The sequence below is a fragment of the Pleurodeles waltl genome, chromosome 8, assembly GCF_031143425.1.
Source record: "Pleurodeles waltl isolate 20211129_DDA chromosome 8, aPleWal1.hap1.20221129, whole genome shotgun sequence".
NCBI classification, from domain to species: Eukaryota; Metazoa; Chordata; class Amphibia; order Caudata; family Salamandridae; genus Pleurodeles; species Pleurodeles waltl.
Genome location: NC_090447.1, coordinates 14,149,905 through 14,221,993, shown reverse-complemented (window position 1 = coordinate 14,221,993; position 72,089 = coordinate 14,149,905).

The following is a 72,089-nucleotide window of genomic DNA, read 5'->3' as shown; positions in this document are numbered from 1 at the left end:
GGTGAATGTTTGATTTGCTCTGCATTCCGTCCATCATCTGTTCTTTTTGCATTTGTTGCCCCAAGTGGGAAGGGTGTGCCCAGACGTGGGTCCTGTGCTCACTGCGCCACTGGATTCAAGCTAGCCTAGCTGATGAAGGGTGATACCCTGAAACCGGTCCTAGGATGCCTCTTTCCCGTCCAGGGAGGACCTGGCTTGGCAGTTCGGGCTGGACTGTTCCCATGAGGAACAGGGTCAAGACTGATTTGCATATGGCTGGGTCCAAAGTGGGGTGGCATGGTGAGCAAAAAAACAATGGATTAAACCCAGATTTTTGTGCCTGGGGGTGAATGTTTGATTTGCTCTACATTCCATCCATCGTCTGTTCTTTTTTGCATTTGTCGCCCCAAGTGGGAAAGGTATGCCCAGACGTTGGTCCTGTGCTCACTGCGCCACTGGATTCAAGCTAGCCTAGCTGATGAAGGGTGATACCCTGAAACCAGTCCTAGGATGCTTGTTTCCGGTCCAAGGGAGGACCTGGCTTGGCAGTTCGGGCTAGACTGTTCCCATGAGGAACAGGGTCAAGACTGATTTGCATATGGCTGGGTCCAAACTGGGATGGCGTGGTGAGCAAAGAAAAGGATGGATTAAACCCAGATCTTTGTGATTGGAGGTTATTGTTTGATTTGCTCTGCATTCCATCCATCATCTGTTCTTTTTGCAGTTAAACAAATTTGTCAATAAATATGATGTGGACATATTTAAAAATGTACCTCTGTTGAGAAGCTGTAGATACAGCTAGATGATAAATCTATTGAAAACATGCGTTATCCAGGATTACAAATAAATCTCACAGAATTAATAAGTTGTGTATGGAAATAGAGTAGAACAAATAAATATAAAATTAAATGGACTCAAAAAAGACAATAAAAATAAAGCAAGATGAGGAAGTGAAAGAGAAAATAAAAAAAAGCAAAAAGACCAACAGAGAAGAAAAATAGAGGGGCATATTTATACTCTGTTTGCTCCGGATTTGCGTCGTTTTTTTTTACGCAAATCCGACGCAAAGCTAACTCCATATTTATACTTTGGCGTTAGACCCGTCTAGCACCAAAGATCTTGGAGTTTGCGTCATTTTTTGCGTTAATGATATGCAAGGTAGGCGTTCCCTTCTAAAAAATGACTCTAAGGCATGTGCGCCTTATTTAAACTCCCATGCAAAAATGACACACGGGAGTGGGCGGGCCTTAAAAAATGACGTCCAGCCGTTTTTGCGTCATTTTTTAATGCCTGGTCAGGGCAGGCGTTAAGGGACCTGTGGGCTCGGAAGGAGCCCAGAGGTGCCCTCCCATGCCCCCAGGGACACCCCCTGCCACCCTTGCCCACCCCAGGAGGACGCCCAAGGATGGAGGGACCCATCCCAGGGAACTTAAGGTAAGTTCAGGTAAGTATATATTTTTTTTTTGTGGCATAGGGGGGCCTGATTTGTGCCCCCCTACATGCCACTATGCCCAATGACCATGCCCAGGGGACATAAGTCCCCTGGGCATGGCCATTGGGCAAGGGGGCATGACTCCTGTCTGTGCTAAGACAGGAGTCATTTCAATGGGGGTTGGGAGTAAAAAAAAATGGCGCAAATCGGGTTGAGGCCAATATTTTGCCTCAGACCTGACTTGCCCCATTTTTTGACGCCCAAGCTCCATTTTCCCCTACGCCGGCGCTGCCTGGTGTGGGTCATTTTTTTTGACGCACACCAGTCAGCTGCGCCGGCTAACGTCATTCAATAAATAAGGCGCCCGCATGGCGCTTTGGAATGGCGTTAGCTGGCGTTAAAATTTTTGACGCACAACTGCGTTGGCGCAGTTGTGCGTCAAAAAGTATAAATATGGCCCATAGTTTTTGTATACCACAAGGTGAAGTGTATGTACATGTACCTTGGAGTAGGGGAGACATTTTTTCCCTTACAAATAATTTCCCAAAACTAAGAGACAGTCAAATGCAGTGGTATACGCAGGTTGATAGATAGCTTTCCAGAAGCATACAGGACAGACGCATCCTAATCCAAGTGACGGTCTTATTTACTGGAACATTTGTGCTTGGTTAGAGGCCTGAGATTTGTCAGAATACACAGCACAGTGTGATTTGTTGACAGACAAACACTTTAGACAAGATTCTAAAGTATGCAGAGTACTGTAGCAATGAGCAGGAGATGAAGCAGGGGAAAATTAAAGAAAAGTTCACATTAGCTCAAGTGAAGTTTGCGCAGGGAGTTTTTCCGAATCTGATGGTTGTTGATATTTATGAAGAAGTTTAAGGCATGAGAGGAGTGCCATTAAATGGAGTTTGAAATGTAATGCAAAGAGGTGTATTGGTGTTGCCAGGGAGAGGAAGAGGTGTTTCTATTGATTCAGGTGCAGATGTTAACATTGCAACACTGAAGAAAAGGACCACTTGTCTTGTGTGCAACAGGGTGGGGCATTGTAAACGTGAATGGTTTAATCCAGATAGAAATCTAAATAATTAGATGCAGGGTGGGAATCAAACCCAATTGTCAAATGTTTCCACACAATAAGTGCAAACCCCAATACAAAATCCAAGTCAATTTGTACCTATGCCACAAGCCCTTATGGTTCTGCCTACTATGGATGGAGTATGTTTTAATCAAAACTAACTTCCTAGAATTCATCGAAATATGATGTAGGCTCACAATCTAATGTAATACAACAATTCCCAATGACTGGTAAGAGTGAGAAGTTGAACTTCTGCATGTCAAAGTGATGGTGCCTGAGGGGGGGCAGATTGCATGCTTGGTGAAATCTTAGAGGTTGACCAGAGTGAACCATATTTAGATGGAAGAGTGAATGGCCACCAAGTGTCATTTCTTATTGACACCTGAGCTACCCACTCAACTGTGCAAACAGCAGAAGTGACAGATCTCACTCTCTCAGAAAGAGAAATACAAGTTGTTGGAGTTTCTAATAAACAAGTTACTAACCCAATTTCAGAAGACCTGCCTATAAAAATAGGTTCTTTTGAAGAAAAACATCAATTTGTGGTGTATGATTGAAGCTCTTTTAGTCTTTTAGGAAGAGATTTATTTTGCAAGTTAAATTGCACAATTGGAAATGATTTCAAACACATGATGATAAAATTGATTTCAAATTTTATTCAAAAGAAACTACAGCGTTCTATCCACTGTTGGCATTAAATAACTTGCCCAACAAGCTAATTGAAAAAATGTAACCTGAAGTGTGGGATGTGACAGGAATGGATATGGATTAATAAAGGGGGTTGAATCAGTTAAAATAAACATGAAACCAAATGTAGTTTTTTAAAGAACTTTACAACTACTCAATGATTTCAGGTGTGGTAGAAGGGATTACACCATTGATGATTGAGATGCTAGAGAAAAGCATTCTGAGAGAACTCATTGGAAGTCCTTGCAACTCACCAATTATGGGATTACGGAAGTCAAATGGCATGTTCAGAATAGTGAAAGATTTGAGGAAAATAAACAAGATCATAATCTCATGTTGTCCCATTGTACTGAATCCAGCCATCATATTTTATCCAATTCCATGTGCAACTTAGTGGTTTATGGTGATTGATTTGTGCCAGGCCTTCCTTTCAACACCTGTGTATAAAGATAGTCAATTCCCGTTCTAATTCAGTACATTTATGATTTACTGATTGCATGAAGTGCTAAGGAAAATTGCCAAATTGATTTTATAGCATTGATTCTAAATCATTTGGCAGAAAATGGCCCTAACAAATTGCAATACTGTCGGAAGGAAATGCAATACTTCAACACATTATCGAAAAAGGAGTGACGAAGGTATCAAGATAGAGAGTTGAGATGTTTTTGAAAATTAATGATCCAAAAACAAAAAATGAAGTTAGGATGTTTCTTGACAGATTATAAGAAAAAATGTATTCAATTTTGCCGTGAGAGAGAGAGTTGCACTCTTTTGGACCTAACTCAAACTCATAGAGGATATAAAAGGCTTATTGTCTACTTCTCGTGGCTCTTGATCATGTAGCAGCCATTTTGTTGGGATATCTGAAAGCACTGGCTGCAGTGACTGTGATTCTGGAGAAATGTGAAAACATTGTTATGGGATTTCATTTGACTGTCATTGTTCCGCATCTGGTTGCGGTGGTACAAACAAAAACTAAAACATGGCACATCACAAATTTGAGGTTGACCACACATGAATAACAAATATTGTCGGGAAACAATGTAGCGCTAAGGAGATGCCAAGTCCTGAATCCTAGCACATTGCTGCCCATTCCAGATGAAACTGGAACTGATTACTTCGAACATGATTGCCTCGATGTTACAGATTTATGCACCAAACCCAAACCAGATATAAAAGATGAGCCATTGATTAATCCATACTATGGCCCTCATTACAACATTGGTGGCAAATCCCGCTTACTGCCGTGCAGAAGACCGCCAACACACCGCTGAGGCCGTGGAAATCCGCAAAAGCTATTACGACCCACAAGCCGGAATCCGCCAAAATCTAGACACCCATACAAGTTCGCCACACCAATGGTCAGTGATAAACTGGTGATAACAAAACCTCCACCATCACACCAACAGGAATATGCCCACACTATCACGACCCATGAATCCACGCGGCGGTCTTTCAACCGCGGTATTCCATTGGCGGTACACACCGCCGCGCTCAAAATACACACACGTATACAAAACACAACCACATTGGACAAATCGAAATACACACACCTGATACACCTTCACACACCACTGCCACACACCCAATGCAATATAAAACACACACCCACACCACCCACCAACCCCTACGACAAAAATTGAGAACGAAGCACAGAGAGAGACACCACCATCAACAAACTAGCATCCACAGGCACACAACACCATCACTCACACAATATCCATGCACCTCACACAACACACACAAACACATCCCCTCACACATCACAACACACACCACCTCACACATCACCCACACCACACCATGGCACCGCAAAGACACCCCAGGTTTTCTGAGGAGGAGCTCAGGGTCATGGTGGAGGAAATCGTCTGGGTAGTGCCACAGCTATTCGGATCACAGGTGCAGCACACCTCCATTGCTAGGAAGATGAAGCCATGGTGCAGAATCGTAGACAGGGGGCTCCGGGTCCCCCTCCGACCCCTGTCCACATCGCATCTACAGCAAAGCCAGCCCAACCATCGCCCCCATACTCCGCAACATAATCAACTCCTCTTTCGACTCCGCCACGTACCCAGACCCCTGGAAGCACATGGAAATCACCACTCTCCTAAAAAAAACAAAGCCGACCCGGAGACCCTCTACAACTATCGCCCCATCTCCTTCCTCCCATTCCCCGCCAAGGTTGCCAAGAAACTAGTCAACGCCCGCCTACCCCACTTCCTCGAAGAAAACAACACTCTTGACCCCTCACAATCCAGGTTCCGCAAGAACCACAGCACGGAAACCACCCTCATCGCATGCACTGACGACATCAGGACCAAAGTCGACAAAGGCGCGACCGTCGCGCTCATCCTCCTAGACCTCTCCGCAGCCTTTGACACTGTCTGCCACCACACACTCCGCACACGCCTCCACAACATAGGAATTCGCCACAAAGCCTTAGACTGGGCCACCTCCTTCCTCACCGACCGGACCCAGAGAGTCCGCCTTCCACTCCACCACTACCAAGATCATCTGCACAGTCCCCCAAGGGTCCTTCCTCAGCCCCACACTCTTCAACATTTACATGATCCACCTAGCCAACATCCTCCGACCACACAGAATCACTATCCTCTCCTACGCAGATGACACCCAACTCATCCTCTCCCTCACCCGCAACCCCACCACCGCCAAAATCAACCTACACGCTGCTCTCCTCGACACCGCCAACTGGATGACAACTAACCATCTGAGGCTGAACTCCAACAAAACCGAGATCATCATTTTCGGCCCTAACAAAACCATATGGGACGACTCCTGGTGGCCCACCCCCCTAGGCCCCGCACCCACCTCGCAAACCACGCACGCAACCTCCACATCATCCTGGACCCCTCCCTCTCCATGACACAACAAATCAATGCACTAAACCTCCTCCTGCTTCCACACACTCCGCACTCTAACAAAATCCTTCAAATGGATTCCCCCAGAGACCAGGAAGACAGTCACCCATGGACTCATCAGCAGCAGACTTGACCACGGTAACGCCCTCTACGCCGGCACCACTCTCAAACTCAAACGCAAACTCCAGAGAATCCAGAACACAGCCGCACGCCTCGTCCTTGGCCTCCCCCGCCATGAACGAATCTCACCACACCAAAAATCTCTTTACTGGCTCCCCATAGACAAGAGAATCACTTTCAAGATCCTCATCCACGTACACAAATCCCTCCACAACACCGTCCCGACCTACCTCAACGAAAGAGTGAACTTCCATACTCCCACCTGCAACCTCCGATCAGCCGACCTCGCACTAGTTACAGTCCCCCGCATCCATCGAACCACCACAGGAAGCAGGGCCTTCACCTACCTCGCCCCCACAACCTGGAACTCCCTCCCCACCAACCTCTGCAAAACCAAAGACCTCCTACTCTTCAGAAAAAGCTCAAGACATGGCTGTTTGAACAGTAACCTCCCCTCACATCCCCCCCACTAGCGCCTTGAGACTCTCACGGGTGAGTAGCGCACTCAATTATTTTTTTTGGATTGAATGATTGATTGATTGATTGACAGGGTCAACGCAGTGGGACAGCATCCAAGAACACGGGATGACATCAGGAAGAGGTGGAACGACCTCCAGGGGAAGGTGCATTCCGTGGTCTCAAGACACCAGATTGCAGTTCAGAGGACTGGCGGCAGACCCCCACCTCCTCCCCCACAACTAACAACATGGGAGGAGCAGGTCTTAGCTATACTGCATCCTGAGGGCCTCGCAGGAGTAGCAGGAGGAATGGACTCTGGTAAGTCAAATCTTAACTATTACATCCGCCACCCTACCTGCATGCTATCACATACCCCCACCCTCAACCTCACCCCCATCACTCCAACACCTCACAAATGTCCCACTATCACAAACCACCTATCCCAACACCAAGCCCTGCATGCAACACCAAAGCATGGTTACCCATCACCAAAGCATCTCCACTACAGATACCCACACAGATTCATAAACCAAATACCACTCAAGGTCCTAGACAAGAATGTAAGCACTGGGGTACAGGGTCACCCACCCATTGCACACAATGGCACACACAGATGCAATAATCATGCCTTTACACCCCTGCAGGACCCCTACCCAACGGCACCGGACAGGAGGTTCCAGACATGTCCACCCCCCCCCACAGAAGAGGCCCACAGTGATGACAGCAGCTCTGTCCAACTGGATCTAGATGACCAGCCCGGCCCATCTGGGACCTCGGGACAGTCGGTTCCCCACACACTGGCACATGCAACCATAGAGCCTCCCCCCTGAGGAAACACCAGCACAGCACCCACCTAGCGGGCCCATCCCTCTGTCCCCAGGACACGTCAAGCAGCAGTGTGTCCAAAACTACAGGGAACCTAGGCAAACCCACATACCCAAGAACATCAGGAACCTGGGGGCAGTGGCAGTGGGCACACGGTTCAGGGGACAGAGGAACAGGAAAACAGGGGAACTGGAAGGACTGCTGTGAGACAGGGGGAGGACAGGCCCAGGGAACCCACTCTCCACGAGGTCCTCTCCAACATCATGGGAGCGTACCATCATTCCCAGGAGACGATGGCAACCGTACAGGCCACGTTTCAGGAGACCCAGCGGCTGCAGAAGGAACAGTATTTGGGGATCAGGGAGGAACTCAAGTCCATCAACACCACCCTGGTCACCATTGTAGGGGTGCTGAAGGACCTTGTGAACACACAGAGGGACACTGTGGCACAACAAGGGGCCCCTGACACTAGCCTCGATGATGAACTGCCCACCACCTCCGCCGGCACTAGTGGACAGGAGGCACCGCCACAGGACCACAACACCAGCACCCCACCCCCTGCAGATGGAGAACCACGCGCAAACTGTCTCTGAGATCCAGGAAAAAGAACAATGCCAAGACCCCCGCAAAAAAATGAGACCACCCTGATTGTCATCCTTCTGTCCCACTTCGTCACCCTGTCCATCCTTAAACTGCTCTAGCTCCACTTCCTATGCCCCTTTGGACAGTACACCTGTGAGACAAATAAGTGGACTCTGCCATGGACATTCCTCCACCATCACCCCTGACCATTTTACAACCCCCTCCACTATTTTGCACTTAAAGAAACACCCTTGAATCACAAAACAATCTGGAATCAGTCTGTGCTTTCACAAATGTGTATTTGCTATTACTATGGAAAATAGCAATATCCATTGTATTGTCAACATACCTATGTCACACAGCTCTAGTCCATGAGGTAATATAGCAGAGGTCACACAGTGGGACCCACATCTGTGAAATGGAAAGGCAAAGTGACAAGTCAGGGTCCATCCACTGAGTGAAAGTGACAGACATATGATAGGTCTAACAATTGTATGAGGTGTAGGAGGCAGTGATGTCTTCTTACATGTGTCTCACTGGAAGTATTGCTGGATAATGTTGTTTCTGTTGTTGATATCCTCTTCTTCTGCCTCCTCTTCTTCACTGTCCACAGGCTCCACAGCTGCCACAAGACCTCCTTCTGGACCATCCTCCTGCAGAAAAGGCACCTGTCGGCGCAAAGCCAGGTTGTGCAGCATACAGCAGGCCATGATGATCTAGCACACCTTCTTTGGTGAGTAGTAGAGAGAACCACCTGTCATATGGAGGCACCGGAACCTGGCCTTCAGGAGGCCGAAGGTCCTTTCGATCACTCTCCTAGTTCACCCATGTGCCTCATTGTAGCGGTCCTCTGCCCTTGTCCTGGGATTTCTCACTGGGGTCAGTAGCTATGGTAGGTTGGGGTACCCAGAGTCACCTGCAAATGTCGATGGACAACTGTTAGACACACACTAACCTTTAGGGACAACCCAGACAACTATTCACACTGTATAGGGTCCTTGTCCTCACCTATTAGCCACACACAGTGCCTCTGGAGTTGACTCATAACATAAGGGATGCTGCTATTCCTCAAAATGTAAGCGTCATGCACTGAGCCAGGAAACCTGGCGTTCACATGTGAGATGTACTGGTCGGCCAAACACACCATCTGCATATTCATCGAATGGTAGCTCTTCCTGTTTCTGTACACCTGTTCACTCCTGTGGGGGGTACCAAGGCCACATGTGTCCCATCAATGGCACCTAAGATGTTGGGGATATGTCCCAGGGCATAGAAGTCACCTTTCACTGTGGGCAAATCCTCCACCTGAGGGAAAACGATGTAGCTGCGCATGTGTTTCAGCAGGGCAGACAACACTCCGGACGACACGTTTGAGAACATAGGCTGGGACATCCCTGATGCAATGGCCACTGTTGTTTGAAAAGACCCACTTGCCAGGAAATGTAGTACTGACAGGACCTGCACTAGATGGGGGATTCCTGTGGGATGGCGGATAGCTGAAATCAGGTCTGGCTCCAACTGGACACACAGGGGGTCATTCTGACCCTGGCGGCCGGTGGCCGCCAGGGCCACCGACCACGGGAGCACCGCCAACAGGCTGGCGGTGCTCCAACGAGCATTCTGACCGCGGCGGTTCAGCCGCGGTCAGAAGCGGAAAGTCAGCGGTCTCCCGCCGACTTTCCGCTGCTCGTTTGAATCCTCCATGGCTGCGGAGCGCGCTCCGCAGCCATGAGGATTCTGACCCCCCCTACCGCCATCCTGTTCATGGCGGGAAAGCCGCCATGAACAGGATGGCGGTAGGGGGGGTCGCGGGGCCCCTGGGGGCCCCTGCCGTGCCCATGCCAACGGCATGGGCACGGCAGGGGCCCCCGTAAGAGGGCCCCGCAAGGTATTTCAGTGTCTGCCTTGCAGACACTGAAATACGCGACGGGTGCTACTGCACCCGTCGCACCTTCCCACTCCGCCGGCTCGATTACGAGCCGGCATCCTCGTGGGAAGGGAGTTTTTCCCTGGGCTGGCGGGCGGTCTTTTGGAGACCGCCCGCCAGCCCAGGGAAAAACTCATAATACCCTCCGCCGCCCGCCAGAATTAGAATCAGCCCCACAGTTCCTGGATTGTGGCACGATCAAGTCTGTAAGTGATAATGATGTGTCTGTCTTCCATTGTCGACAGGTCCACCAGCGGTCTGTAAACCGGAGGATGCTGCCATCTCCTCACCTGCCCCAGCGGACGTGCCCTATGGATGAGAACAGCGAGCACAGAGTCAGCCAACACTGAGGTATTAAAAAAGAATTTATTGCACACATTTGTCAATCCGCAATGTGCCTGTCATTATGTGTATGCAAGGCCTAGATAGTTGTGACGCATTTAAAATTAATGCCATGTGACCGCCTGAAATGGCGGCTGCCTGACCTGTAAGGTGGGACAAGGGGATATGAGGTAACTGCGCGTCGCGGTAGGTGGTCGAAGACCGCGGCTCAATCCTGCTTTGGTTAACATTGGGCCCTATGGGTCCCAGGAGCCAATGATGATGTACGCCAGAGGTGACGGTACGCACTGCCGCGGATGTGACCGCCATTTTCTCTCTGTTCACTCACTTGATACCTGACCTTCGAAAGGAGAGGACCCACACTGCAAGTGCTGCTGTGACCTCAGTCTGGAAGCGACGATGGCTCATGTGTCTGGGGAAAGGGACCCTGCCTTCACTTCGGAGGAGTTGGAGAAGTTAGTGGATGGGGTCCTCCCCCAGTACACGCTACTCTACGGTCCTCCAGACAAACAGGTGAGTACACTGTGAGCATGCTGTGTGGGCAATGCCTGTTTGGAGTGGTGTGGATGGAACATACAGATGGGGGTAGGAAGACTGAGGTCTGCATGAGCGGACGGTGAGTGTATTTGCATCAGGGCAAGGGAGGGAACGTGGGCCAATGACTGAGACGGTCCAGGCGGTTAAAGATCATCCTTTTTCCCTGTACTATTCCTCTAGGTCAGCGCCCACCAGAAGAAAGACATTTGGCATGCCATCGCCAAGGACGTCCGGACCCTGGGGTTCCACCACAGACGGAGCACCCACTGCCAGAAAAGATGGGAGTACATTCGCCGCTGGAGCAAAAAGATGGCGGAGGCTCAGCTGGGGATGGCCTCCCAATGTGGGAGGGGTGCCTGCCGCACCATGACCCCCCTGATGTTCCGGATCCTGGCGGTGGCCTATCCGGAGTTGGATGGGCGCTTGAGGGCATCACAGCAGCCACAAGGGGGTGAGTACCGTCACATCCATCTGAATCTGCGTGCATTATGAGGTGTCTGGGTGGGGGAGGTGGGCAGTGAGTTACCGTAGGCCAGGGCGAGCTTTGTAGGCAAGGACCCTTTGTGAGGCAGGCTATGTGGCACCCCAACCCCACCAGTGGTAAGAGCCATCTACACCTAGTCAGGCTCCTGTGACTTCCATGCATGCAGCAATCGGGCATAGGCCTTGTACCCCATGTCCCTGTGATTAATTAGGGAACTCTAAGTGCATGGCGTAGTGCAGAGGGCTGCTGTGTCTGTAGTATCTGCCAACGGTAGCAGTATTGCATGCACTGAACATGTCTTTCTTCTTTCTCCCCCCCCCCCCGTTTTTGTGGTCTCCCTGTTCTTGTGTGCATTAGCATAATCAGGTGGAGGAGCAGTGCCACCGGAGCAGGAAGGAGCTGCATCCCACTTGGAGGGCGAGACAACGGAGTCTGAAGTCACCAGTGGGACGGAGGGCGAGGGGAGCTCCACGGAGGGGACAGGAGCAGAGACCAGCAACACCAACTCCTCCTCTGATGGGAGCTCCCTTGCGGTGGCGGGTCACTCTGTGCCCCCGCATCTACAGGTACAGCCGCTACCCCGCCTACCAGCACCGCCCTTCCAGCAGCCCCTCAGCGTGTGTCCTGTGGCCGCTCACCCAGGAGGGTGGGCATCTCCGTTACCCCAGGCACCTCAGGCCCTGCCCCAGTCAGCCCTGCTGCCCTCAGTGAGGAGGCTATTGACCTCCTGAGATCCCTCACTGTTGGGCAGTCTACCATTCTGAATGCCATCCAGGGTGTAGAGAGGCAGTTGCAACAAACAAATGCATACCTGGAGGGCATTCATTCTGGCTAGGCAGCCAAACAGCGAGCATTTCAGGCTCTGGCCTCTGCACTGATGGCAGCCATTGTCCCTGTGTCCAGCCTCCTCCCTCCAACCTCCTCCACCCAGACCCTGTACCTCAGCCTATCCCAAGCACACAATCGGACCAACATGTACACACCTCAACACACAAGGGCGGCTCAGGCAAACATAAGCACCACACATCCCACAGGCACTCACACAAGCATCATACACATATAGACATACCAACATCCACTGCCTCCACGTCTCCCTCCTCCCTCCCTGTCTCGTCTCCACTCACACCTGCATGCACTACATCTTCAGCCACTACCTCCATCACCAGCACACCCATCACCACACACTCACCCCCCACTACCATTCACACATCCCCTGTGTTCCCTCCCAGTGTGTCTGTGAGCCCTCCTCCCAAAGTACACAAATGCAGTCACGCACCCACCCAACAGCCATCCACCTCACAACAGCTTCCAGCCCATGCACCTTCACCAAAAGTCAGCAAACATACACCTCCTACATCCACTTCCTCTTCCTCCTCTTCCTCCACTCCCAAACCCCCTACATCTACCCGTCCCAGTGTGTCTAAAAAGCTTTTCCTGGCAAACCTTGACCTCTTCCCTACACCTCCCCCCCGTCCGTCCCCTAGGGCCCGCCTTTCCAGGTCCCAACCCAGCACCTCAGCCACCACATCACCGGGCACAGTGGTGCCAGCAATAGCGGGATTTTGGAGTGCGCCAAGCAACAGGGCTGCCAGTGTCCCAAGGAGCGAGGCAAGGACATTCCACCACCTTCAAAACTGAAAATGTTGCCCACATCCCAGAGGGAGAAGGCGAAAACACCTGCCACCAAGGGCTCAGGCAAAACAAAAGTGGAAAGTGGCAAGACAGCTGAGCCACCATCCAAGGTGGGGAAGGGCCAGAAAATCAAAGGCAGGTCCACGTCGACGCCAACCTGCACGGCAGACAAGACCGCCACCAGCACCGCCACCACAGACACTGCCACCGGCACCGCAGACACTGAGTCTGCCACCAGCACTGCAGACACTGAGCCCGCCGCCAGCATCTATTTCCACAGAGCCCGCCGCCAGCACGATGCCACAGAGCCCGCCGCCTGCACCAATGCCACATCGCCCGCCACCAGCACCGATGCCACAGAGCCTGCCGCCACCACCGATGCCACAGAGTCCGCCGCAAGCACCGATGCCACAGAGTCACCGCCGCTACTGACACCGCCGCCAGCGGCCCCGAGACATCCTGAGCCAGTGGCACCACCGCAGACATGGCTGCCATCCCCAGTGGTCAGTCGTATGAGGCTGGTGGACAGTCCCAGGAGCCTGGCCAGCTTGCACGTTGCACCACCGTCAGTGTAGTGTCACATCCACTACCTCAGTCCTTGTCAGGATGAAGCACTCTGGGCACAAAGCTCCCTCCAGAACCAGTGGAGAAAGGCATCCACTTGAGAGACAGTGGCTTTGCACTCCCCAGGATGCAGCAGTGGGCAACCCACCCACTGAAAAGACTTGAGAGACTGTGGCTTTGCACTCCCCAGGATACATCGATGGGCATGGAGCCCCCTCGTGGAGCTGGTGTTGTGCACTTATCCGGAAAAGGTGCCCCCCTTCCCGTCCCCCTGAGGTGCCTGTTCTATTTCGATCTGATGCCCTAGCAGTGTTCTCTCCGTTTGGAGTCTGGTATCGAGTGTGGGCCTCGCCCATGCATTTTGGGCCCAGTGCTCCACTGACTATGAATGGTGCACTATCCGGACTTGTATAGTTGGTGTACATAATTGTTTATACTGTATTTAAAGTTTTGGCTAATATACTTTTATTGATTACAATCGTTACAATCATTTATTTTTGTCATTGCCTTCATCCAGGAGGGGCTAGGGGGTGTAAATCTAATGTTGAGGCATGTATTGGTGTGTGTGTTGTTGTGTGTGAGGGTGGGGGTGTTGCGTGTTGCATCTGTGTGTCCCTCTCTTTTGCCTCCCCCTCCCCTGTGTTGTAGGTGCAGTACTCACCATGGTCGTCGCCGCCGTCGTTCGTGCTCCTGGTAGAGGAGCAGGAATACTATCGCAGGGAGGATTTGGAGTGCTGGCTCCATGGCGTCCTGGTTCCTCGTGGGTTGTGTGGAGGTGAGTGTTTCCCCTGTTTCTGCCGTGTTTTTGTTCGCGTTGGTTCCGTCCCGGAAAAGGTGGCAGATTGGCCTCTCATAATAGTGTCGGTGGTACATTGTCTTCCGTCTGTCTGTTGGCGGTGACCGCCATACTGTTTGTTTGTACCGCCGTGGCTGTCGGAGTGTTAAAGTGGCTGTCTATGTTGGCGGTTTCCGCCATGGTCGTGATTCCATTTTTTTTTACCGCCTGACTGTTGGCGGTCTTACCGCTGCTTTACCACTGACCGCCAGTGTTGTAATGAGGGCCAATATCCTATTTGTGGATGGCTTGTGTTTGAGAACAAATTAAGGGTACTTAAGGGCAGCAAATGCAGTATGCACCATCCAGGAAATAGTTGAAGAATCAAAGTATTTATTCAGCAGAGTTGCAAAATCAACTGCCCTGCCCGAGTGTGCAGCTTGACAGCAAAAATTAGAGTGACAATATTTACTGACAGCCAATATGGGTTCGATGTCGTCCACGACTATGGGTAATTATGGACACAGCAAGGTTTCATGACCTCTGCTGGAATGACCATCAGGAATTGGCAACAAATTGTTGGACGACTTGCAGGAGGCTACTGAGATTGCTGTTGTAAAATGTGCAGCACATAGGAATGAGCATAACTATGTCACAATCGGAAACATGGCACGATACTCTGCAACTATGTTATCCACTTACAATGGGTCATACATGATAAAAAGTCAAGGGAAAGCAACAGTTATGATCTTGAGAAAAGCTGATAATTGGGATGAATCGAGACGCATGTAAGATCATTTTCCTGATGAAGAAAAACAAGGTTGGCTGAGATCAGGTTGTGGAACTGATGACAGCAATGCTTTGGTGTTGATGGATGGGAGACCAAGAATGCCAGACATCTTCATGGACAGGCACACATTGGTAGAGATGCTATGGTTTGGACCTTCCAACAATGCTGGTTTAATTACAAATTCAGAGCACAACCTGAAGGGATGTGCCACCAGTGTGTGGCATGTCAGCAAATGAATGTTGGCAAAACAACACATGTCACATTGAGTCATGTAGGGAGATTAGGAGGGTCCTTTAGCAGAATGCAGATTCATTTCTTGGAGATACCTATTAGCAATGGGTTGAGGTATGCCTGTGTGATTGTTTGCATCTTCTACCGGTGGGTGGAAGCATACCCAACAAGAAGAAATGATAGTCTGACTGTAGCAAAAGTACTGTTGAAAGAGTAAATACCTAGGTACGGTATGCCTGTTTCTGTAGAATCAGATCGAGGTACTCACTTCAACAATGAGATTATTAAAATGTTATGTGCAGTATTTCAAATTGAGCAAAAGCTTCATTGCAGTTATCGTCCAGAAGCTTAAGGCATTGTTGACCAGTTGAATAAAATCAAATCCAGATTGGCAAAGGTTTGCACATCCACCCACTTCTTTTAAATGGCCTGATGTTTTGCCCTTGGTGTTGATGAGTAAGAGAAGTACACCTAAAAAAAGAACTGTCTTATCCCCTCATGACATCCTGATGGGTCAAGCAATGACATTGTCTGCAATTCCAGAAAATGCACTTGTGAATATTACAGATGACATGGTACTTGATTATTGCAAAGAGCTGGCTGATGTGGTGCGTCCTCTCTCTCAACAGATTGAAGTTGTGACTGAAAACCAGAGTCAAGACCAGTGCCATGGTTTAAGCCCTGGAGATTGGCTAGTCATAAAAAAATATGTGAGAAAGTCCTGTATAGAGCTCCGTGGGAAGGCCCTACCTTCTGCTCACAAACACTGCGGTCACATGTGCAAAGATTTCGAAGTGCATGCACAGCACACCCAAAAGATGGGAAATCCGCATGAAGAAATAGTGTTGCTTGATTCTCAAGAATCAAGAGCACTGATGTATGTACCACCCTATATTGTACGCATTGAATATCAAGAGAGACACAATTGTGATCAGAGACTACAAGACAGAGCTGAGGGCAAAGAAACTCAAACAGCTGAATTGATCCAGTTGCCAGAAAGCTCTCAAAGAGATGTTGGAGAGATACTGACTGTAGCCAATGGAGACGGATATCCTGAAAAAGTCCAGAAATAAATAGAACCTGTCAGAGTCACCAGATCCTCGGGAGTGGGTGTAACAACCCTTTCGGTTTTGAATGACTTGTTTTACTGCAATCACAGACTTTGCAGTTGTTTACCATTGTTTTTACATCCTTTGTTAAGGTAGGCCACCAAAAATAGCATTGGATTAATTCAAGAGTTTTAGGAGTACCAGGGTGACCTGCTGTAGGTATAACATGCAACCAATGAAACACTATCTTGCGAAGTTTGGTAGTGGGCACGAACAAACGAGCATCGTGAAAGGGTAATCCTTGCTTGATTGATCTTTTCGGATCTGCTTGGGCCCACGCCTGCCATTTTTCAACAGTGAATGAATTGCTGATATCTTCAAAGAAATCTTCTGTTTTTATGATACATAGGACCTTGTCAGGAGCAATGATAGCTCTGGAGGTTTGAGCTGCACGCAATGTGGTAGACTCTTGACGGGACAAGGCGTCAGCTTTGCGATTATCTTTACCAGGCCGGAAGGTTACCACAAAATCAAATTAGGCAAAAAACAGCATCCAGCGTAATTGCCGAGGAGTCAAAAGTCTGGCAGAACTCATGAATGGAAGATTGCGATGATCAGTATATACTGTGACAGTATATTTAGCTCCCAACAAATGATGTCTCCATTCTTTAAAGGCATCATGAATCGCCAGAAGCTCTTTTTCAGCAATGGCATAGTTCTGTTCGGCTTCGTTCAACCTCCGAGACATGTAAGCTACAGGATGAAGCTGACCAGTGTCTTTGTTTTGTTGTGACAAGACTGCTCCTATTGCCACATCTGAAGCATCAGCTTCCACTATGAAAGGTCGATCGGCATCTGGATGAGTCAAGACTGGGGCAGTGGAGAAAGCTTCTTTCAAAGTTGAAAAGGCTTGGTCTGCTTCTGGGGACCATACACATTTTTCTTTCTTTCTTAATAACTTAGTAATTGGAGCCACTGTCTGGGAGAAATGATTGATGAACCTTCGATAAAAATTTGCAAAGCCCAGGAAACATTGTACATCACGAACAGTCTTTGGGTTGGGCCATTCAGATATGACTTTGACTTTCCTTTCTGCCATCACCATACCTTGAGGGGTAAGATAACCCCTAAAAACTCAACTGTGGTAACATGAAACTCACACTTGGTTAGCTTGCAATATAAATGGTGTTTACGAAGGGCTGCCAACATTTTCTTGATATGCTAAACTTGTTCATTCTCATTGTCTGAGTAGATCAAAATGTCATCAATGTAAACTATGGCAAAGATATTGAGGTATTCTCTAAGAACGTCATTTAAGAAAAATTGAAATGCTGCTGGAGCATTGTACAGACCAAAAGGCATGACGGTGTATTGAAAAAGGCCATATCTTGTTTTGAATGCTGTTTTCCATTCGTCACCCTCTCTCACTCTGACCAAATGGTAAGCACCTCGAAGATCAAGCTTCGTGTAGATTTTTGCTTTCTTTACTTGTTCCAGTAAGACCGGAATTAGAGGCAAAGGATATTTGTTCTTGATGGTGATTTTGTTCTAACCCCTATAGTCGATACAGATTCGAAGCTCTCCATTGGCTTTTGGAACAAAATACATAGGAGAAGCTGGTGGAGACTTAGAGGGGCGGATGAAACCATTCTCTAAGAATTGATCCAAGTATTTTCGTAAATGTTGATTTTCATGTTCTGACAGGGCATACACATGACAGTTGGGAAGTATCCCCCCTGGGACTAGATCAATTTGACAGCCATAAGATCTATGAGGAGGTAAGTACTCTGCTTCCTTCTCATCAAATATATCTTCATAAGACGAATACTGTTTGGGCAACTGAACTTCTTCTCTGCGGCGGTAGCTATGTAAGAATGGCGAACTTCTGATTCTTGAGTCATTTGGAGACAATGTTCTTTACATAGCACTGATGAGAACACGATCTTTCGTTCTGCCCAATTAATCTCTGGATTGTGATGAGTTAACCATGGCAAGCCAAGGATGATCCCATACTGGGCAGCATGGATCACGTCAAGGATGAGTTCCTCTTTATGTTTCTTTCTTTGATTTTTACCTTCACAAATTATTGTCAAGGGGACAGTCTGAAGAGTTATCGGACCTCCAGTCAAGAGTTTTCCATCAACTGCCTGGATGGTTTCTGGGGTCTTCTTTTCAATACATGGGATCCCCCATGCACAAACCAATTGGGCGTCAACAAAGTTTCCGGTAGCCCCAGAGTCGACTAGAGCCTTCTTGAAATAGGTCTTTTTCTTGACCTGAACTCTTTATCCCAATTTTAGATGTTTGGATTGTGAAGGATCCACGGTGACACCCAAGAGCAACCCTTCTCTGCAACTTGGGTGCTTTAGATTTTCCGACTCGACTGATGCATTGGTTGCAACTTTCTGAACTGGGCCTCGCTTGCTCTTTGTTTGGATTGGACAATCTTTGGCGAAATTACCTTTCCGCCCACAATAGAGGCATTGCCCATTTTTTCTGCGTAGGTCCTTTTCATCTTTGGTCAAAGGTCTCCTGATGTTTTCAATTTCCATCAGTTCCGGCATTCTTTCTCTCGGAGTTCTTGAGTCTTTGTTATCATGAGCATGCCAAGAATGTTTTACAGTCTTTTTACGCGTTCCTTTTCGTTCATTTAAACGATGATCAAGCCTCAAGACAAGGTTTATTAAATCTTGACAGTTTGCAGGTTGTGGGTCGATTTGCGCTAAGATGTCTTTTAGCTCCTCTTTGAGTCCCCTGTAAAACAAGGGCGCTTGTTTTTCTTCAGGCCAGGATGTCTCAGCGACCAGCCGATTAAAGTTGGCTAAATATGACACTAAGGGGGTCATTCCAACCTTGGCGGTCGGTGTTAAACCAGCGGCCAAACCGGAAACAGGCTGGCGGGTAAAAAAATTGAATTCCGACCCTGGTGGAAACCGCCAACAGAGACCGCCACATTACCACACTGCCCGCCACGGCGGCACAAAAAAACAGCGCGGCGGTCACCGCCAACAGACAGGTGGGAGTCAATGTACCGCCCACCCTATCACAACACACCAATCCACCACCTTTTCCGGGGCGGTAGCCCCGCCGATAAAAACATGGCGGAAACAGCCATTTCAAATGGAAAAGGCTCACCTCCATACACCCCACGAGGAATCTGGACAGCATGGAACCCGAACTCCACATCCTCCCAGCGATTGTCTTCCTGCTCCTCTACCAGGAGCACGAACGCCGGCGCAGAAGACAACGGTGAGTACTGCACCTACGACACAGGGGAGGGGGGAGGAGAAAATATTACGGGGACACACATATGCGACACACCCACCCTCACCCACTACAACACACACATCAATGCACAGTAATACATCACAGTTACCCTCCCCAAACACCCCAGAAGAATGCAAAGACAAAAGGAAATGATTCTAAACATTGGAATATATTGCATTACTGGCAGAATTATATATATATATATATATATATATATATATATATATATATATATATATATATATATATATATATCTACACATCAAAAACACTTATATACATATATGTACAAGTCCGAGCATTGTAGCAGGCATTGTCCATGGACCACTGGGCCCAAATCACATGGGCAAAGCCCACACAGGATACCTGACTCCAACGGAGAGAACACTGCAGGGGCATCAGATAGGAAAACTACAGGCACCTCAGGGGGAAGGGAAGGGGGGGCACCTCAGCCAGATGGCCACTGTTCAATCCTGGGGAGTGCCAAGCCACAGTCTCTCAAGTCTCTGCAGTGGGTGGGTTGCCCACTGTGCCATCCTGGGGAGTGCAAAGCCACAGTCTCTCAAGTCTCTCCAGTGGGTGGGTTGCCCACTGTGCCATCCTGGGGAGTGCAAAGCCACAGTCTCTCAAGTCTCTGCAGTGGGTGGGTTGCCCACTGTGCCATCCTGGGGAGTGCAAAGCCACAGTCTCTCAAGTGGATAACAGTGGGTGGGTTGCCCACTGTGCCATCCTGGGGAGTGCAAAGCCATAGTCGTTCAAGTCTCTCCAGTGGGTGGGTTGCCCACTGTGCCATCCTGAGGAGTGCAAAGCCACAGTCTCTCAAGTCTCTCCAGTGGGTGGGTTGCCCACTGTGCCATCCTGGGGAGTGCAAAGCCACAGTCTCACAAGTCTCTACAGTGGGTGGGTTGCCCACTGTGCCATCCTGGGGAGTGCAAAGCCACAGTCTCTCAAGTCTCTACAGTGGGTGGGTTGCCCACTGTTCCATCCTGGGGAGTGCAAAGCCACAGTCTCTCAAGTCTCTACAGTGGGTGAGTTGCCCACTGTTCCATCCTGGGGAGTGCAAAGCCACAGTCTCACAAGTTGAAGCAGGTCTCTACTGGTACTGGGGGGGACTGGTGCCCAGACTGGATGAGTCTCCTCGTGAAAGGTCGTGTCCTGTCACTGTCCCAGCTGCACATGGGATAAGGATGCCTGATGTGGCGGTCCATTCATTCCTACCCGATGCATTGCCCTGTTCAGCGGTGCTTTGCCATGGCGGTCTTTGCCCTGTTCAGCGGTGCTTTGCCATGGCGGTCTTTGCCCTGTTCAGCGGTGCTTTGACATGGCGGTATTTGCCCTGTTCAGCGGTGCTTTGACATGGCGGTCTTTGCCCTGTTCAGCGGTGCTTTGCCATGGCGGTCTTTGCCCTGTTCAGCGGTGCTTTGCCATGGCGGTCTTTGCCCTGTTCAGCGGTGCTTTGACATGGCGGTCTTTGCCCTGTTCAGCGGTGCTTTGCCATGGCGGTCTTTGCCCTGTTCAGCGGTGCTTTGCCATGGCGGTCTTTGCCCTGTTCAGCGGTGCTTTGACATGGCGGTCTTTGCCCTGTTCAGCGGTGCTTTGACATGGCTGTCTTTGCCCTGTTCAGCGGTGCTTTGCCATGGCGGTCTTTGACCTGTTCCGCAGTGCTTTGACATGGCGGTCTTTGCCTTGTTCAGCGGTGCTTTGCCATGGCGGTCTTTGCCCTGTTCAGCGGTGCTTTGACATGGCGGTTCAGGACTGTTCAGCGGTGCTTGCCATGGCGGTCTTTGCCCTGTTCAGCGGTGCTTTGCCATGGCGGTCTTTGCCCTGTTCAGCGGTGCTTTGCCATGGCGGTCTTTGCCCTGTTCAGCGGTGCTTTGACATGGCGGTTCAGGACTGTTCAGCGGTGCTTTGCCATGGCGGTTCTGTAAGGACATTGGTGTGTGGGATGACATTCTCTACACTGGACATTGGTGTGTGGCATGACGTCTTCTACACTGGACATTGGTGTGTGGCATGACGTTTCATCATTGCCCAACGGGGCTGTGGCAGCCGGGGCCCTCCAGGGCACTGACTCCGGCGGTGGTGGTGGTCTCAGGACCAGTGACAATACTTGGGCTCTCCTGGGCTGTGACTCTGGCGGTGGTCTCCGGACCAGTGACGATACTTGGGCCCTCCTGGGCTGTGACTCTGGCGGTGGTCTCCGGACCAGTGACGATACTTGGGCCCGTCTGGGCAATGACTCCGGCGGTGGCGGTGGTCTCCTGACCAGTGACGATACTTGGGCCCTCCTGGGCACTTCCTCCGGCGGTGGTCTCCTGACCAGTGACGATTCTTGGGCCCTCCTGGGCACTTACTCTGGCGGTGGCGGTGGTCTCCTGACCAGTGACGATACTTGGGCCCTCCTGGGCTGTGACTCTGGCGGTCGTCTCCGGACCAGTGACGATACTTGGGCCCTCCTGTGCTGTGACTCTGGCGGTGGTCTCCGGACCAGTGACGATACTTGGGCCCTCCTGGGCTGTGACTCTGGCGGTGGTCTCTGGAACAGTGACGATAGTGGGGCCCTCCAGGGCTGTGACTCTTGCGGTGGTCTCTGGACCAGTGGCGATACTTGGGCCCGTCTGGGCAATGACTCCGGCGGTCTCCTGACCTGTGACGATACTTGGGCACTCCTGGGCACTTACTCTGGCGTTGGTCTCCAGACCAGTGACGATACTTGGGCCCTCCTGGGCACTTACTCCGGCGGTGGTCTCCTGACCAGTGACGATACTTGGGCCCTCCTGGGCACTTACTCCGGCGGTGGTCTCCTGACCAGTGACGATACTTTGGCCCTCCTGGGCTGTGACTCTGGCGGTGGTCTCTGGACCAGTGACGATACTTGTGCCCTCCTGGGCTGTGACTCTGGCGGTGATCTCTGGACCAGTGATGATACTTGTTCCCTCCCGGGCTGTGACTCTGGCGGTGGTCTCTGGACCAGTGACGATACTTGGGCCCTCCTGGGCTGTGACTCTGGCGGTGGTCTCTGGACCAGTAACGACAGTGCTGGCGGTTGTGTCTCGACCGCCGGAAATGATGGCGCACTTCTCTGCCGTGACACTCACAACAGGCTGAAGAGACTTCCTCTGGCCCTTCCCCACCTTTGGTGGTCACAGCTGACTCTCCAGTCCCCTTGGAACCCATGTCAGTTGTTTTCCCACCAGGAGTCTTAACATGGTCCCGTCGTCCACTCTCCAATTTTAGAGCCTTTACAGGGGGTGGGCTGCCAGTGCCTTGGCTCCGGGTCCTACTGCCTGCCCTGGTGGCCGGTGCACTCCAAAAACCTTGAACAGGCACCACTGGTATTGGAGGCTTTTTGGCTGAGGCGCTACGACGGGACTGATGAATTGGAGGGGGGGGTGGGGGCAAAAAGGTCAACTTTACAGAGGGACAGTTTCTGACGAACACTGGGATGGGTAGCTGGAGGGGGTCTGGGAGTGGAGGACGAGGAGGTGGTTGTCGGAGGTGTCACTATAGGTGTTTTGGGTGCAGGTGCAGATACTGGAGGCTGTCGTGAGGTGGATGGATGTTGGGTGAGTGATTGCCAGCGTTTGTGTACTTTGGGAGGGGGCGTCACAGACACACTGGGAGAGGACACAGGGGACGTGTAAATGGCAGTGGAGGTGGTGAGTGCAGGTGAGCGGCTTGTGGTGCTGGGTGTCCTGGTGCGATTCATGGTGCCTGTAGATGTCGTGCATGCAGGTGTGTGTGTAGATGACACTGGGAGGGAGGAGGGAGAAGAGAAGGAGGGGGACACAGTGGAGGCAGTGGATGTTGTTGTGTCTGTATGTGGGTGAGGCTTACGTGAGTGCCTGTGGTGTGTGTGGTGCCTATGTTTGCTTGAGCTACTTGTGTGTGTTGACTTGTGTGCATGCTGGTCTGTAGGTGTGCTTGGGATGGGCTGGGGTACAGGAGATTGGGTCTCGGTGGAGGAAGTTGGAGGGGGGAGACTAGACACAGGGACAATTGCTGCCATCATTGCTGAGGCCAAAGATTGCAGGGTTCGCTGAAGGACAGCCTGACCAGAATGAATGCCCTCCAGGAATGCATTACCGTGTTGCAACTCTCGTTCTACACCCTGGATGGCATTCACAATGGTAGACTGCCCAACAGTGAGTGACCTCAGGAGGTCAATGGCCTCCTCACTGAGGGCAGCAGGGGTGACTGGGGCAGGCCTGAGGTGCCCGGGGCGAAGGTGATGCCCACCCTCCTGGGTGAGCGGGCACAGGGTGAACGCTGAAGGGCTGCTGGGAGGACGGTGCTGGTAGGGGACGTGGCGGCTGTACCTGTAGAAGTGGGGGGCACAGATGGTGCGCCACCACAAGGGAGCCCACATCGTTGAACGAGTCCGTGTCACTGCTTGGTGATCCGGTGGCCGACGTGAAGCTCCCCTCGCCCTCCGTCCCACTGGTGCATTCAGAGTCTGTGGTGTGGCCCTTCATGGCCATGTGGGATGCAGCTCCCTCGTGCTCCGGTGCCACTCTACCTCCGCCTGTTGATGCTGATGTACAAAAGGACAGGGAGAGCAGAAAAAGGGGGGGAGACAGAAGAAAGAGGGTTTTAGTGCATGGCATACCGCTACCGTTGGCGGACAAGACAAACGCAGATGCCCCCTGCATTACGCCGTGCTCCTGCCCTCTGCACACGCAATTTCTGGGATATGGCCTATATGGCAATGGTGGACATCGGTGCACATGGATGCCACAGGGGCAACTATACCTTGACTTGGCACTCTGCTGAGGTGGGGTAAAGTGCCACATGGCCTACATTACGGAGGGGCCTTGCCTACCGAACTCGCCCTGGCCTAGGGACACACACAGCCCACCTCCCCCACCCAGACACCTCCACTGCACGCAAAGTCCACAGAATGAGGTTGTACTCACCCCCTTGTGTCTGCTATGATGCCCTCAAGCGCCCATCCAACTCCGGGTAGGCCACCGCCAGGATCCGGAACATCAGGGGGGCCATGGTGCGACGGGCACCCCTCCCATGTTGGGAGGCCATCCCCAGCTGAGCCTCTGGCGTCTTCTTGCTGCAGCGGCGAATGTCCTCCCATCTCTTACGGCAGTGGGTGCCCCGTCTCTGGTGGGCCCCCAGGGTCCGGACCTCCTTGGTGATGGCACGCCAAATGTCCCTCTTCTGGTGGGCGCTGACCTACATGACATGCACAAGGAAAGAGTAACAGTCATTACCAACTGCACTGTCGTTGTGAGTGGCCCCCTCCCTACTCTGGCCATGTGGCCCATTCATTCCCATACATTAATGTTCTATGAACTCTGCCCCCTTCCCTCTTCCAACCAGCCCTCTCCACCCAGGCCTAGCCCATACAACGTGCTCCCTGTGTACTAACCTGTAGGTCTGGAGGACCGTAGAGTAGCGTGTACTGGGGGAGGACCCCGTCTACCAGTTTCGCCAACTCCTGTGCAGTGAAGGCAGGGGCCCTTTCCCCAGACGCAGCAGCCATCGTCGCTTCCAGACCGAGGTCACAGCAGCACTTGCAGTGTAGGTCCTCTCCTGTCGAAGGTCAGGTATCTAGTGATTGAACAGATAGAAAAGGGTGGTGACGTCCGCGGCGGTGACGTCCGCGGCGGTGCGCATCATCACCGCCAGCGCACCTGTTCATTGGCTCCTGGGACCCATAGGGTCCAATGTTAACCAATGCAGCATTGCGCCGCGGTCTAAGACCGCCTACCGTGACGGTGTGTAACGCCAGCGCTGTTACCCCACAATCCCATTGTCCCACTTTGGGGGTCAGGCAGCCGCCATTTCAGGGGCCCACATGGCTTCATTTACTACTGCGTCACAGATAGCTAGCCTACACTCAACACACATACAGGAAGGTTTTTGTGAGTGGTGTAGTCTTGTGTGTGACTGTGGGTACATACCTGGATGAATAATGACTGGTTCTTCGCTGTTGTCCTTCGTAGGCACCGTCTGCTGGGACATATGAGAAGATGGCGGAATCCTCCGGTGTACTGACCGCTGGAGGACCTGTTGAGAATGGAAGAGCGACATGTCATCGTAACCTACCGGTTTGACCGTGCCACAATCCAGGAACTATGTACCCAGTTGGAGCCAGACCTGATGTCACCAATCCGCCATCCGACTGGAATCCCCCCTGACGTGCAGGTGCTGTCAGTGCTCCATTTCCTTGCAAGTGGGTCTTTTCAGACAACTGTGGCCATGGCATCAGGGATGTCCCAGCCTATGTTTCCAACGTGTTGTCCAGAGTATTGTCTGCCGTGCTGAAACACGTAAGGAGATACATCATTTTCCCTCAGGTGGAGGATTTGCCTAAAGTGAAAGGTGACTTCTATTCCCTTGGACATATCCCCAACGTCATAGGTGCTATTGATGGTACCCATGTAGCTCTGTTCCCCCCCCACAGGAGTGAACAGGTGTACAGGAACCGGAAGAGTTATCATTCGATGAATGTCCAGATGGTCTGTTTGGCAGACCAGTACATCTCGCAGGTAAATGCTATGTTCCCTGGCTCAGTGCATGACGCCTACATCCTGCGGAATAGCAGCATCCCTGATATGATGGGTCAACTCCAGAGGCACTGTGTGTGGCTATTGGGGGACTCTGGTTACCCCAACCTTTCGTGGCTATTGACCCCAGTGAGGAATCCCAGGACCAGGGCAGAGGAACGCTACAATGAGGCCCATGGGCGGACTAGGAGGGTGATCGAACGCACCTTCGGCCTCCTGAAGGCCAGGTTCAGGTGCCTCCATATGACAGGTGGATCCCTATTCTACTCAACGAAGAAGGTGTGCGACATCATCATCGCCTGCTCCATGCTCCATAATTTGGCTTTGCGACACCAGGTGCCTTTTCTGCAGGAGGATGATCCAGATGCCGGTGTTGTAGCAGCTGTGGAGCCTGTGGAGCCTGTGGACAGTGATGAGGATGAAGCTGATGAAGAAGACAACGACAACAGGGAGTCAGTCATACAGCAATATTTCCAGTGAGACACAGGTGAGAACATTTTCATTTTTAGCATTACATTAACTTTCACAGGTCTACCTCTATCCTGTTTTTCGATTTAAATAACTATTTGGTAACTGAGTTGTACCCTTCCATTACGGTTTCACAGGTGTGGTTACCTACGTGTCAACTGCTTGCATCCTTCAAGGGCTTGTGATGTGTGACATAGGTATTTTAGCTTTAGAATGGTGCACCCATTATGACACTGTCATTGATAATAAATTTTTACTAAATCACAGACTGACTCCAGATTGTTTGGTGTTTCAAGGGTGTTTATTGAAGTGCTCAGAAATGGGAGGGGGTTGTAAAATGAGGATGGGTGATGGCGGAGGAATGTCCATGGCAGAGTCCAGTCTATTAGTCTCACAGGTGCACTGCCCATCTGGGCATAGGAAGGGTGTGGGGTGCTGGTGTGTTGGTCCTGTGGCGGGGCGTCCTGTCCACTAGCGCCGGCGGAGGTGGTGGGCAGTTCATCGTCCTGGCTAGTGTCAGGGGCCCCTTGGAGTGCCACGGTGTGTCCCTCAAGGTCTGCTGTATGTCCTTCAGCACCCCTACGATGGTGCCCAGGGCGGAGCTGATGGTCCTGAGCTCCTCCCTGAACCCCAAATACAGTTCGTCCTGCAGGCGCAGGGTCTCCTGCAACTTGTCCAGGACCGTCGCCATCGTCTCCTGGGAGTGGTGGTATGCTCCCATGATGGAGGATAGGGCCTCGTGGAGAGTGGGTTCCCTTGGCCTGTCCGCCCCCTGTCGCACAGCAGCCCTCCCAGTTCCCCTGTGTTCCTGTGCCTCCGTCCCCTGGACCGTGTGCCCACTACCACTGCCCCCAGGTCCCTGTTGTTGTTGGGGTGGTGGGTTACCCTGGGTGCCCTGTAGTGGTGGACACACCGCTGATTGACCTGTCCTGGGTAGGGAGGTTTGGGCCCGCTGGGTGGGTGCTGTGCTGGTGTTACCAGAGAGTGGAAGGTCGGTGTTGGGCTGTGCCTGTGCAAGAGAAACCGACTGTCCCGAGGCCCACGATGGTCCGGGCTGGTCATCATGATCCAGTAGGGCAGAGCTGCTCTCGTCACTTTGGGCCTCTTCTGGGGGTGGAGTGGTGTTGTCTGGACCCTCTGGTGTGGTGACGGTCCTTCGGGTTCCTGCAGGGGCATAATAGCATGATAATTGCATTTGTGTGTGTCATGGTGTGCAATTTGTGGGTGTCTGTGTACCCCAGTGCAGGCATTCCTGTGTGTGGGTTGGTTTGATGATGGTTGGGGGGGTGTACTGGGTATGTGCAGTGGGCACACTTTAGTGAGGGGTGTCCATGCTTAGTTGTGTCATGCAGGGCTTGGTGTTGGGATTGGTGGTTTGTGTCATGGGTACATTAGTGAGGAGTTGTAGTGATAGGGGAGGGGGTGAGGGAGGGTGTGTGTGATAGCATGCAGGTAGGGTGGGGGATATGATAGTTAAGAATTGACTTACCAGTGTCCCATCCTCCACCGACTCCTGCGAGGCCCTCAGGATGCAAGATGGTCAAGACTTGCTCCTCCCATGTTGTTAGTTGTGGTGGAGGAGGTGGGGGTCCGCCGCCAGTCCGCTGTACCGCAATGTTGTGCCTGGAGACCGTTGAACGCACCTTCCCCCGTAGGTTGTTCCACCTCTTCCTGATGTCCTCCCTATTTCTTGGGTGCTGTCCCACGGCGTTGACCCTGTCCACTATTCTGCGCCATAACTCTATCTTCCTGGCTATTGATGTGTGCTGTACCTGTGAGCCAAATAGCTGTGGCTCTACCCGGACGATTTCCTCCCCCATGACCCTGAGCTCCTCCTCGGAGAAGCGGGGGTGTCTTTGGTGTGCCATGGGGTAGTGTGGGTGATGTGTGGGGTGGTGTATGTGGTGATGGTTGTGGTGAGTGTAGTGGTGTTTTGTGCGTGGATGTTGTGTGGGTGATGGTGTTGTGTGCCTCTGTGTAGTGGGGTTGTCTATTCTGTGCTCTCTCTCTGTCGCCTTCGTCTCTAATTTTTGGTCATAGGGGTTTGTGGGTGATGTGGGTGTGTGTTTTATATTGTATTGGGTGTGTGGGAGTGTTGTTTGTATGTGTATCAGGTGTGTGTATTTGTAATTGTCCAATGTGGCGGTGTTTTGGAGATGTGTGTGTATTTTGAGCGCGGCGGTGTGTACCGCCAATGGAATACCGCAGTTGAAAGACCGCCGCGTGGATTCGTGGGTCGTAATAGCATGGGCGTGTTTCTGTTGCCGTGGAGGTGGAGGATTTGTTTCCGCCAGTTTATCACTGACCTTTGGTGTGCCTATGTTGTGTGGGTGTCTGAATTTCGGCGTATTCCAAGATGTGTGTCATAATAGCTGTGGCGGAATGCCGCCACCGCAGCGGTATATTGGTGGTCTTCTGCACGGCGGTAAGCGCCTTTTACCGCCAATGTTGTAATGACCCCCATTATTTGTAGATTACATGAATGAGGATTATTCAATAAATATGTATTCTAGATTAGTACAAGAATTCACTAAAGCTTTAGAAATTAAAGACTGCTATTTTTGTGCTTGCATGCCATCTTAAAATGATGAACCAGTTTCATATCACTACATTCCTCTTTCTTATGATATTTCTTATGGTACTCTTCTTAGTTTAGTTTAAAGACAACATCACATTGAGTAATAATATTCACATTTTGAAATGGTACTCTCAAAATTGCACTTGATGAAAAGCATGAATTTACATCCACAAGTTAAGGAGATGGAGAGAGCTTGGCATTACTTTAGACCATTTCTTCCTGTAAATAGTGTTATGGCACCCGAGAAAGAATTAATTTGCTGAATGAGTCCACAAGAAAAAGCTTTTATACAAATTCTAAAAGAAAGAAAGGAGTGAGTCCCCAGGAATGCACATAAGGAAGAGGATGTGCAGCAAAATGTGCTGAAAAGAGAAGAAGATGAATTTGGAAAGAAAATTACTGTACAAAAACTAAAGCTAGAAGAAAGACTTAAAAGAAGTGTATGTGTGTTTTTAGAATAATGATATGCGGAAAGATTATACCAGTGGGAAATAGTAATTGTGAGCAAGTGATGATCCAACAATACCAGGGCTACCTTTTACATGTGGAAGAAATGCATACTCCAGATTGCCTGTATTTTTAAAGGAAATATGTTATTTGGAGCTGTTATTTCTGAAGATGTATCATGTACAGACTTTAGAAGCATTAACACCAGCACACAGAAGATACGAAGTGTGTGTGAAAGAGCACAAATGGTGGGAGACATATTTGGAGCCATAATAACTGCTGAGGATGTGGTTTTGAATGATGAGAAAATTACAAGATTGTCAACCGTAGTTGATAGATTGGCAAAAAGTACATCTGGAGCCACATTATTAGAAAACACAGAGCTTGTAGCTATCAGATCAATGTTTCTTCAAAATTACTGTGCATTAGACCCACTTTTAGATGAGAAAGGCAGAGTCTGCAAGATGTTGAGTATTGAAAAATGCTTCAGCTACATACCAGATGAGAGTAAGAAGATACTTGACTATGCAACAAGCATAATTGACTAAAAGCTTGATCTTTAAACTTTGGAAACTCCTAGCATGGCCCAAAACTTTTCTAAAGGATTTACAACAGTATTAACCTGTTTGAGAGAACTGGAAGGAGAAATCCTTAAAACTATACTAATACCAGAATTAGTAGTAATAGTCTGTCTTTTGACTACACCAGGCATATATAAAGCTATCAAGATGATTTCCATAAGGAGAAGAGCAAGAGAAATGAACAAGAGAATAAAGAAAGATTTTGAACTAAGTGTCAGAGTGAATGACAAATATGAGACAATTAAAGAAAGAAAAAACTTGAAAAGGAAAAAACAAGAAGATGAAAATGATGAAAATGAAGATGAATTATAACAAATAAATGGGTTGAAGTGAGATTGTGATGGTTCCACACCATCAAAGGGTGGGGGTGGAGGTACTGCTAAAACTTTCCATAAAGTAGAACTTATCATGACCTTACTGAAGGAGATAATAAAGCTAGGCCTAATTGCAGTTTCCTTTCATAGTTATAAGTACATTGTAAACCCTGCACGACCTATGAGGCCTGACTTGCTGAACACATTCTTTGCAAAATCAATTTTTCACTTCTAACCTTTGCACGGCCTATGCATGTTACAAAACGTCTTCTGTCTTAAACAATGGAAGCATTATTATATATACTCTTTTGCTTACTAACCCGCTTGGAAATACACAGAGCTGCACAAATTCTACACTAAGGGGCATATTTAAGAAAAGTGGCACTGCACCTAGTGCAGCGCCATTTTCCTTACACCCCTTAGCGCCCCCCTACCATCACCATGTGTGTGCCGTATCTAATATACAGTGCACCATTTTTATTGATGCTATTTGTTAGAAATGGGGTCTTTGGTTGGCAGCCAGGTTATGCCCTGTCCAAGCAAGGACCCTCACTCTAGTCTGGGCAAAGGGGAAACACACCTGTTTAACCCTCACTCACCCCCTTGGTAGCTTGACACGCGCAGTATTTGAATACCAACACACACAGTAAACAGTGAAAACACTACAAAATGGGCACCATATTAGTTTAAAAAATAGGCAATATTTATCTTAGTATAACAAGGCTAAATGACAAAAATCCAACATACACAAGTCAAAATATGTATTTTCAAAAGAATAAGAGTCTTACTTCATAGAAAACAATGGAAATGCTGATTTTACACAAAGTACCTGGTTTACATACAAAATAAAGCCGCACAGGCGAGCGTGCATTGGAAAAGTCAGCGATGAGTCGATTCCTTACTTGCAAGTGAGGCCGTGCGTAATTTCTCCTCAGTCAAGTAGGCAATGCGTTGTTTTTTTCCCCGCAAGAGAGCAATGTGCTGATTTCCAGACGGGGCACCTTGGATCCACACAGGTTCACAGTGATTTTGACGCCCAAGGACCATGCATGAGCAATCCGGTTGCAAGGTGTTAGAAAACCGCGCTGCATGGGCTTTGCATCATTATCAGCATCCATAAGCGGGTGTTGCATTGTTTTTCCAGCCACGATGCGTTGATCTCCCAGCCGTGATGCCGGTGGTGTGTCGAAGATTTTTCCCACACAATGTTCTGTGCGTGGTTTTCAGCCCTTGTGCTGTCAACTTCACCTCTAAAGGGCCCAGGGACTGGATATGACACCACTTGGAAGGGCAGCAGTCTCAGCAGAAAGTCCAAGTGCTGGCAGAGGAAGTCTTTGATTGCCCTGAGACTTCAAAACAGGAGGCAAGCTCAGTTCAAGCACTTGGAGATTCTTCTCAAGCATGAATGCATAACAAAGTCTAGTCTTTGTCCCCTTTCACAGGCAGAAACAGCAACTGCAGGATAGCCCAACGAAGCACAGTCACAGGCAGGGGCAGCACTTCTCCTCAGCTCTTCTCCTTGGCAGAGGTTCCTCTTGATCCCAGAAGTAATCTTGAAGAAATCTAAAGTCTGGGGTTTTTGATCCACTACTTATACCCCTGTCTCCCTTTGAAGTAGGCAAACTTCAAAAGGAAAATCTCTGTTAGTTACAGGATCCTGCCTTGCCCAGGCCAAACCCCAGACACACACCATGGGGTTGGAGACTGCATTGTGTGAGGGCAGGCACCGCCCATTCAGGTGTAAGTGACCACTCCTCCCTCCACTCTGGCTCAGATGGCCCATCAGGATGTGCAGGCTACTCCCCAGCTCCCTTTGTCTCACTGTCCAGGGGGGATTCACAAACAGCCCAACTGTCAGTCTGACCCAAAGAGGGAATCCACAAAAAGGCAGAGTCACAGAATGGTTTAAGCAAGAAAATGCCTACTTTCTAAGAGTGGTATTTTCAAACTAACAATTTAAAAACCCACTTCACTAACAGATGTATTTTTGAATTTTGGGTTCAGACACACCAAACTACACATTTCGATCTGCTCCCAAAGGGAATCTGCATTTAAACGTTATTTAAAGGCACCCCCGTGTTAACTTATGAGGGAGATAGGCCTTGCAACAGTGAAAAACAAATTTGGTAGTATTCCCACCTTTAACATACACTGCACCCCACCCATGGGGCTAACTAGGGCCTACCTCAGGGGTGCATTACATGTATAAAAGGGAAGGTTTAGGCCTGGCAAGTGGGTACACTTGCCAGGTCGAACTGGCAGTGCAAGACTGCACACACAGACACTGCAGTGGCAGGTCTGAGACAGGTTTGCAGGGCTACTCATGTTGGTGGCCCAACCAGAGCTGCAGACCCACTAGTAGCATCTGATTTATAGGCCCTGGGCACCTCCAGTGCATTAACTAGGGATTTACTAGTAAATGAAATATGACAATCATGGAAAAAACTATCACCAATCCAATGTACGCAGAGAGAATCTGCCTTAGAACTGGTTAGCAGAGGTAAAGTGCCCAGAGTCCTAGAGACAACAAAAACAGGTCAGAAAAAATAGGAGGAATGAGGCAAAAAAGATTGGGGATGAACTTGCAAAAAGCGGCAGGTCCAACACTATTGATGTACTCTGCAGGAGTAGTGCCAAAATGTTGGAACTACTCCTGCAGAGTACATTATAAATAATGAAAGCCGCCTTTTAACGTCTGCTCTGCAAACTATCACCAGTCCAATGTACGCAGAGAGAATCTGCCTTAGAACTGGTTAGCAGAGGTATAGTGCCCAGAGTCCTAGAGACAACAAAAACAGGTTAGAAAAAATAGGAGGAATGAGGCAAAAAAGATTAGAGAGGAACTTGCAAAAAGCGCCAGGTCCAACACTATTGATGTACTCTGCAGGAGTAGTGCCAAAATGTTGGAACTACTCCTGCAGAGTACATTATAAATAATGGAAGCCCCTTTTTAACGCCTGCTCTGCGCAGGCATTAAAAGTGCCATAAAAAGGTCAGTAAGGAAATCTGTTAGATTTCCTTGCACCATTTTTCGGCCCCCCTATGTGGGGAATGCCCCCTTTGCATACATTATGCCTGGAACAGGCATAGTGTAGCACAAATGGTTACAAAGTGACGCAATGCATGAATTACGTCACTTTGTAAATATGGCACAAGGATTTTGGCCTCGTTGTGCCGCATTAGCATAAAAAAATTAAGCTAATGTGGTGCAAGGTGACGCTAGGGGCCTATAAATATGTCTCTAAATTGCATCCTTTATGAATGGGTGTACAGAGTGAAAGCTACATGATAGGAAATAATGACATTCGATTATGCATGTGTTTTACTTTTTCAGAAGTAAAGTATGCATGAGTTTACAGGGCAGTGTTGCAAATTCTGTTCTGAATTCAAGTTGATTCTGCTTGCGAAGCTTTGCAACAAAGGAAGAATTACATTTGATGAAAAATTTATAATGTATCAGTTGTGCCGTTGTCCATGTCTGATACTTATTTGCAGTTCAAATGTCACTATGAGTTTGAGCTCTTTATGGATGCAGCACTTTCCCCATTTGCGCGTGCCCTTTTTATCAGATTTAGAATAGGGTCCCTCCCTCTGTGTTCCTTAACCTATAAATGGTCTAATTCTATTAACAAGTTTAAGTCATGTCCGATGGGATGTAAGAATGAAGAGTCTGTCTCACACGTCCTTTTTCAATGTCGTGCATATGACAAACAGAGGGCCTCCTGGATTAATCCTCTATGTGAACAAATGGGTTTCAGGAGCTGTTTTCATGGCGAGAGAATTTTTTAATCTGATCCATCGCTTCATATAGTCTATCCGGTGGCAAAATTCCTCGAATCAATTTGGCGTCTCAGACTAACGACTCTAAAGAATATGACCAAGTAGCTGCCTTTTAGATTTAGATCTTTTTATGCATATTTATTGTATTTTGGTGCATGATATTAACTGATATTTTGTGGTATTTGAGGTGCTGTTTTTATATTATTGGACATAAATGGTTTTTGGGAATTGTTCATTTAGTGAGAGAATTCTCCAAACTGGTTTTACCTGCTTATATATTCCATCTTGTGGTAAAAATCTTTAGGAACCATTTGTGGCCCTTTAGATTAGCGAATCAAAGAATAAGTTTGGGTGGCTGCCCTTTAGATTTAGACTTCTTCAAGTATATTTATTGTACTTTGGCGTATGTTATTAGTTGATATTTTTTGGGTCCAGAGGTGTTGTTTTTATATTATTGGTACAAGTAATTTTTTATGTCTATTTTCCCTTTTTAATTTTTTTTTTTTTTTACTGTGTATTTTTTATAACTTTTCTTTACACATTGTTATGTATTGTACTTTTATGGTATGTTTCTCTTACCGAAATGAAGTAAATGATGATGATGATGATAATGTATCAATTGTTTTGTTATAAAAAGTGTCCCAGGGAAAGTGAAGGGGTTCCCAAGGCAAAGCCGATTAGGGACGGAAAAGAGTTGCTTGGGTTCTTGGCATTTGGGCGTACCATTCTAATCTGCTTTTCTTCTTAGCAGAACAGCCTTTGTGACTATTTCTATGCAGGGTGAGATGGATGGACTGTTTCAGAATAGCGTGATAGCAGTAGTGTACTCAGCTGATAATTTTGAGAACTGTGTTAGAGACAGAATAAAGAATTACTTGCTAACTTCTTAAAATAAGTTTTTCAGACTCATCCAGCCAAACTAGACTAAACTGTTACTGTATTCTTTAATAGCACAGTGAATACCCATCTTATAGAACTAAAACAATAGAGTAGGTAAAAGATTCAGGACACGCGTCATGCAATGTTTTGTAAACTGCATTGATTGATAAAACTTATATTCTAATTTGAATAAATATTTCAAACCATTCTTAACTTTCTTTATTGTTTCATAGAAGAATCGACTTACACTACACTTGTTGCACCTTAATATTATACCAAACAGCCACCCCAAACATCCAAAGACCAGACGTGGGCTCAAAAGAAAAAAGGCGGTGCAAGACGTAATTGATAAAATGTGTAAGGTTGCGCTGCCCCACCAATATGCACAACAGGTTTCCCTGGCACAAGTATTCTTTAAACATGTTACATTTGACAGGTTCCTATAAAAACAATATTGAATGAATAGCACTATGTCAGCTGTCCCTGTCCTACATTTCAGCGGATTAAGCAACATCCTTGTGAATCTTTTAGCACGTGACCTCATCATGGTTAAAATCTTTTTGCTACTGAGATTCGATTTAGAGCCTTTATCATTAAGCAACAGCCACAGAGCACCGCTTTAAGCTCATGGATAGTTAGTCCCTAGGTAGCACCAGGGAGAAATTAGTAGGTAGGAATATTTAAAATGGCCTTCTTCAACAATGATCTAACAAAATGTAACAAATATGTGATTCAGGGGCATATTTATCAAAGGATTTTTGTCACTTACAAGAATGTCATACATCTTCCATTTACTTTACATCTCAATGTCAGTACCCTATGTGTTATCACAAATTCCTAAATTATTTAAGGAGGTCCAAGATAAGGTAGTCTATTTATTGTCATCCTACATAGCTGAATTTTAGATAATTTATCACCTCTGATGTTGATGGAGCAATATCACTCGCTGTCATCAACACTCCTCTCATGCTGACTTTTGCAAGTCGGGGCAGGGCAGATTAATTCACTATCGCCTTTTCAGTCTAAAGTAGTTCCAAGTTTCCTGACACCTATATATGCATTCAAAGAGTACTATACAAGATTTAGGCAATCAGTCCAGCTCTATTCCATAAAATACACTGCCACTCAATTGCAATTACTTTGCTTTATGACGGGCCCCTAAATTGGTGACACCACTGTCATCTTCTGTTCTCATCAATGTAACTACCATGATATTCAATCATCCACCCACCTGATCCCAACCAAACAATACTGAATAGCACAACATTAGAGTTGTAAATAAGGTCTGGTACAGCAGCTGTCTGGTGCACTGATTTTGGCATGTGTCCTGGTGCTATCCCTCACAGATGCACCATAGGCAGTCTCATGGTTACTTCTTTTCATTGGGACTTTAACCAAATATTTCTGCAAAATATGAAGATTTTCAAGCTAGCAAAGCATCTATGAACTAAGCTGTGTTGGGGCTAAAGATTCATATGTGTGTGTTACCCTTCCAACCTAAGGACTTGCTACAATCCTCGTGTTAGAACACATTGATTCCCACTTAGCTGAAGTGAAAAAACAGCTCCCCAATCCATATGATATAAGTTTGTTAAAACACCGTGACATTGATCTTCTAGCTCAACCTGCCTCCCGGACTTTAGACAGAAGCTGTGAGGTGTGTAAACTCCTTTTAGCCCCTTGGGGCATCAGGCTGCTAACAGACAGAATGAGAACAAAATGTAACAAATATGAGATTCAGGGGCATATTTATCAAAGGATTGTTTCACTTTTGGGAACTGGAAATGCACCAAAACTACCACAGCTCCCTAGGTGAGGTCTAATGAGAAGAAATAAGATTATTTCTCATCACTCAGATTTGTAGACCATGGCTAATCACCCATGATGATATCCATGCCGAAGGATCCTGCTGTGATCAGTTGAAAAGCCAGGTCTTGAACCCCTTTCTAAATTCTGTGAGAGAGGATGCTGCTTGGAGGTGAAGGTAAAGGCTGTTCCAGAACTTGATGGCAAAGTGTGAGAAACAGCATCCTCTGCAGTGGTTTTGGCAGATGCCGTGTGTGTGAGCGAGGGAGGTGGATAGCAGGTGTTTGGAGGATTGGTAGTAGTTCAGGCGATGGTTAATGTATGGTGGTCCTTGGTCGTGGAGGGCTTTGTAGGAGTGTATCAGCAGCTTGAATTAGCATCTCTTCTGCACAGAGAGCCAGTGGAGGTTTCTGAGGTTGGGGTTATGTGGGTCCATTTAGGGAGGTTGAGGATGAGTCTGGCAGCTGAGTTCTTTATGGCCTGGAGTCGGTTCAGAAGTTGGACGGTGATTCCTGAGTGAGGCACATTGCCATTGTTGAGACGGCTGGAGACTAGGACTTGGGTGACGGTTTTCCTGGTGTCAATGGGGATCAATCTGAACATATTTAGGAACATGAGAAGGTTGTGGAAGCAAACAAAGGTGACCTTGTTGATCTCGCATTTCATGGTGAGTTTGCTGCCCAGAATAATGCTAAGGTTTTGGGCGTGGTCTGTTGATGAGTGTCTGAGTTTGGGAGGCCACCAAGCGTCATCCCATGGGAAGGTGTTGTTTCCAAAGATTACCACTTTGGTCTTGTCAGTGCTTCAGGCAGTTTGTCTTCATACAGTAGGCGATGTTCATCATGCAGTTGTGGAAGTTAGTCCAGGTAATGGAGGGGTCTTCTGAGAGTGAGTGAATGAGCTGGATGTTGTCGGCGTAAGCGATGATATTGAGGTCTTGGGTTTTGAAAATGCTTGCCCGGTGTGTCATGGATGATTTAACGGGGTGGGGCTAAGAGGTGATCCTTGAATGAAGGGAGGTAGGTAGATTCTTTGGGTTCATCCTGTGAGGAAGGATGTGATCCATTTGAGAGCATCTCCCTGGATTCCGATGTTGCAGAAATGGGTCTGGTAGGATACGGTGTTGAACACTGCTGAGAGGACAAGGAGGATCAGGGTTGCTGTGTCTTCCCAGTCAAGAAGGGTTCTCAAGTCATTGGTGGCAGCATGCAGAGCAGTCTCAGTGCAGTGGTTGGTGCAGAAGCCCATGTGGGAGATGTCTGGTAGACTGTTGTCCTCCAGGTACTGGGTGAGTTGTCTGTTGATGACCTTCTAGAAGACTTTGGTGGGGAAGGGGAGCAGTGAGATGGGGTGGTGGTTCTTGAGTTGAATGGGGGTGGCAGAGGGTTTCTGTAGGAGGTGTCTGACGTCTGTGTGTTTCCATTGCCCAGGGAACAAGGCCATGATGATTGATGTGTTGAGGGTGGAATTGATTTCACTGCTGATTTCCTTGCTTCGATGGTTGAAGCAATAGTGGGTTAATGATAGGTGGTGTTCCAGCGTGGATAGAGTTCATGATCGCGGTGGTGCGCTGTGTGGTAAGCTGTTCCCATTGGTGAGCAAGGGGTTGTGAATAGCATCAGTTGGGGTGAGAAGGATGTAGAGGTCAGTGAGCTGCAGTTCAAAGTTGTTGTATATAGTAGATATCTTATTGTAGAAGTAATCTACTAGGGTGACGCAGAGTTTTGGAGTGGGGGATTGTGTTCTTGGTGGCTGATAGGCAGGAGACCTCTCTGATTAGGTTGAAGAGTTCCTTGCTGTGGTTGAAGCAGGCTTCGATGCAGTCTTCTAAGGCATGTTCTTTCTTGTCTTTTAGGTTTTAGTTTTTATTTGAAAGCTGATTTGAAGGTGGCTTGGTCTCTGGGATCTTTGCTGGTGCCCTATCATCTCTCTAGGCATTGGCAGTAGTGTTTCATGGTCTTGATTTCTGCTGTTTACCATTTGGCTTGTTTGGCGGATCTGCTGGTCTTGGAAGGCCTGATAGGGCTGACTCTCTTAGTGCATGTGGTAGTCCAGGCAGAGGGGTAATTGACGGCCTGTTTGAGGGTGGTTGCTGGGTCAGGACAGGTGGTGTTGAGGGCACTCATCCATTGGCTCTCTGTCACTTTGTTCAAGTTCTGGTAAGAGGGGCTTGGTGCTGGAGGTGGTGCAAGGTGCTCCCGAGATGGTAAAGCGAACAATAGTGTGGTTGTTCCATTAAATAGGTCCTGAGAGGGGTGGAGCTCTCTGTTGTGACAGCAGTAAATTTGGTGGGAATGGAGCGGGCAGCGCAGTACAGGAAGTTAAAAGCTAAAACTGCACAAATAAGGCTAATATTAACAGAAAGCACAGAGCAGGTCACTGGCAGCAGGAAGCTGACAACGTTCAAGGAGACCTGCAGTGCTGGGGGAGCAAATCAGAGATCTACTTAATGGGGCCACACTGCAGCCTCCATTAGGTAAATCATGGGAGGGGGACGGGACACTGGATGGCAGGAGCAGCTAATCGGCTGGGAAAGGAGCAGGTGGCGGGGTACATGAAAGGAAAACTTTAAAACTGCACACATAAGGCTAATATTAAACAGGCTAACTGACTGAGGCCATACATATATTGGTTTGGTATAGGAAAGTAAAAGTTAAGGAAACTGTTCAAATACGGCTAAAAACGGAATTGGCTAATTCACTGAGGACACAGAAAAAAATAGAGGCAGCATGAAGCACAGAGGAGGTCATTAGCAGCAGGATGCTGGCAGAGTCCAAGGATATCTGCAGCACTGGGGAAGTGGAATTATTTTCTGCTTTTTAAGTTGTTGCATTCTGCAACACACATGGGAAGTGGAAAATGCCTCATGGGATTGTTTTGTGCCTTACTGCACAAAAACAATCCTGCTTACACTGCAGACACCCTTGCACCATGGTGCGAGGGTGCCTGCATTGGCACTAGGCAGCACATTGTGGGCCAGAGCAGGAAAAAGCCAGAGATGCACCATACAGTGGTAAGTATGGTGCACTCCTGCCCGTTCCCTACCAGGCAGCTCAGCAAGGTGACTTGCTGCACTGTGTGACTTTTTTAACAAATCTACCTCTTAATCTATATAAGTACTTCTGTGTATTATTTCATGAGTATCTTAAAAATTGCTAAAATAGCAGATAACAGTTGCAATCCCCTCCCATAAGGGGTTTCATCTTTTACAGCACAAAAGATTTTTCTTGATGTCTGCATAGTTTTTCTCCTGATGTAAATGCAGACACTGCTGTGCCATGCCAAAGGTGGGCTCCTGAGAGAATGGATCTGAGATGACCATGAACCGTTGTAGTCTCAAGAGAAATGCCTTACAAACAGTGCAATTTGAACTATTGATTGAGGTGCATATGAATTTTAATTACTGATGGAAGAAAAGTCCATCTGATGTTTGTATGAGTCTTTAGATAAGACTCCACAGATTAGAGAGCTGTCAAACTAGGGATGGGCTTGTGTTGATTTTCCTTGTAGTCAGTTGTAGACAGTGGGACCCAATCAAACCTTTGACTGTTTCTAGCTATTGGCGTACTACTATTATCATTTCAACTCTGGTGTCATTTAATGTTTTTAGAAGTGATAGTTTGGCCAGATCAAGCATATTTTTCTCTGAGGTTTGTCACTGCAAATCACATGCATAGTTACCACCTCACAATAGTCACACCAACAAATATGAAGGCTGCATGCACTATATTTAAATGACAGCACAAACTGTGTTAATAATCGTGTCATCCATAATATTAATGGTATGGTCATATGTTGTGAATAGTGAGCTCTTTAATGTCACTTGGGAAGCTAACCCTTAACAGTGAATTTCGGGGAGATTTTGGTTTTATTGAGTAACCATATCTGCACCTTAACTGTATTTTTTTACGACCTTTTGAGGTATGTGAAACATGTTAATGTGATGTGTAGCACATACACTACAAGAGTATCCAAGTGACCATTACAACATGCTACTCCCTTCTTAATAAATACTGTCCACACAACTTTGCAGGTTAGGTTCTAATACTATTAAACATGAAGTGACATGGTTTTCAGTGCAAACATATTTTCATGAAATGGAAATTCAGTCAGTAGATCCTATGATAAGGAATACTTACACATACAATCACACAAAGACCAACACATAAGCTGAACAAGCCACACTAATATTTATCCTCTGACAGGATAAAAGCAGGTGTTATGTGTCTATTCTTTGTGCCACAACAGTTGCAACCACTGGGTTCTCCAGGCATGCATGTTCAGCAATGAGATAATTGGTTAATACTCATTTACCTGCCAGGGTTTAATATTGGTGACATCAGCACAGCTTCCATTAATAAAAGGCCCAAATCCTGGCTTACAAGACATCAAAAATGTCACAGCATGAGCCAAAGCATAAACAGCAATGTAGGTATGATAACTGGAACTAAGATCATTCAGCTCAAACACATTTAGAGCTGTTTGTTCAAGTGTCTGCTTCTCAAAGCAGGAAGGTATTGTTCCACCTTGTGCCACTGTGGTCAATTTGTCAGTTGCATTGGCTGCCAGCCATCGACAGTTAAATGCTTTCTCCCAGAAGAGTTTGATAAATCTATCATTGGGGTCATGCATGGGATTGAGTCGGGTGAGAAAGTCCTCAAAGGCCGGCATCTTGGTTAACTGGAGGACTAGTCCTAAGGAGCCATTGAATAACTTCCAGCTCTGCTTGGAGAAGAGACTAAGAGTCATTGTGAAAGAAGCAGAGAAGATGAAGATTTTATTGGTCAAGTTCAGTGTGGACAGGGCCTCCAAGAGATCCTTCACATGGACAACAGAACTGTAGACAACAAGCACTTTCACGGTATGCCCCTGGATAGCATTGGCGATAGCGAATAGCTTTGCTTGAGAATATGCCGTGTGAGTTCTTTCCATAAACGCCACACAGCCCTTGTTTTGTTCAATTGCCTCTTTCAGGTCTTGCCCTCCTTGCAGTCCCATTTCATCATCAGAGACAATCATCCCAATCCATGTCCAGCCGAAATGCCCCAGTAGTCGTACCAGTGCAAGGATCTGCAGGGTGTTGCTCGGTACGGTGCGAAGGAAGGAAGGGAACTGAGACTTGTCACTTAACATGGGCAGCACAGAACCATAGCTGATCTGGACAGAAAGACATAGGAAGAAAAATTACATAATTGTGATATTCAGACCTTCCTAAACATTTTGTGAGGAATTTTGGAACACCTGTTTCCCCGTTTGTTATTTACATTGACTAGTTTAGCTGAATGTAAATCACATGCATACTTTATTTAGAGTTTAAAAATTATGCATATCCACATGAGGTAAATAAGAGGACATAAGTAGGATTATGATGTTTTTTGAGAGCCCAGTGGCTTTCTGTGTCCCACAGGCTGCTGGTGGCATAGCGGCCTGATGTGTACCTGAAGGTGACTTGACTGAAGGTGTCATATTCTTCCAATGAGAGATAACTGGGGCCCTTGAATGTCTGAAGTTGAAAATTTTAGACATACAGTAAGCAGGAGGCCAACTTAGTAAATATTCTTTTTCCTGCATTTAAGGTAGAGATTGTCTACATAGTGTGCGATTGAGGTCTAAATTTGTAGGATTATTTTCATTGTGGGGAATAAATGTTCAAACAACTGAAACTTGTATGAATGGGGTACTAAAGTCAATGGCAGTAGTTGGAAGAAACAGACACCACCCAGTTTGCAGCAGGCACGTCTGTTGTTACAGGCTGACTCAACTTGTTATTACTGCATCACTGGAGTCAGTGTCTAGGTTTTAAACCATAGACCATAAATATGAAGGAAACATTTAGGAGGACAGTTAGACATTGGACAACTTACTTAGTCATCCTAGGGTTCTGACATCTGCTTCTATAGTGGAAACCAATACCACAATTTGAAATTCCAGCATGCCTCCTGGGGCCTCACTGCCTTTTGTGCTTTATATGGAACAACTGTTGCATAGAAAGGAAAGATGGCTGCTGAAAGGGTATCATGTTGTTTTTGACCACAGATACCAAACGTTTCTCTTTTTCTTACACTATTCTGTTCAACAATGGCTTGTTTGTGAAACACAGGACAGAAATGCCTCTGATGCACTGGGAGTTTTCATCCAGCATATGAGGATCATTGATCATATGAGGATCATAATCCCAGCCTATGTACTCATAAGACTTGTCTATGTGAATTATTTAAAAGAACCAAGACAGACAGGGCAGAGACCGGACTTGTGGCTCTAGCTCTTTTACTAGCTTGACACACCTTAACAACGGCATAGAAGACTGCTGCTTTCCCTTCTCTGACTCTATGCTGAGACTCATATTTATGGACAAAAACAATCCTCAGAGGCTTTTTCCTCTTTCCATGTATGCTGCTTAGAAAAGGGGAATAGCTAGGAGCAAAAAGATGTTTCTCTTTGTTACGCCTCTCCTGGGAAAGAATATATTTTTGGTGCATTCCCAGGTTTACAAGGTCTTATAAATCTGGGAATGAATCAAAATCCATGGATGTTGCATAGGAACATCCATGGAAATGCATCCCTCATTCAGAGTAACGCAAAGCAACGATTTGCGCTATGTTACATTACTCAAGATTTATGAAGCCACACAGAGCCACGCAAGGTGGCATTGCGTGGCTTCATAAATCTTAAGAAAGGTTTCTGTCGCTCCTTCACCATGTTGTGTGGTGCAAGAGGGATGTAAACCAGCGCATAAATATGGCCCTAAGTGCACTGACACAATGTGCAACAGGGGAACACTCACTGTATGTGGACGAATTATGATGACTACGCAAATACCCCATAGCACACGGATGGCGCAAGTTTACTGAACAATTGCAGACCCACATTAAAACGACAACAAACCCCCCTGAGGGTTAACCATGTAGTAATCATCAAATGCCATCTACAAAGTACATGAGGCATCCTCACTAGGTGTAGAATCTGTTGTACCTGCTCAAAAGGTGTGACTGACAACCCCACTGATCATGCAGATGACATAGATAGCATGGGTCTGTCTCCTGCTAGGCATAGTAAAAATGAACAGCCTGTTTTCCTGGGATATCCACCACAAGGGCTACATTTGCAAGCATCTCCCCGCTCCTCCAGCGGTAATATGCCAACCATTCTGACAGTACTTGACAGCTACTGGGTTATAGACGTGAAGGACAAAGTGTTTGTTAACTGTTGTTTTTCAACAGATTTGGGATAAGGGGTTTGTTTCTCTGTTTGGCACTATAGAAAACATTTTGATGGCATTGTGAAGAAACAACATAAAAATAGCTGAATGTGTTATGCATTGTACAAACATGCAGATTTGCCCTGCTACTTGTTTGCTAACGGAGCAATAATATGTTCTATGTATACTTCACCCAAATGGTTGTACATGCTGATGCTAATAAAAGTTTCAAAAATGACTGAGGATCTGATTTCTAGTTGAGGATGGCCAGGTTTTTCACAGTGGTGCTGAACAGAAAATAAATTGTCAGAAGGACTCTTAAGTACGGAGAGCCTTATGATTGACTTGTAGAATGACTAATAGCAGAAACAGCTGAGGCTCTGCCACTGGCAACCTGGTTCTTCCCCATCTTAAAATGAGGGGCAACCAGCTAATCTGAAGGAACTTCCAATATGTTAAGTCCTTTAAACATCACTTTTTCAAGAAAATGTAATGATTTAGTGGCCAATATAGTACCCTTTTAGGTATCTGTGATCTTCATGTAGGTTTTAGTGTTGTGTTTGTCAGCAGTTCTTTGTAATAAACAAAGACTCAATTTTGACACCTTGCAGAAAGAACAGTAAATCATAAATTAAATGTCATACAAAGAAAATACCTAAATGTCTAAAAATGGTTGATTGATTGATTCTTTATTGTTTAAATTAGATTAATACAATTACAGTTCTGAACAAAAGATCTTAGCATATATTTTTTCTGCTAAGTTTGAATATGGTGAGGTTGAAATATGTCCATAGTAATCAAATGCTTGTAGGTTCTTCTTTTATCAAGTTAGCTTAATAGTTGCAGAGGACGTTAGTTCCAAACAAGTGATAAGTGTGCAATTGTCTTTTTACTTGGAACCAAGTACCCATTGCGGCACCTGACTCTCTCGGGGTAGCAGACCAGACACGTCCAATGGGGAGGTCCAGGGAAACCATTCGGGGTCCGTTCCCACAACGGTTCCTTAGCGGACCTAAGGGTACTTGCACCGCTTGTCCTGTAAGGAACCATTCTAGTTCTGAGGGCCAGCTGGAGACACAGCCTCAAAGTCTACCCTTGAAGGGCATCAATGGCATCAAGTTACTTTTCCTTCCAGCTGGGAATCCTTTCGCAGTTACAGCTCCCAGGGCCAGTGCATCAGTCTCTCCCTTGTGAAGTAGTTTTTAAGTGGAGTAAACATTTCCAAAACCTAGAAACCCATGGCCAATCATAGGGTACCACATCATCACTCCACCCCTGTCTCCTGCTGGCATTCTGGGGTAATTTAATACGGGGACTTCAGGGGAAAGAGCTCCCTCGAAAGTCCCAGCTCTGCCCCTAGCTCACATAGCTGCTTGATGCCTTCAACCATACACATCAGGGGTGAGCCCCTCCTGTGTTGGCCAAACATGATTTGTTTCTGTTAGCCTGACCTGTCCCAGCCAATGTGCAGTGTGACAAGCTAAATAACAGATGTGTATTTTCTCTCCACTCTTTCCCAGGACTTAGAGTGCTAACAACCATTGTCAACCATGTATGATAAGGCCACTGTTGCACAGCTATGGTAAGAGGCACTGGGCTGCCTACAGGTGAAAACAGCATGTTTCCCAGGAACTAGGTGAAGCACTGGTAATTACTGTTTTGGGAGGCCTTCAATCCTTCCGCATCCTGTGGCTTGGAATTTGGTTATGAGCTGTTATATGCTCAAGAAAAGTCTAAATCCCTGGCAGTCAAATGCCAAAAATTCAGGGAGGTAAATTGGCAGACCCCTTTTGCTACACTTATAAATGCATCTCAGATGTTTTCTGCTGGTAAGCGTTAAGCATCACAAAATATTTATTTGTGGCCATCTCTACTTCAAAGTCTCTAATTATTAGGGGTGTCTGTAACTTGCATAATTCCATGCAGCGTAATCATGCTGAATTATCCAACATTCAGCAAGATTACACAGAATTATGCAAGAAGAAGAATTCTGCATTTTGCACTATTTTCCTAGAGCAAAAATGCTCCCCCCCGGATGGATATTGTGCTAGGAAATGGCAATAAATACAGCATTGAGAAGCTTCTCATGTTCACTCAATGTACATGGTGGGTAGGATTTTCCCCAGCGTACTCACAACATTTATTGCTAGTTTCCTAGCCCGAAATGCAACCTCATGTCCAAAATGGATGTGAAGATGAATTTTGTGCTAAGAAAATAGTTCTAAATGCAACACAACATTTAGCGAACATGCACTCATGCTAGCTAAATGTGCTATCATGGTAGGATTTTTTCCCCCAAAGTATTCTTAATTATGTGAGTGAATTAATATAGGTAAATCCAGGTAAAAAAGTAATGAAGAATTTACAAAAGTTACTGCAATGACTCCGGTGTAAGTAAAGTTCTGCCCAGGCTTAATAATTATGGCGGTCATTCTGACCTTGGCGGGCGGCGGAGGCCGCCCGCCAAAGTCCCGCCGTCAGGTTACCGTTCCGCGGTCGAAAGACCGCGGCGGTAATTCTGACTTTCCCGCTGGGCTGGCGGGCGGTCGCCTTCAGACCGCCCGCCAGCCCGCGGGAAAGAGGCTTCCACGATGAAGCCGGCTCGGAATCGAGCCGGCGGAGTGGAAGCTGTGCGACGGGTGCAGTTGCACCCGTCGCGTATTTCACTGTCTGCACAGCAGACAGTGAAATACATGTAGGGGCCCTCTTACGGGGGCCCCTGCAATGCCCATGCCAGTGGCATGGGCACTGCAGGGGCCCCCAGGGGCCCCGCGACCCCCCCTACCGCCATCCGGATCCCGGCGGTCGGACCGCCGGGATCTGGATGGCGGTAGGGGGGGTCGGAATCCCCGCGGCGGTGCAGCAAGCTGCGTCGCCGTGGAGGATTTAATGGGGCGGCGGTACACTGGCGGGAGCCCGCCAGTGGTGCCGGTCCGACCGCGGCTTTACCGCCGCGGTCGGAATCCCCATTGGAGCACCGCCGGCCTGTCGGCGGTGCTCCCGCGGTCCTCCGCCCTGGCGGTCTTTGACCGCCAGGGTCAGAATGACCGCCTATGTCACTTACACTTCTTAAAGAGCTAAATTCCTTTAAAGAGATACCTATGTAACAGACTCACCCATTCAAGATTAGTGATGTTAAAAACTTCCCAAATAGAAAGATGGGTTGTTTGCTTGGTTTATGCCATGTCCAAAATGGATGTGAAGATGAATTTTGTGCTAAGAAAATAGTTCTAAATGCAACACAACATTTAGCGAACATGCACTCATGCTAGCTAAATGTGCTATCATGGTAGGATTTTTCCCCCAAAGTATTCTTAATTATGTGAGTGAATTAATATAGGTAAATCCAGGTAAAAAATTAATGAAGAATTTACCAAAGTTACTGCAATGACTCCGGTGTAAGTAAAGTTCTGCCCAGGCTTAATAATTATGTCACTTACACTTCTTAAAGAGCTAAATTCCTTTAAAGAGATACCTATGTAACAGACTCACCCATTCAAGATTAGTGATGTTAAAAACTTCCCAAATAGAAAGATGGGTTGTTTGCTTGGTTTATGTCATCCTTAAATCGCAAGACCCAATAGAACAGATCTGGATAATTGGTATCCATTGAACATTTTTAAATTGAAATTTACAGACGAGTAACTGATCTGTAATAATTTGATAATTTGCATTCAACACTTTTTCATTTTCATTTATTTGGGGAAAATTATAAGTAGTAGAAACAATTCAATAAGTATTTTACTTCTGTGCCAAAAAGAATAGAGGTCATCACTTAAATATACAATGTGTTTACTAAAATGGTATTGTCAAATATTTAAATTGACACTAAAAGTTAACCAACTAACAAAGTTTGGATTTTTCTTTCTGACAGAAGAATTCTATGTGAATTCTTACGTAGTGCATTTAAAATTATTATACAGTTTGCGATTGTGTGTGTGGCTGGAGCATAATCATTTTTTAAATGATTATACCAAATGTAAAAATAAATCATAGCTCTAAGATTAGTTTTGTATAGTCTTATTTCTCCAACAAGTAAATTGACAGACTCATGAACTGTCAGTCCTGGCTGCCATGGTGACAACACAGACGCTAGGCCTCCCAATCTCTCTGTCGCCTGTTTCCGCCCACAGAAGCTGACCACTGAAAAGCGAAGAGAGACAACAGGGGGAAAGGGAGAGTAAAAAACAAACTGCTTGTGGTTGTACCTTCCTTCTGATTGGGGAACCTAGTGCACACATGAGGAAAAGGTATTGTTATTGTTACAACACTCTTGTAAAATCATGTCCATAATCTTTGTACTTTTTGTACATCACAAAAATTAGATACATTGGTCAATCACTCTCTGGTGTTCCTGTCAGCATGTTTCCTTCATAAGGTTGCAGATAATTTATGAACCTTCAGTTATCCCCCAGCTCATGATAAAGTTCCCTAACTGAGTGGAGTGAACAACCTGGTGTAATGCCTTCTGAGTTTGAGTAATCATTTGAGTACTTGTTCAGATGACACTAATGCACTTGTAGTTCTCTGGGACGCTGTATCTGTAAAATCTGCTTTTATGGTTACTTAGCGGACACAAGGCTAAGCAAATGGCATCTTTTGGGCTACAGCACATTATTGTCTTTTGTTTGTAGGAATTGCAAACTGACACTCTGACAATCATTCTTCACGCAGCAAGCACAATCCTTGGTATTTTTTATCTTTTCATAGTACAAGACTCTGACTCCTGAAGTGCCCATATGCGATTAATTTATGTGACTTGAAGGTGTTGCTGGCTCTAGGAAAACTCTCAGGTTAATGTGATCTGAACAACGTGATATTTCAGCCTTGTACAACCACCTTTGAAGAGGATGGTGGTAGTGCAGGATATGCTTTAAATCCCTAAAGGTACAAGATGATGGCACAGTAGTCTTGCAATTGCATGGCCTTAGGGATGTGTACTGCAACAAGTTCTGTACCCACAGTTGCAATCCAAACCTACTGTTTGGTAGTAAACCAATTGGATCTTGTGTCAGTTGCAGAGAACAGCAGCTGCAGTCAAATTACCATTGGTTTCTCTGACAATGACTTCAACTTTGTTCTTTTGTAGAGACATGGGCCCAGCTCATGCTTGATGGGTAGGACAGTAGGGGAAATCTTTCATCTGGTTTTCATCATGAAAGATAAGTTTACATTTAAATTCAGTGATAATTGTTTTATTCTGGGGAGAATATTAAAACATGATACAATGCATGACTGATGTCTGTGTGAGAAAAGAAAACCTTGAGAGTATTTTCTGCACAGTTAAGTTTAATGGCGGACAAAATCACACAAAATAAATTTGTAAAGCAACTACCAACATTTTAAACTTCTTCAGCAAATACAGATGAGCACCCCTGTCAGCCCTGCAATTTGAGAAGCATATGTGTCCTTTCAGGAACTTTAGCTTATACAGTGCAGCCCTCAGGATAATCTTACTTTGGGATATGGGGACAAATTAATTGTGTAGGAAGTTCTTAATCTGGAAGAGGATTCACAAGTGAAATTTCATCGACCAAATGGATTTTATGTTGAATGACATTCCAATGATGGAACTGACCTGCAGACAACAAAAAACCTCTTTCCATTTGAGCTGGTTAGGGGCACATTTTCTGTTCATCCCAGGGCCATGCTCAATGTTTCCTACTCCTATCCTAAATTTAGCCTTCAGCCAAGGTCTAAATTAGTGAGGGAAATGCCTACCAAAGCAACCTGTGTGGTTTCACTCACTTGAAGACTGACAAAATCTAATCCTTCCTCCATCAAGCATGGCCAATGCTTGAAAGATCAAATTTAGTAGTGCATGCCTCCACCCCATCCACCGGCCTAAAACATGATCCTCATTCTTGAGGTGAGAAAGGTGCAGGGCATAGATATTACAGGAGTCAGGAATTTAAATTCATCCTATTAAATTCTAATATTAACAAAATTCTTGATGAATTGAACGATATTTCAAGAATTTTTGGATGATTTTAAAACAAGTTTGTGTTTAGCTGGTTTAGGTAATAAGGCTATGCTAAGTTTTTGACCACTTTGATTGCCATTGCAAGCATTGGCAAAGGCACAATATTTGCTGCCTCTATGCCTAACTTCTAACTCTTCTCCTGTTTGTTTTGATTCACTTTTGTGCTGTTGTGTTGAAGGGGAAGTGGACGATTGGCATGATTATTGTGATTGAGTTTGACCTTAATCAGTAATGATATCAGCGGACTTTGTATGAAATCACCTTGAAGAAATAAGGAGACATCAGGGGCCATTTGATGGAATATCATCTGACTGTGCATTGTCACTAGCGTGTTTCTTGATGGTTTCCATTCTTCTCCTTGAAGATGCTGGTGATCATGCTACATTTGATTGATAAATGTCTAAGAGGGATCTCATGTTAGGATGACAGTGAGTCTGATGGTTTTGAAGGTGCCTCTTATGCCTCTTTGTTGAAGCAAAGGTTTATGCAGATTGAATAGTTGTTGTTTTACTAAGTCTTCTTAATATATTTCTCTGTGGCCATGTGCATAACGGTCTTCTATGTGCTGTGATCTATTTTGTCTTTTTCTTGTCTGTGGGTTTTAATTTGTATGTCTTCAAGATCTTGAGAGTACCAGGTCTAGATGTACTAGTATTTAGCCCACAAAGGGGGGTGTAATGAGATGGTAATAATGCAAATACCCATATATTTTCACACTTAAGCCAGCCAGATCTACTGTGAAAGCATGCACTGCCATTGTTGTATGATCCTGAGAGTCAAACCCATTCCTCTTATTTGTAAATGTTTGTGTATTTATGAATTTTTCATCATTATGACCTTTTCCCAACATATTGTTATGTCTGCCTGATTTCTTCAGGCTAACATTCTTTAATTTGGTATAATATTATGAATACATACCTTGCTACAAAACTAATGAAAAATCTAAATCATAAAATATACTGGAGTAAGTAGAAGGATAGGGCAACTTTTTGGGTGAATCAGATTATATGTAAACTATTTCTTTAATAAATTAAGGAAGACATATATTTTACAGAATTTTTTCTGTCAACAGTACCTTGGCTGAAAGAAAGTCATAATAAACACTTTGAAAGTCCTGCCCTCAATGCCTCTGGTGCCCCCGGCCCACTGATGATGCAAGACTTGTGAGAAGGTCATGGGCTCACAGAGATAAGACTGCCATTGTCATATGTGTACAATGTAACTGGCAGTGCTGGGTGGCACACAACACCGTCCCAACAATAGATGTAACTGAATTTGCTCTTTGCAAGATAGAGTTTTGACTGGTGTCGGGCTCCTTTTTTGCCCTGTCGAGTCATCTCCTGGTAGCTAACTTAGGCATTATTCATCTTCCTCAGTTTCAGATGGAATGGGCATTGCCTGTATCAAGACATTTCAAGTTACCTGCTTACAGCCTCACACTGCAGAGATCATGGTCTCTTTTAGTGCTGTTATTCGTCAAGGGGTATATTCAAATGGGGTATGGAATTTTCCTCCAGGATTCTTATTTTGCAAAAGCACCATCTTTGATGTTGGCCCTTTCATTGTATCTTCGACATCTGTTATGGCTGTTTTGTAATTCTACCTCTCATAGGGTCCATACTGGTCTGCAGGAATGATGACGCAGATTGCTCCGCTAACCATGGTGGATGCGGGGGCACGTTGGGTAGTGCAACCAGGGGGCATTGAAAACATTCTCCTGAAGTTATGTATTGCCCGTGTGATGGTCTCACCTGGTTCCACTCTGAATTGTAGAGTTTTGTTTAGCATGCACATGAACTACTGAACTTTCCTGTTGAGCTTGAAGCCAATGAGGGGTGATTTCTTGATAATTCACATGCAGTTCTTTTATCTGGAATTCACTCCAACAAAACGGGGGTCCATTGTCTGTCTTTATGGTCACATGAAGCTTATATGGAGCCTCCACTTTGTTCACTTTAGATCACATATGGCTGAATGCAGTTGACAGCACGATCTCAACAAATGAATATTAGCAGCAGACATTCATGAATTACAGGTGTTGTTGGCCATCTGGTAGAGTGCAGAGATTGCTGCTTACTTCGGGCCAGGAAGTGGAGCATGCAACATTAGATATAATAGGGTCTGGTTGATTTCTAGTCTCTGTTGCTTGACAAAGTTGACAAGCTTTTATAACGTTATTCCAAATAGTACCATTATGGGAAACTGGACCTTTTCCTTAAAGCAAACTTTTGTCTTTGCCATCTCTTGATGCCTTTTGTGAGCCAGCTGCACAATTCTGTCTTGGAGCGCCCATAGCATAACAATTCAATATTGTCTTATCAATATGTGATTATTCTTTATAGTTTATCTCACTTCTTAGCCTCCATATTCTATGAAAGGCCTCTGTCATTTTCACATCTTTGTGACGGAACTCCGCAAGAATGTCTTCCACACATAGGCTCAGAGAGGGGCAATGGACACTGGATTACAGCCACTTGTCTGAGAAGCTTGGAGAATGTTGGGCAGTGTTATTGTCTTTGGATAGGCTTTGTGGGTCACTAATTCACATAAAGTTATTTGCTTATTTAGTTTTTAAGGTCTTTACAATTATGGTCAGACAGGTGTCTTGACAAGTATTCCACTGAATTAGCAAACCCCAGTTTATCAATCACTGTGAAGTGATATTCTTGGTGCTAGAGAGGTCATTTCTCAATTTAGGGAGGGGGATGTTAGACTATCCCTTCAACTCACGGTAGAAGAATCGAGTCTAGGAGAAAAGTCACTCAGGTGCCCGTTGGCAACAAGTTGGGCTACGGCAACACACTCTATGGTGGCACCATCCAAAAGCTCCAAAGAAAACTGCAGAGAATCCAGAATGCCTTGGCCAGACTCATCCAGGACATCCCTCACCTGAGAGACCTTCCCTGGCTCCTGATCAACAAAAGAATCACCTTCATGCTCCTCACGCTTGTCTACAAGGCCCTCTAAAACACTGGACCATCATACCTCAGCCACCGCCTGTCCTTCTATATGCCCACCAGACACTGACGTTTTGCCCAACTGGTCCTTGCCACAACCTCAGGGATCCGGAATAAGTGAGCTTGAAGAAGATTCTTCTGTTACCTTGCTGCTCAGACCTGGAATGCTCTTCCCTTACCACATCAGGCAATCACCCTCACTACCTTTATTCAAGAAAAACCTCCAGATCTGGCTCTTCGACTGAGCTGCTACTACCCCCCCCCCCTTAGTGCCTCAAGACCCTGACAGGTGATAAACCACGCTCTACAAGAACCTGATTGATTGACTTTGATTGACTGAACCTGCTGCACTCAGCATCTGTGGCCTGTGATAAGCACCGGAGGAGGTTAAACCTCCCTCCACTTGCAATCCAAAGATAAAAGATCCATCTCCAAGAATCATATGGGTGGTATCCTTGGTGGCTCCAGGAACATAACAAAGCTGAAGAGGACATTCCTTTGAAGTATCCCAGTTGAGAAGTAGCAAGTATACTTGAAATGGTCTTTGCTGTTGGCCACTACCTGACACTCCAAGAGTCTCAAAGTGTTCCCCCTGAGGTCAATGGGGCCTTGGAAGAGTTCTACTCCTATTGTTTGAACACTGAATGAAATGTGGGATCTTTTTCAAAATGTTTGCTCCAGAGCTTCAAGGGGACCACATGTGAAAAGTATCCAACTAGCAGTTTCATAGCATCAGATTGAATTTCAGGTTTGCCTGATGTAAAGAAGAGTTTTTCCTCAGTAAAATGATAAAGGTTTGGCAAAGAGGGTATTCTGTCGCACAGCAATCAAATACCCACTCTGCCAAACTGAAGGTCTGTGAGCCTCATTTAGAGTCAGATGGACCGGTCATATGTCAATGATTCTCTGCTAAATTAATGCTGGCTCCACAATTACCTTAAAATCAAACTTGCAAGGGTGCGCGTACCTGCCATGTTCTGCTTCTAGTTGTATATGTATGTCAGTACGTGTATGTGTGTGTGTGTGGGACTGGGTTGTCCGGAAGAGGTGGAGGGCTGGATACGGTGATGTGGTCGTGCCAGTATTTGTGCCACTTGCATGTAGGTCTGATGTTTGCTGTGTATACTTGGTTGTGTGTTGTGTTGCTGTATGCAACATGCAGGAAAGTGTTGTTGTGTGGTGGCATTGTTGTGATGTGTGTAGTGCTTTTATGCAAGTGTGTTGTGGTTGTGTTGTGTGTGGGTTCAGTGAAAATGGTGTGTGCATGTTGTGTCATGGATGTCTGGTAATGTGTGTTTTCTGCATGTACGTGTTGTGTTGTGGTGGAATGGCGATGGATGAAAGTGTGTATGTAGTGTATTGTGCAGGTGGAAACATATGGCTAAGGTACAGTGTGTACGTGTCACCTCTGTTCCATTGTACCATGTTCATTGGGTCCAGCGACGGCCACCCTCTGTCAGCAATCCACCACCATACACCACCAGTAGAACTGTAACTTCTAAATATGGCTGTCGGAACACTGTTGACTTGACAGAGTACACAGGTCCGCTGCTGTGGTGGTTTGGCAGTAATACCATGAATATTTAAATCAGGCCCAAAGTGTGTTTGTGGTTCCTGTATTCAAATACTTTTAGTTTTGTTTGTGTATTTACAAGACTCACATTTTCCACATTGAATGTGTTCTAATAGTTACATTAGGTGAGTTCTTTGGCCCTCTGTGGGCTTCCAAAACATTTTCTTTTTACATTTGAAGGCAAAAGGGGGCTGGTTCGATATTATTACATTATCCAACAATCCCCAATTTTTAAAATTCCTTTGCTGAAGTTGACTGTGAATGGTAGAATGTGTACTTGCACAAATATGGCGGTCATTGGACACAGTTTTCTCTCTTGGATGGAGTAAAGGCGCATGGTGACAGTACAAGGGCTATTTCCTGGTATGTTTATTCAGTAATTAAGAGTGTCCTCAATTGAAGAGCTTTTGTGTTATATCTTTTGAAACAATGAAGAGATCACTCATATTAGTACAATTGTGTTGTATTTTTTTAAATTGCCCCTTTGGTCATTTGGCTATGTGAGTGAGGGCAATGACAATTATATGAAAACAGAGCACTTCTGTCTATCGATTTTCTGTACAGAGTATTATATATCATGTTCTCACTATGGCTGTACTACTACAGCTAGGTGATTGAATTCTTCCTTGCCATGATGTGACTGATTACTGAGCCATTGAAAAAAACACTCAGATTCTGAGATGAGCCAAATCATAAAAACACCGTATATCTATCTTCTCCATTCTCTGTTGATGATGATATGACTTGTTGTCTGTGTTGATAATCCTGTCATTATAGTAATTTAAAAAAAGTTTAGCTATGTATAGAGCAAAGCAAACATCTGAATCTACACCTTTCAAACTTAAAAAGAAAATACTTCTGTGTCATTACAACATCTAAGCCCACACTATATTCTGTGAGAACTTCTGTGTTTTAGTTTCTATAGTCTAAAGTGCTACTGTTGTGTAGCCATTTTAGTTATAGCTCCATACACGTTATTTTAACACACTAGGCAGCTGGGCACTTTAACCTAGATATATTTTATTCAGCTTTGCATTATTATTATTACAATAACCATTTTGGTCTTGTTTTAATTTCATTTATCTAACTGCTTCTGCCTAGGCTAGCACTCTGTTCTCAAGCAATACATTCTTGTTCACTCTGTGCTTTATTCAAGGCTGCAGTTCGGTACATTGCCGGTGAACGTGGTAGAAGTTTAGTCTCCAACATTCGTAGAAAAAACACATCCTTACGTAGGGATATTTAGCTGTGCTATTACATAAACACTTCCTTGTACCTTACACGTTAGAGGGAGATTCCAGCCAGGGAACCACAACTGTATTCTGATTGCTTCGCTACAGATGCTAACACAGACCACAGGCCTTTGCCCAGGTATGGGGGTTGATCTCTTCCCAGGGGAACCCGAAAGGCATAATTAGAGCTTAACATGCTGTGCTCAAATTATAATTTAGGTATGAGATAGTGTACCAGTCATAGTGCCACTATGATAGCGTTGCTTTTATGCTTCAACCTTTTCGTCACAGTTTTAATACTGTTATGTTGTGTTGTTCTGGTTATTGCAGCTCACGCTTTGATATCCAAGATGCAGTTGTTTTATTAAACTCATTATTGAAACATATACTGCTTCTGATTGTCATTTGTACATGAAACCGAAGTGTAAGTGAGAGAACTGGATGTGAACACGACTTCCCTGAGAAGCCTAGTATGTCATGCGCTCGGCTGCCCAATCATCACTATCCTTCGGTAGGGATGAGGCACTGCTAGTTAGCCGGAGCAAAGCCCGGATTAGAGCGACATGTGTCACCCGCCGTGGTTTCAACTCAGTCTCCCACACTGCGGACAATCCTGCTGCTCAAAATCCAGTAGTCCCATTAGGATAATTAGAGCCTACGCGACACTACATAGCATGTGATGTGTTGCTTGTTGATGACTATTTGGATAAAGATTTATTGTTAAGTGTCATCAGTACGTCAAGTGTATTATCATACACTATGTTTTTCATGCAATTATTAAAATGTATTCTATCCCTGATGTAAGAGAGAATCGATGGTACCAATGGTTTGATGAAGAAATCAAAATATAAATATTTAACGGTTCTAGAGCAGAGCCACATCCATGTATGATTGGTCTCCCTGATAGTTTTTGAGAACCTTTATGGATGTTCTGTGAGGTGTGAATTACCAGTAAACATAGTTGTAGTCTATTTAGGAAATCAAACTCTTTTTGTATAATTTTGTATTCACTCAGTGCTGTTTTTTTAGGCGATCTAATCCTATCCTGTAGGCTGTGTATTGGATTTGCATGCAATTTTTGGTAATATGATCAACACCGGATAGCAGTTTTCTCATCTCCAGGTCATATCTATAAGTTTTTAATGCTTATGACATCTCCTATGTCTCCGTGTTCTGTGGAAATGCTTAACTTTCAATTGACTCTGACAACAAAATCCTTTTTAGCCAACTTTCCATACCACATGATTCTTGGATCTATTGGTAAAAAAGGCATTACAGCAGCTTCCCATTCACTGCGAGACAGTACGTAAAGTTTCATATCCAAAATTATGGAATAGAAAATGCCTCAACCATGGGTTAGATTGAGTGTGGTCCTGATCCAAAATCTCTGCTGTTAAGAGATATATTAAGAGGCACTGTCAGCTATGCCACCTGCATAATAAGTTCTCCATACTTGATATGAATACAATATTTACCCAAACTTTTAAAGTGTCTATTTCTTGTTTTGTAGATGCTCTCATGGGTATCATAATTGGTGTGTCAATACAAGAAAAGTAAAAAACTAATTTGGCATGGATATTTTAACGTGGTTGCATTTTGGTTATAAACTAGTTTGGCATTTGTATATTTGTATCAGCTATCTTCAGGGCCATGAGCTATTGGCAGGTGCGGTCTTCATGCAATGTACTGTGTGTGCCGCTCTTGAACTTTTTGTTCATTCCTCTTTTACTTAGTACCTGTCTCTTCTGTTTTCAGGTCCATGTTACTGTAGTTGAGTGAGCATTTCTCATAGTCAGACTATTTCTAAGCTACAATCTCAGTTTTACATATTTCTTTGAAAGGATGATACCTCTTTACACATACCCAATAGCTAATATTGCTATATATACCTCTTATTTATTCAGAGCAAGGAGTGTGAATACCAGATTCTAAACCAGGCCTCTCCGATCTTTTCTATAATGAGAGCTACTTTAGATCATTGGACACTTTCCTGAGCCATTGACTTACTTAAAGATTCCAAAAGGGTAAATATCATGACTCTAGTACACCCAGTTATAGCTATATCACAAAAAGGGAGAAGTTAGAAAAAAGGAAAGGAATAAAAGTAGCAGATAAACGAAAATGAAAGCAATGGAAATGAAAGGAATCAAGAAAGAGAAATGAGGCAAGTGGAAAAAGAAAAGTGGAAAATAGAGATAAATAAATAATAAGGCAGAAGAAACAAAGAAATAATAAAGCAGAAGAAAGAAAGAAAAAAAGATAAAGAAAGTAAAACATATTGAAAAAGGGAATTAAAGGGAAGGAGGAAAGAAGCAGGAAACTATAAAAGTTAAAAGAAATAATGCAGCAGAAAAAGAGGAAGAAATAGAAATAAAAACATAAACATAATGTAGTGGATGAAAGGTGACAAAAAAGAAAACAAACAAAAATAAAGAAATAAGAAATGAGTATACAAAGAAAAAAGTTAAAAAAAACTAGAAAGAAACTGAAATATGGAAAAAAAATCTAGAAATGTAGAAGAAGGGAAAAGAAAGAAAAAACAGAAAGAAAAAACAACAGAAAGAAAATGAAAGAAAGAAAATGAAAGGCAAGGCAGAAGGAATAAGAAAGGTGAGAAAGCAAGAAAGAGGAGGAAAAAAGTGAACCAAGATGAAATAAACACCTATAAAGAAAAAAAGGGAACGATCTAATGAAGGGGAAGAGAAAGAAAGGAGAAAGTGAAAAGAAGTAGAAAGAAAATATATAGAAGATTTTAAGAAGATAGTATTCTGCGCTTTGAGCTTCCCAGGCCTCACAGAAGGGGTGTACATTGTTTCAAAGTGCTGCCTTGCAAGGGAAATAGCATATTTTCAAATCAGGTGACAGGCAATAAAGTGTGAGCTACTGAGAAGAAGGCAGCAAGCTACTGGTAGCTCTCAATGGACCTACTGGAGACCCCTGTTCTAAACCCTGTTATTCACTTCAAGACAATGGGAAACAATAGCTAATTCGTTAGAGATTGAAGGGAGGGTTGCAGTCTTGAGTGGCAGAATACCAATTTTTTATTAATTTGGTAATCACAGAGGGTGATGATGTTGAATAGCAGAAAACCAGATAGTTTAAAATATATATATATATTTGGGGCCTCATTTACAAGGAGCTTGAGCCGCTGTCATTTTTTGACACAGCAGCAGCACAATCAGTACTCCACACAATTGTTCAATATCTACAAACTGACACATTGGACCCAATGTGTCGGTTGTAGAGGCCTGCTTCACTTTATACCTGTGCCTGGTGTAATGTATGCAGGGTAGGTGTTCCCACGTTAAAAGCCATGCAGAACTGAAGCAGTTAAATGTACAACTTTTTACTGCGTCACTGCGATTTGACTGTGTCAATTTTTTTTTTTACACCTGCTCACACCAGGCATAAGGATAGTTGTAGGGCTTTTAACATAGGACACTCCTCTGTGTTCTGACGCATTGGTGGAGTTGCGTTAGTTTTATGATGCTACTCCAGCAATGCGTCACTTTTGTGCCAACAGATGCATCAGAATTTCTGATTCATTTGTGAAAACTTGTGGAATGAAGCCCAGTATTGTTAAAACAGCGTAACCATGGTGTGGCATTGGTTCTTCTAAATGAGGCCCCAGGTTCAGGGGAGGAAGTAATATGGGTGGTATGGAAGGCTACAAAGAATTCTTGTGGGGAGGGACTGGTGTACAGAGTATTGTTCATGCGTGTGGCAGGTCTCCAGATGTAACACAGGGTGGGGTGGGGTGGTGTTGAGGCAGCTCAAGCCATATTGTGCATGACTCCCCCATGAGTTATTTAGCTTCGCGTAGCTGCTAAAAGTATGGACATAGGATTTGGCTTGCATTACCTAAAATTGTAGCTGAGCAACAATAGATTAACAGGGGTGTTTTCCACATTGGGGTTCAGAGTGGCCATTCAATCAACTGGAGCTTCACTCTTGTTGACCATGTGATGTCAGTTTAGTTCTCTATTTTATACCATACATAAACTCATTCGTACCTTCATGAATCCTGTCATTCACTGGGGTATATAATTCCATGCAGTCTACTTACCTGGGGAAAACGGAACAGCCCTGAAATTCTGGCCAGTGGAACAGACGTGGAGGAAAGGGTTTCTCCAATTAGTCCGACTGTCACCGATTGGAAGTTGCAGTTGTACCTTGGTACTGGCTCCCACCTCCCTGAAAGCACTTCCAGGAGTCCCTGGATTGCCCTAGTCTCAGACGTGCAGGAATCAAATATCCGGAAGCCGACAGTGTTGTTTGGCACCAGGAAGGGGTTGAGATTAATTTCCTGGATTGCAAAAACCATGGCCAGCAAATCCCTGTAAAACCGAATGTGGAACCTGCTGGGAAAAATGAAATGTTGGTTGTATATTGCTTATGGCACAAGGCAGCTTGAAACATCTGAATTCATACACAGTGGAGCTGAATCTAGTTGCTCCTAAACTACCTAAGATAGTCACAAGGTACTGAGAAAATTGTAGCGGATGTATAGTTTAAGGGGCAGACGGACTTAACTGAGAATGGTGCCAAGGTGTTACCCTGTGACGTTTAAGGTGCCTTAATAGTTGTTTCTATAATGATGTATATTCATAGGGGCAATTTAAAAAACTCTGGGCCAGATTTACTAGAAAATGATGGATCGCAGTGCTGTGCCAGATTTTGGCAGTGCTGTGTCTGTCATGTTCAAAACGAAGAGATGAGCAGTGTTTAAGAGAATACGGCGCACCCCTGTGTTTCCCCCTGCGCCGGCGCTAAATTTGCTGCCAAGAGCCAACACAGGTACCCTTGCACCATGGTGCAATTCTGGTTGCATTGCAGGGGAGATTGGTTTTGTGCAGGAAGGCATACCTTCCTGCACAAAAACAATCTTAAATGGTGATTTGCTCTTTCTATGTGTGCTGCAGCATGCAGCACACATCGAAAGAGCAAAAAACGAGGAGTAATAAAAGCATTTCTCCTAGTTGCGCCATGCTAACGTCACCCATTGGGTGGCATTAGATTTTGTCGCTGCCTGAGGTGTACGAAATATTGCAAATCTGAGGCAGGGTCAATGGGTGTTGCTGTGTTATGCCCACAGCAACACCCATTGCACGCCCCTTCCACGCAAAGCGCTGCATTTGAGGGGGCCATATTTACAAGGTGGTATTAAGCCACACAAAGTGGCTTAACGCCACCTTGTAAATATGGTGCAGGGTATTGCACCACCAGAGGGTCACAAAAAATGACGTCCCAGTGGCGCTAGAACCTTGTAAGTCTGGCCGTCATTGATATCATTTGGGTAATTCGTACTTTTTAACATATCATTTTATTGGTATTTTTTATCTTTATATGCCCCCCTAAACATCATGCAGCGTGAAGATATGGACTGCTTTATTTCATATCCTACAAACATGAAAACTGTACAGATTTGCAAAAAGTCAGACAGGGTTAGAGTAAGGTGGGCTGCTCCTTTACCGCCCACCGTTCAGTAGATCTTCATTTGCAAGGTGGCCAGGGGGTGGTCTGTGTTAAAGGTATTTTTAGAAACAAGGGCTCCATATATTGTAAATTTCACACATTAGGGTCTGAAGGTGCTGTATGCATACCACTGTGGAACCCCTCCTGGCTTTTCCCTGTGAGGCACCCACTCCTGGACATCCCCCAGGGTGATGCCAGGCATCCAAGCACTGTCAGGGCCATTGTGGAGATTAAGCAAGCTATTGCCCAGAGTGGGACCCATTAATTAGATTAGGCACAGAGGTGAGAATTATCTGGTCCAAGGGAATTGAGCCCAAGACCCACGAGGTGGGAATTCAACCCTGGCCCTGGGCCAGATCTCTGCATGAGGGTCTGCCACTCTAACCACTGTGCCACACTTCTCCACTATTCACTGGCACACCATACGACTGCTACTCTGTTTTCAGAAGTAATGTCCTCATTGAGGGAGTCTAGACTTTGGAACCTGGAGATCTGAATTACAGCCCCATCCTCAGGTATTCAAATCAATCTCCCATGATGCTGGGCGCATCCTTTCTCCCCGTGCTTCGGATTATTGATATGTAAAACCCAACTATTCTGTACACTGTCTACTATTCTCCAAGTTACTGGGCTTGGACCCAGCCAGGCACCTTACCTTTCTCTGTAGCACTTTTAGATTCAAAGGGTCGAACTGCAAGAAAAATGCTCCTTCTCAGACAGACATGTGCTATATCGATTAGTTATATATAACACTTAAACAAGATTTTTATTGTTATAAAAGCATAATATGCTAGACTTGTTTCAGTGTTAGCCCAGGTCATCTAAGTGACCGAAGCATGACATGTGGAGTGTTTCCTTATAATGACCGGAGGTGTTAATACAGGGACCCCGGAAGCAGGATTAGCTCGTACCTGGTGAGTAATCCAGACAAGAATAACTCTTTATTACCAGAGCTGAATGCAGCTGCCTGAAGACAAGTTCTTGGTTAGTAAACACCTTCCGATTCTTAGCTCTCATAAACAACCTGTTCTGGTGATATACTCTCTGAAAGGGGCTGAAGTATCTGGTGCAAATCCGGAAAGATGCATATGAATACTTAGGTGTGACAACGCACATTAATGTTTGACATTTCATAAGGAGAAAGGGACACAGAAATGTAGCAATATTGGGTATCTGTCTATTTCAGAGTATCAGCGGCCATGTGACAATGAGGCCATTTCTGCATCAAAGCATCTGCCACTCAAGGCTCAGCACAGGCCTCCCTGGATGTACTTTGGAACATCAAGTAGAAGGATGTTGGGATTCCTCATCGTCCTGGTCAATATACCGAGGACCACAATGCTGGAAAGGTAAGTGCATCTTGGGAGGTATAGGTAAACTATTCATGACTCCAAAGCTACGAAGTTTGAAGATTAACATTTTGTCAAGGTACTTATATATTGTGTTGGGTATAGAACATATGTCTAAGCGAGGATTTTGAGTTAAACAACGGAAATGAACTTGCAGAGATTGGAAAACAATCAGGGCTTTACATCAGCAGAGTACACGAGGCACTGGTCAAGTACCTAGAACTCCTACGGAATCCTCCAGGAATAAATACCCTTTTGATTAGAGATATACATTTAATGATATAGATGGGAAACGTGTATTACCCATGGAGACTGAACACCCATCCTGAAGCCTCCAGCTTGGAAGAGTCACCATCTGGCTGTAACATACCCTCTGTCACAGGCACAGTCTGCATCTTGCCCTCCTCCACGCCCTCCCTTCCACCACTGGTTTCACTCGTTTCCAAAATGTAGCCCATTTGCCTAAATTCTTTCAAACCTAGGGGGCATATTTAGAAAAGTAGCACTGCACCCAGTGCAGTGCAACTTTCCTTCAGCCCCTTAGCACCCCCCCACCGCACGCATGTGTGCGTCATATTTAAAATACGACGCACCATGGTGCAGGCTAGGGGGCAGTAGCACCATTTTTCACGCTATTGATGTACTCAGCAGCAGTACATCAAATGTTGGGGCTACTCTTGCAGAGTACGTAGGGGCCTATTATAAAGAATGGAAGCCCCCTTTTAATGCCTGCTCGAAGCAGGCGTTGAAAGTGCCATAAATAAAGACACAAGGAAATATGTTAGATTTCCTTGCTCCATTGTTTCGGCCCACCTAATAGGGGAACACCCCCTTTGAATACATTATGCCTGGCGCAGGCATGATATAGCACACAGGGTTACAAGGTGGTGAAATGCATGCATTACATTTGGCATGGAGATTTTTGCTTTGTTGGGCCACATTAGCGTAAAAAAATGATGGTAATGTGGCGCACGGTGGCGCTAGGGGATCATAAATATGCCCACTATTTGTAGAACCAATTGTTGCAATCTTCAGCTAGCAATGAAAACATTAATTTACATGGAATTAATAATGTCTGCCATAACAAACATATGTTATTCATTAAATATTGGCGATGGAAGATGGAAAAAAAATATTTAAGTGTCATTGACTGTTTCAAACCTTTCCTTTTGTCTCCAAAATGTCCATAAATACTCCACCGTTTCAACTCACTGAAAGCTCCCCACACACTTGAGACCAGAGATACCAGAGTCCATGCTTGGACAGTTTGAGCCCTCATCATTTGTGGCTCATATTTTGACAGACACATATTTAAAAAAAGCATGACATCTCGCTCGCCACAGTAACAATATATTTTTGGCTACCCGGGCTACTATGAGTTGTTGATTTTTTGGTTTTGAAAAAGCCACACCCCTAATCTCTGGCGATTACAGTAGTTTCAGCTGGTTTCACATCCATCATCAGCAGATTTTTGTTTAAAAAAAAAAGGTGAAATGCCCGGCAGCACTAGTACTCCTCATTTCTCGTCATCCAGGCCTGTATTGTCAAAGGGCGATGAAATTCCCTTACTGATGCCAATCCTATTAAGTACTTACAGTGCCTGGCCCCAGACAATGCCAGAGCAGGGAAGCCTGTGCGGTGCCACCACCCGCTCGGCTGGCAGGAGTGGGCTGGGAGGAGTAGGCTGGTGGGAGTGGGCTGGCAGAAGTGGGCTGATGGGAGTAGGCTGGTGGGAGTAGGCTGGCGGGAGTAAGCTGACCGGAGTGGGCTGGCGGGAGTGGGCTGTCGGGTGTAGGCTGGAGGGAGTAGGCTTGCGGCAGTAGGCTGACGGGAGTAGGCTGACAGGAGTGGGCTGGCAGGAGTGGGCTGTCAGGAGTAGGCTGACACAAGTGGGATGGCAGGAGTGGGCTGGCAGGAGTGGGCAGGTGGGAGTGGGCTGACACGAGTGGGCTGGCGGGAGATTGAGCTGGCAGGAGTGGGCTCACAGGAGTGGACTGGCAGGAGTGGGCTGGCGGGAATGGGCTTGCATGAGTGGGCTGGCAGCAGTGAGCTGTTGGGAGTGGGCTGACAGGAGTGGGCTAGCCAGAGTGGGGTGGCGGGACTGGGCTGGCCAGAGTGGGCTGTTGAGAGTGGGCTGACAGGAGTGGGATGGCAGTAGTGGGCTGCAAGCAGGCACTGCACACAGTCTTCCCTGCAGGGGCATAACTTCTGGGGGATTGTCTGGCGTGTTACAGCCCTCGAATAATTGTATTTTTCTGCTAAAAAGTTGGGCACAGGTGCCCTTAAGTCGGTTATGGTGAGGTGTCTGTTGCATTTCAAAAGTAAATTTTCACACACAGAAAAAAAACGTAAACACACATTCTTTCCCTTTCGTTTGCAAAAGTCTTTGACAAGGTTGTTTATTTTACACAAGAATGCGTTTTCTCTCTCTTACCCTACCAATCCGCATTCGTCTCCCACCGCCCTTGTCATGCGTCCTGATTGTCCTATAATTTATTTTAACATTATATGCCAGTGCCATTGTTGGGAGATCTGAAGCTCCCCCACCCTGACTGACCAAGTGACGCCCCTGCTTTCCTGGTGGGAAGCTGCTGTCAAGAGCCCAAGCCGGTGCAGCTGAGGAGTCTGGTTCTGGCCAGGGGGCTTCCTATGACTTGTGAGCCGAGAAGCCATAGTTTCGCCCACATGCATCCTGCTTGTTCGCCACCACATCAATCTTCAAGTCCCGTGGCTGACCCGAGCAATTCCACAAAAAGTCTCCAAAGAAACACCTGTGGCAAAGCCAGCCCCTTCTCTGAGGGGTTTGATACTGCACAACGGGGATGTAGACAAGTAAAACAGAGATCCTGAACACCTATGTGGGCAGAGGAGGATGGCTGGAGGTCTCCTCACTGAACTGAGGAGCAGATGGCAGGGTGGAGGGAGGAGGAGAAGGAGAAAAGAAGGGTAGAAGATTGAAGCAGTGGGGATGGGGAGTGAGACCGAAAGAGAGTGAAAGGGCAGAAGAGAGTGAGAAAGGCACGGAGGGATGGAGAAGGGAGAAAGTGGAGCACCTAGCGAGGAAAGAAGTGCAGCCAGAAAGAGGTGGAGGAGTGAGTGAGAAGAAAAGCGCAAGAGAGGCAGAGAGGAAGTCCTTTGAGCTACCACGACATTCCAGTCAGTTAATGGACTATCTCTTAATGGGTATAAGAGGGAGGTTTGTCCCAGTGGTGTTACCTGGATGCCAAGGGTACACTCTAGCAAAGGGGCCCTTAACGAAGGACCCCAAGGGGGTGTGCTGGACAGCTGCACCCCATGTATTTGACACACCTGTGATAGAAGAGATCAGGAGAAACCTTACATTTCAGCCGTTTGAGGTGTGGGCGAGCCTTACCGTACACCTGGATTAGAAACAACAGTACATGGCCTGCCGAGAACTTATAATACAGCCAAGGATGGTGTGAAGATCAACTGGAGCGCCTGATGGCCACTAGCTCCAGGTAAGGTAAAACTGCATCACCTGGGTACGGAGCGGAAGGGGTACACAGAGAACAGTAAACCGGTGGCTGTGGCGATGTCATCCACAGAGGGTCAGGCACAGGGATGGGGACACAGTAGCTGTCCTGGCTGTGTCTGCTTGGAGAAGGTCCAGGCAAGGAGAGTGAGCTGGGCAGCATATCTCTGGTGAAAAGGTACCCTTCTAACAACTAAAGATGAGCCAGTGGTGTGAAGGAGGAAAGGGATAGACCTGGGTCATCATGGTGAGTGGTAAGGGATGCTATAAGTCTGGATGGGGAGTTAAAGACACAATCACACCTCTATCTATCATTATTTACCTGTCTGGACAGACAAATACTGAGACCAAAGATACTGCAGCTGAAGGTAAGTCCATGAGGCAATCGTGGAATTTTAAATGTGTATTCCAGCCTTAAGACAGACAGTCCCAGCACCCCAGGTTTTAGTGCTGCTGCTAACAAGCATGGACGCCCTACCTCACATGTCAAGAATCTGTTAAGCTCAGTGTGAAAAAGTTGGGGTTCTGAGTTTTTTTCACTGGTGTTTTTTTGTAAAACCTAAATGTTTTCTCTTTTCTACTATTTGTTTTGCTTGGAACTGTGCATAGTCCAAATAAATAATGTGTTGTTAAAAGAACTGGTCCTAATGACTTCAAAAGTGAGATACTCACAGTAGTCCTTTCCATAGTCTCCAATTAGCCCCTGCGGTCATCCAGAAGCAAAAGGCTTCCCTAGGTACCGGTGCAGAAATAAAGTAAAAAACCTGATTTCCGACCAGGAGCTCCCTCCTCTACCCCAGGCTGAAATAATCATCAGAAACCCACAGTTTAAATAATATAAGGATTTACTGACTTTCCCTTCCCAGAAAATTACATAAAGCACTGATGACCCATCACTTACTAGTAGACTCCAGCTCTTCACTCTCCCAGTGCACCAAGAAGGCAGATTAATGCACTGCAGCAAGAACAGAACTGAAGCAAGCAGCCCAAACCTTCACCAAAACAAACCACGAGGACCTCACTGGCTCCTCTCCAAAAACAGGACCACTTTTAAAGAACCAAGTCTCAAACACAAATCACTCTGGAAACCAGCACAGAAGTGCAAACAATTAATGCTCAGCCACTATTCATCAATCATACAACATAGCAGTAGCACCCGCTCACAAATTCATTCAAGTTGACAACCAAGTCACCTGTCAATCAGAGGGGGCTTTACACATGCAGGACCCACTTCTCAAAGCGTCTTGTAAGTATTCCCCTAAAGCAGCACAAAGGAAGTTGCAAAGTACTATTACTTCTCCTAAAACCAGAACTTCCCCCACAATCTTTGACCTAACTCCCTAGATGTGTATGCTGGCTTCTGTTATCACTTAAAATGGCAGGCATCACACTGTGACACTTACGCACTCACTGAAATGAACTGTTCCTACCCCCTGCAGGGTATGAGATTTGACACTTCTATATAGACTGCAGTAAATAGTTCAGAACTTTCACAAGATGTGAACTGTGACACTTCTTTACTTATTGTAATAAACCATTCTACTTCTCACAGGATATCATTTGTTACACTTCTATATGTACTGTAATAAACCGTTCTTACCTCTCACAGGATATCCACTGTGCCACTTCAACACGTGCCGTAATAAACCGTTCTTACCTCTTACAGGATATCAGTTATATTTCTTTACATACTGTATTATCTCTCACAGGATATCAGTTGTGACATTTCTTTACATACTGCAATAAACTGTTCTTAGTTCCACTTAATATCAGATGAGACACTTCTATACATTCTGTAGTAAACTGTTCTTATGCCTCACAGGATACCAGCAATAACAATTTTATACATACGGTAATAAAGTGCTCTTACCCCCTCAGGATATCAGCTTTGATACTCATGTAGATATTGTAATAAACTGCTCTTATCCCTCCCAGGATATCAGTTGTGATACATCTATACATACTGTAATAAACTGCCCTTACTGCTCACAGGACATGAGCTTTGATACTTCTGTACATACCGTAATAAACTGCTCTTACCACTCACAGGATATGAGCTTTAATACTTTTGTATATACTATAATAAACTGCTCTTACCCTCACACGTTATCAGTTATGATATTTCTATATGTGGTGTAACAAACTGTTCTTACCTTCATAAATATCAGATTAGACACTTTTAGACATACTGCAATAAACGGTTCTTACCTCTCACTGGATATCAGTATCAATATACTGTAATAAATTGTTCTCACTGCGCACAGGATGTACACTGTGACTCTTCTGTACATCCTGTAATAATTGTTTCTAATACTCACAGTATTCACACTAACATCCCTGTACACAGCGTAATAAACTGCACTCACCATTCGCAGGATATTGGCTGCGGTACTTCTTTAAAAGTGATCTCCGTGGAACTGTATTCAGAGTGAACCAGGAACACTCCCCCTAAGATTATGGATCCCTCCTGGTAGTATGCGTTTGGCCTCCACGCCGCAAGGCTGCAGGCTGGCTCTGAAGCCCTGGTTCTCACAACGGTCAGTAAGAGGATCACTGTATGGACCAGGAGACCCATTGACATCACTGGTGGCCACCGTGTCTACGTAACAGCACATCTGCAATGTGAGGCAACCCCACACTACAATCTCCTCTTCACTGGATATTCTGAAGAACAGAAATTCCTTTTAAATTTGGAAACACAAATTCATTCAGGACAGCTTTTAAGGAATTGAGTAGACTTTAGTAGTCAGGTGATATCAGCTCCGACGTGAATCTAAGTGACGCACGTCAAGGCGCGTGTGTGCAATCAAGCAGGTCTGGATGCTGTAGCTCAGTGCTACTTTTTATAAGGTCTCTCCAGGATCAGCTGACTCCCATATTCACAGGGGAAATAGCAACCACTGTCATTTACACTCTTTTTTATAAAGCTGTCAGGTATGAGGAAAAGGTACTGCTTATAGTAATAAGCAGGTGTAGTTAGTTATTATGGCAAAACATACCTTCTGCATACACCTGTGGGAGAAGATCATGACATCAATTTCAATTTATTTTTAAGTATTTGAGTCCCTCATTGGTCACATCACCATCCAAAGAAGCAGATGTTCACATTGCAAGTTCTTCTAATGGGAAATGAAAACATTTTATGCAAGAAATCAAAATAATTTCTTAGAAGGACAGAGGAATGTCTGGTAGCAATAAAGAAGAGATTGTTTTTCATTTGAATCACTGCCATGTTTCAGACCCATGCATATTATGGTGATTCCTAGGCCTCATTGAAGACTGAAAACCCAATGACCAGACCTGCAGACTGGCAGTGGTGTAACAACACATGAAGGCCCCCCCACCTGCAAAGCACATGGAGGGGACCCCCTCTGGACTTACTGAGGAGCTCTCAGGTCCAAGTATTGTGCTGAAGTAGCCCCCAGGAACTCAGGCCCTCCCTGCACTCCAGGGCCTTTGTTACGTCACTGCCCAAGCGTCACCTTCCCGCTGTTACATAAAGTGCTCTGAGAAGTGAGCAGTGCTATGGTGCAATAGTGATGGGTCGGGAGGTTAGGTGAGCACATGTGCTTGTGAGCAGAGGTGCTTCAGTGCCCAATCAGGCATTTCTGTTATTCTTCGGATAGAAGCTGTGGAAGACAGCATTGGTGGAATACACAAGAGTGCACTAGACAGTGTAATTTGATACCCGGGTGCACTGTGCACTCTAATGCACTCTATTTCTGCTCCAGATATTTATGCATCTTTTTTTGTTTGAAACATGAGAAAATAATTCATTGCTATTTTACAAAACCAATTTTCAATTGATTACAAGGTGCAAAATCAAAAATATATGTTTTCGTTTGTAACTTAGTTACAGCCTTAAAACATGTGAAGTCATTGACAAGGTCAGTGTTCAGTGACACTGATCCCTTAACATTGCATTTGGTGGAAGGGACACCACAGTGCCTCTGTCCTCCTTACAGGGTTACTATTTCACTAAATGTTGTCAGAATTCTATGTTTCCAGTCCTGCAAACTTCTGTTACAAATCTATATCAGGTGTACAGTGTCAGCCTATTTGGTTCTATTGAAGTGACCCACTTACCACTTGCAGAACATCTTAAGCTGTCAGGTGAAGGCCCTGACTGGATACAAGTGATTAGCCAATAATGGATCAATGCAGCCACTCTAAGTCCTCCCCTCCTCGGATCCGGACGATTTGTTTGACTAACACATCTGAGCTTCGGTGAAACTGCTTGTATCCCGTTTCTTAAATTTCTGGTGAGAATGCATAAAGGTGCTTTCAGTACCAACCTGACCACATCTTGAAAGGCTTAGGGGGCACCACAGAAAGTACCTTCTCCAGGAAGGAAGATTAGTGTAAGATCATGTTATCCTGTGTGTACTGGGATGTGTTGTGATCTTAAATGGTTGGCCATATTTATATTTATTAGAAGGTGTTAGACTGTAACATTCAGGAGCTTAGAATCAGAATGGACTGGTCTCTGAGGAGAGCAGAGAGATGACCACAAAAGATGCCCATGGCCAGTCCTCTAGTCCTCAGACCTGACATCAATCCTGAAAGGTTAACCAATGCTGTTACTTGTCATTTTAGCATCTGACTAGAACTATTTGGCCCTAAACCAACACAAGAGCTGGGTGTCCAGGCACTATGCTTCATTGTACAGCAAACAGGCCATTTACCGAATCCTTGGTTCTCAGCTAAAGCCTCATATTTTGTTATTTCGTGTGTGAGCACATGAACACACCTTTACAGAGAGTTATGCTTGTATTGTTTGTTAATTCACCTTTCTGTGACAGATCATATTACAAATAAACTTCGGAGTGTGGCGCACTGGCATCTTATGAATGTGTTTCACTGGGAGCTTCATGAAGGGCATTCTAGGCCCACATATTTGGATGGAGGCTCCTAGATTTAGACCGATGTTTGTCATGCCTTAATTCTAGGCATAACACAATCAATCAATCAATAGATTTGTAGATCGCTACTTGTCACCCGTGAGTGTATTCAGGCGCTGGCAGGGTCCAGATGATTAGCAGAATAGACAGTTCTTCAAGGACTTTCAGAACTCTAGAAGAGATGCGGAGGTCCATAGATGAAAGGGTAGCTCGTTCCAGGTCTTGACTGCTAAGTAGGAGAAGGACTGACCTCCACATTTGCTAAGTCAGATGCAGGCGGTAATGGGTTAGAGAGCGGGAAGTGAAGAGTCAGAGTCTGGTGGGCTGATGGAAGCTCAGACAGTGGTTCAAGTAGACATGTCTGTTGTTGGCTAGAGTTGTGTATGCATGGATGAGGAGCTTGAACTGGCATCTTTTCTGTACAGCGAGCCAGTTGAGTTCCCTTAGGTAGAGGGTGAAGCCGGTTCATCTAGGTAGATCCAGAACAAGTCTGGCTGCAGTGTTCTCTATGGTCTGTGGTCATTGGAAGAGGTGAGCTGTGATCCCTGCATAGAGAGCGTTGCCGTAGTCCAGTCGGCTGGATATGAGGGCCTTAGTGATGATGCATCTGGAGCATTGGGGTAGCCATTTAAATACCCTCCAAAAAATGCAGAGGAAGAAGAAGCAGGAGGAGAAGATGGAGTTGGCCTGAGTCGTCATGGTTAGTATTTATGTCCAGAATGATGCCTAGGTTCTTAGCATGGTCAGTGGCGGTAGGAGAAGGTTAGAGGTATGAGGGTCACCAGTATGCGTACTATGGGGAGCTTTTGTTTCTGAAAATCAGGACCTTTGTCTTGTCCATTTTGAGCTTCAGGCAGTTGTCCTTCATCCAGTTGGCAACATCTGTCATGCTATTAACTTATAAGAAATAAA